We start from the raw sequence: 71831 nt of genomic DNA, 5'->3' as shown, positions 1-71831 counted from the left end.
CTCAGGAGGCTGAGGCAGACGGTGGGAAGTTCAAGGCTAGCCTCAGAAACTTAGCAAAACCCTGTCTCAGAATATTTTAAAAGGGATCTGTGGATATAATTCAGTGGTAGAGTGCCCCTGGGTTCAATTCCCAGTACACACACACACACACACACACACAGCTCCAATCACACACAAATACTCCCCATTTTGTTCAGTTTGTGGACAAAATGCTTAAAACTGGAAGGATTTGTATCTCTAGAAAGATCATGTTGGAACTGGTATTTTTGCCCCTATGAGATCAGTCATTTCTCCAAAAGTTTTGGTAAAAGTTAGGTTCCGGATTTCAAAATGTAAACAGGTTTATGAATCAGGAAAACGGGCCGCTCTGTTTTGATTCCTGGTGGTAGTGACTCTGGCTGGGTTCGACCCTGGAGAAGGGCAAACCCCCATCCTGTGGGGGTAATCTTCCAAGGGAAGTGGGACAGGACGCTGAGACTTTCCCAGGTGGCTGGCAGGCTGCGGGTCAGGTGGAGCTGAGAACAGGGCTCCTGGGAGGAATCTTTAGGGCAGCGTTGCTCTGGTCTTGCAGTGGCCGGCCCTAAAGATGGTCAAGTGTCCCCTCGGTGGTCTCCAGGAAGTCCGCGCTGCTACAGTGGTTAGGGCGCTGTCCTTCTCCACAGCCCGCCCCGGGTAGCAGGTGTCCGTCCTTGGCGCACAGCAGGAAACAGAAGGTGCAGGGGTGGGCGGCCCCCCCAGAGCTGTGACCCGCAGGATCCCCACACGCCTCACTCCAAGCCTTACCCAGGGAAGTGGGCGGTGTCTCACCACACCCAGGCCAAACAGGGGTGGGGGGCACTTTGGCAGAGCTCCACCTGAGGAGTCACACCCCATGGATGGGCAGCAGAGAAAAGTCCTCTGGCTCTCCTCTGCTGGGCTCAATTACCAAAGAGCCCTCCATTTGCAGGAGCAGAGCTGCAGGACCCGGGGTCCCTGGCCAACTGGGAGACTCCAACCTTCTCCCAGGACCACGGCCCCGTTCCAGGGCCCACTCTGCCACCCCGGGCAGCTCTCCCGTCCAGGCTGACCCTGGCGGGTGCTCTCACTGGGCCACAGGGAGTCCCTCCCGGCTCCTCCCAGGCCCTGCCAGCACCTGGCTTCCCTCACTCAGCAACATTCATGGAGATTCAGACAAGTGGTGGCACGTATCAAATTGTTCACTCCTTTTTATTGCTGACTGTTCAATACCCTCATGGGGTGCTGACGCCACATTTTGTTTAGATATTAACTGGCTGAGAGACATTTGATTCCTTTGCAATGTTTGGTTATTACCCATAAATCTTCTATGGACATTCATGGACAAATGTTTGGGGCCTATGCTTTAATTTCTCTTGAACAAAGTTTTAGGAATGAATGACTGCAAGGGTGAAATCTCTTACGTAGGCGGCATATGTTTTACTTCTTAAGAAACCAAGCCAGGCTCGGTGGCACTCGCCTGGGATCCCAATAGCTCAGGAATCCCAGTAGTTAAGGCAGTGGGATCACAAGTTCAAGGCCAGCCTCAGCAACTTAGCAAGGCCCTAGGCAACTTAGTGAGACTCTGCCTCCAAAGGCTGGGGATGCGGCTCAGTGGTTCAGTTGTTAAGCGCCCCCTGAGTTCAATTCCTGATACAAAAAAAAAAAAAAAAAAAGAGAGAGAGAGAGAGAGAGAGAGAGAGAGAGAGAGAGAGAGAAGGAAAGAAAAAGAAATCTTCCATCAATTTTCCAACATAGAAAGAGAGTCCCTGTGGTTGCACATTCTCCCCAGTGTGGGGGCTCTGTTATTCTAGTGGCAGACATTCTAACAAATCGATGCTGGTTTTTAATTGTGCTTTGACTTTGCATTTCCTCAATGGCAAATGCCTTGGAGCCTCTTTATCTTTGATCATTTGCTTCCATCTTTGATGAACTATCTGTTCAAATATTTCCTCCATTTCTTACTGAGTTGTCTGGTTCCTTATTACTGAATTTTGAGGATCCTTTATGAGTGTTTTATACATATGACCTCCAGACTGTGGCCTATCTTTTCATTTTTCTCAACATTTTTTCCATACAGCAGGAACACTTAATTCTGATACAGTCCAATTAATCAATTGTTGTTTTTTTTTTAAATGAATCTTACTTTTTGCGTCATATCTAAGAAATCTTTGCCTAATACTGGAACACAAAGATTTCCTCCTATATTTTTTTGTGAAAGTTAATTTCTCTACATGGTCAAAAGTATAGACAAAAGGCTTGTTGTGTGTTTGTTTTGAGGGAGTGAAGCATATGGACAACCAATTATCCTGGCACTGTTTGTTAAAGACTGTCTTTTCTCTATTCAGCTGCTTTTGCATCTTTGCCAAAAATATCTGGTCATATTTGCTTCAGTTTAACTCTGTTACAGTGATCCATTTATCTATGCTGACACTGACTTCTTCTTTACTGTAAGTTTATAGTAAATCTTAAAGTCAGATAGTATAGATCATCTAATTCTATTATTCTACAAAATGACTTTAGCTATTCTAGGTTCTTCAAACATCTACATAAATATTTAGAATACACTTTTCAATTTCTATTTTAAAAAATACCTGTTTGGATTTTAACTGGGATCAAATTAAATCTGTGTATTAATTTTCATGGGGGATAGGGAATAAATATCTTTACAATATTAAATCTTTTGATTCATGAACATGAAATATTACTTTTTTAATTTTATAGTTTTTGATGAATGTTTGCACACATTTAGCATAGTTTCCCTAAGTATTTCATTTAGCTTGATCATGTGATATATGAAATTTTTAAACTTTGTTTCTAATGATTCAGGTACATAGAATACAATTGTTTTGCCCATTAACCTTGGATATTGCTTATTAGTTTTTTATAGCCCTCATGTAAATGCCATAGAATTTTCTACTTGCCACCTAAGCACAGAGTTTTACTTCTTTCCTTTCAATCCAGATATATTTCTCTTCTGCCATTTGAGAATGTTCCTTATCTTTCTATTTTGTTGAGAATTTTTAACAGAAATAGATGTTGGATTCTGTAAAACACATTGACTTCCATCTATTAAGATGATCATGTTTATCCTTTGGCTATTAATATGGTGAATCACATTGATTAATTTTTTTAAAAAATATTTTTATTAGTTATTGATGGTCCTTTATTTATTTATTTGTTTAAAAGTGGTGCTGAGAATCGAACCCAGTGCCTCACACATGCTAGGCAAGTGCTCTACCACTGAGCCACAACCCCAACCTGATTAATTTTTGAACATTAAAACAAACTTGCATTCCTCAAAGTAAACCCCATTTTATCAGGTTGTAGGAGCCTTTATTCTGTTCTTGGATTTGACTTACTTGCTAAAAGTTCACTACAAAATTTTGTTTCTCTGTTGAGAGTCATTGGCCTTCTCTTTGATAGTTTTCTTTTCTGGAAATATCTTTCTCTTGTTTTGGAATCAAAGCAATGTTATTCTTATATAATGAGAAGTAGTCCCTGACCTTCTGTTTCCGGGAGCAGTTTGTAGAGAATTGATACACTTTTTCTTTGGATTCAATCTTTGACCCATGGGTTGATTAGAAGTTTGTATTTATTTTCCAAGTGTTGGGAGATTTTCAAGAGATCCTTCTGTTACTAATTTGTAATGTGATTCCTCATACTTTGTAAGACCTGCATCTTCTTAAGTTAATCAAGACTTGTTTTATGTCTCAGGTTAGACTCTACCTCGATGGAAGCTCCCTGTGTACCTCAGAGCGCCTGCCATTGTTGTTGTTGGGTGGCATGTTCCACAAATGCCATTAGTGGAACGTGCCAATTTGTCTGACAATCTAATTCAAGCCTTCTCTATCTGTATGTATTTTCTGGTCACTTATCAAGTGTTAAGTGAGTAGCACCGAGATCTCTAAACATAATGGTGAATGCTACTTGCAATTCTAACAGTTGTTGGCTTCGTATATTTTGAAGTTCTCTTTTGTCCTAAAAGACTTCCTTCGATATTTTATATACTTCAGAGTCACTTAGTATTAAATTACTTCAACTTTTAAATGTCTGGGGAAAAAAATCTTTATTCTTACCTTCATTTTAAAGTACATTTTGCTGGATGCAGAAGAGTGTCACCCATGGTTTTCTGGTTGTTTATCTCCTTGTTTCCTTGCGGTGTGTTAAGGGTGCCATTCCACTGTTTCCTGCTTGCGCTATTCCTGGTGAGAAATTTGCTCAAGGTTTTGTGCTCGATTCTTTGCCTCCGTAACACGACATTCCTTGTGCCAGGCGTATATTTTGCTATAGCTATTTTAATGATTTTATCCATTGTTTGAAGCAATTTTATCATCATTTGCCTTGGTATAATTTTTTTCATGTTTCTTGTGCTTGGGTTATTAATATGTTTGAATTTGTGGAGTTAGAAAGTCTCCATTTGAAAAATTTCAGTAACTTCCCATCTACCCCATCTCTCAGGGACTTTAATTGTTCTTATTTCAGACGGTCTGAAATTCTCCCACACTCACTGATGTTTTATTCCTCTAAAGTCTTTTGTCTCCCCCACTCCGTATTTTACAGGGATGATTTCTATCACTATGTCCTCAAGTTCACTACTGTTTTCCTCTGTAGTGTCTGATGCAGTATTGATCCCATTCAATGTATTTTTTTTTCAGACATGACAATTTGTGCTTTAATTGTGTACAATGAATCAAAATGCATTGTTGTCATATATACCTAATTAAAATAAATAAAGGACTTAAAAACAGCATAGTACAGGGATACAGCCATATCAATGTTTATAGCAGCACAATTCACAGTAACTAAACTGTGGAACCAACCTAGATGCCCTTCAGTAGATGAATGGATAAAGAAAATGTGGCATATATACACAATGGGATATTACTCAGCAATAAGAGAGAATAAAATCATGGCATTTGCAGGTAAATGGATAGAGTTAGAGAAGACAATGCTAAGTGAAGTTAGTCAATCCTAAAAAAACAAATGCTGAATGTTTCCTTTGATATAAGGAGGCTGATTCACAATGGGGTTGGCAGGGAGCATGGGAGGAACAGACGAACTCTAGATAGAGCAAAGGCGGGAGGGGTCAGGGGAGGAGGGAAGATGGTGGAATGAGATGGACATCATGACCCTAAGTACCTGCATGAGGACAGGAATGGTGTGACTCTATGTTGTGTACAACCAGAGATATAAAAAATTGTGCTCTATATGCATAATATGAATTGTAATGCATTCTGCTGCCATATATAACAAATTAACCTAATAATAAAAAAATTAATTGGTCTTTAAATGGCTCAAATTTGCAAATAAATGAATCAGGAAGTGGAAAAACTGTTTTAAAAAGAGGCAATGGAGAATAAAAATGTTGACAAGTATATAAACACATCTGAAGCCTATGAAACAATAGTGACAAAATTAAACAATAGTGACAAAAACACTAATAAAGGTATTAGAAGTACAACTGAAATACTAGAAGCAATAGCATGTCAAAGAAGAGAAGGATGCTTAGAGATAAACATCCTATGGTCCTTATTTTTATTTTTATTTTTTTGAAAGGAAAGCAAAGGGTATTGTTTAACCTGGAAGATTACTAATCGGGAGGTTTGTTAAATTTTAAAATAATCATGAAAACAGAAATAGAATCACTTGAAGTACAACCTTGATCAGTCGCATAGACAACAGAAGAGGCAAACAATGAACAGAATGCACAAAATAAGATTAAAGAATAAAGCCATCACAGTGTGTAATAGCAATAATGTGAATGGACTAAATTAAAGGCTGAGACTCAGATTTAAATCAGTTAAAAGATTGATTTTTTTTTTAATTAAAGAAAGAGGTGTTCACTGGAATATAGAAAGGTGGGCAATCTCATAAAAATCGAAGGAGGGAGATCTGCAGAATACAGGAAAGGGACTGAGTGAGGAAGAGGGATGGGGAAAGGGAATCCTGGGGAATGATGTTGGCCAAATGACATTGTGCTATCGTGTGCATCATTATGTACAACTATAGTGCACGGATAAGAATGTGGGTAGAAAAAGAAGCTAAGATCATCTAGGGGAAAATACATTTGCATCTTTTGAACAGGAATGGACTCATTTCTTCAGTGAGTAATGAAGAAGGTGACACTGAACCTGCATGTTAAGCGTGGATCTAGGCATCCGCGAAGTGAGGAGACTAATAGAGTCAAGAGCCCCACCCCCATGAAGTTATATTCTGGTGAAGCAAGGACACAGCAAATGACATACCTGCAAATAGCAATGAGTGTTACAATATCGTGGAGTGCGGTTGGTCAGTTTTGGGTAGGGTGACTAGAGAAGCCCTCTCAGGGGAGTGACATTTGGGTAGAGATCTGAATAACGTGAAGAAGTAAGTCATGGGGATATTTGCAGAAGAGCTCTCCAGGATTGGACCACAAATGAGAATGTGCTTTGTCCTTGCTGTCCCCAAGCCCTCTCTTCACGGTCACTCTTGAATCCACTCCAATCTGGCTTGGTCCTCACCGCTGCCTGAGGTGCCTTTGCCAAGATCGCCAATGGCCTCCATGTTGGTCCAATCCAATGGGCATTCCCAGTTCTTATCCTTTCTTTTGAAATACTTAATTAGCAAATTCCGATTGTACATGTCCAAAGATATGCAGTGCAATCATTTGAGAGATATATATGTACATTGTGCAACAATGACAACATTCAAATTAATCGACACATCCATCACCACCCATATCATATCTTAGATAACCACAACTCGTTCATCCTATCAATGAAATTTTGTACTATGATCAGCGTCTCCTCATTTATCTCACTCCTAGCTCCAGTTCCCTCTGTTCTATGAATTCGGCTTCTGTAGATGCGATCTCGACAGCAGGTGCTCTAATTGCTCATTCTTCCTCCTCAGCAATATCTCCACTTTTCTTCTAGGACACCCCATTATTCTGCTGTCGCTCTCAATTCACTGCCTGTTCTCTCTCATTTTTCTTAGTTCTCCTGACTTGTTCCTTCACATCTCCCGATTTCTTCATATTGCAGTGATTCAGGGGATAGTCTTTGCACCTCTTCCCTTCTCACCCTTGAAGGTTTCATCCTAGCTCATGACTAAAGCACCACACACTTGCTGATGAGTTCCGGATATGTCTCTGCACCACGCACCTCTTTCTGGATTCAGGATCTTTACCTCTGCCTCCCCGACGACACTACTGGATGTCTAACAGGCGTCTTAGACTTCTCCTGTCCCAGAACTCACTGCTGCCCTTCCCCACCACCCCAGCCCCCTCAGGGTCCTCCCTGCAACTGTTAATTGGTGACTCCCTCCTTACGTCATTGTTTGCTGCCCACTTACACCTGGTGCCTATCTGTTAGGAAATCTTCCTGGTTCTGTTGTCAGAACTCGTCTACACTCTGAAGGCTTCTCCCCACCTCCTGGTGACCGGGCTCATTCCGGGCCATCACTACATGACTGCAGTTGCCTCTCACCCTTTTGCTTGCTTCCACTCCCGCCAGAAAGACCCTTTCAGAACTAAGTCCAATGATTCACAGTTCTGTGGCTTCTCCCCTCATGCACTGCAAAAACCAAAGCTGTCACACGATTTCTCTGCACTGCCCACCTCCACCCTCTCCTGCAATCCCAGCTCATTCACCCATCCCAGCAGCACCCGCCGCCTTCCCCGGTTCCAGAACATTCTTGCCTCGGGGACGTCGGCTCTGATGCCACCTCTTCTGCCATCTATCCTCTTGCTGATTGCCTTGTTCTCTTAAGGGGCTTGCCGTGAGGACTTTCATGACTACCCCCTTAAAAATACATGGCATCTCCTGGATGGGCCTGGAGAGCATCCTGCTAATGTTGGATGTTTTCTCCCATATGTGAAAACTAGAGTGAGAGAGAGAAGAGAAAAGGAATAGAAATAAAAGGGGTGGGGAGAAGACCCCTGAAAATAGAAGGGAGATGATTATAATTGAGTAGGAAAAGGGCCGGAGAGGGAGGAGGAGGGGAGGGCTGTGGAAGTTCTGGGGAATGAAATCCACCAAGTCACGCTATGTCCACGTACAGGTAGACCACGATGCACATTGCTCATAGACAATTATAATGTGCTAATTAAATTACATTAATAATGATAGAAGAGAGATCTGCTGAGTGGGGCCAGAGATCCAGAGGAGAGGAGGGAAGGGGAAGGTACTGGGGGAGGAGACTGATGGAATTGTTATACGCATGGACAAATACGTCATGATGAATCCCACTATTATGCATGATTACAGTGCACCAATAAAAATTTTAAATAAAGTTAATGACATCTTCTGTTAGCCCTTCATGAAACTCTTTCCTGCCGAGTTTTTCTACATAGGATTTCTTAACATTTAACCTGCTTTGTGTTTCAGGTGTGTGTCTATCTTTCTTATGGTCCAGCTCCCATCCTGGAATAAAGCCTCAGCTAAAGGGGATTTTGTTCCATGTTGTGTCCCTAGGACCTGGGCAGATGCCCTGGAAGTCCTCAATAAACAGCTCTGGGGTGGGTGGGGGACATCAAGAGGGCAGGAGGTGGAAATGCATTGACGGCAGAGAATGGAGTGCACCAGGGCAGGGAGGTAAGTGAAGGCCCAGGCGGGAGACCTGCGGCCTGGGCCAGGGTCACCTTCCAGCCCCTGGTGTTCTTTGTAGACCCAGAGTTGAACTCAGTGACTGTGCAGCCCCTCCCGCACCAGCATCCCCCAGCCTGGGTCCTGGGCGGATGGGGAAGTGGTTCTGGGGCCACCAGGCCTGAGGCTCCTGTACTGTAGGAGAGAGTGTGGGGGAGAGGGAGGGAGAGGCCGCAGCTGGGCGAGCCAGCACTTGCCTGTGAGAGGAAGCTGGGGCTCACCCTTCTCCCCCCAGAGCACTCCAGCCTCTCTGTCTCCCCTTCCTGCCCACCCCACCCCAAGCAGGCTTTCTAGTAAAACCTGAACGGCAGGAACATAGCTTTCAGCTGCTCCAGCGGTTTCTAGCCTGCCTGTCTGCGGGCTTGAAGCTCTCCTGTCTTTCTGGATGGCAGCCCTGGACTCCTCCTGAGACGCACCAGGACTCCCGTATCTGACATGCTCCAGAGACAGCTCTGTCTCAGTGGTGGACAGGGTGGCCCGGGAGCAGAGGCCCAAGCTGGATCTTGCTAGTTGTGGGTCCCCTGGCTGGCAAGGGTGCTACCCCCCCGCTCCTCCTCTGTAGTGTGTAAAAAGTAAATCAGAGACTGCAGGAGGAGTGGGTGGCGAGGTGTCCTGTAACCGCAGGCTTGGAAGGTCGCTTTCCTTTGCATACACCCCTCCAAGGAGATGGCTCTTTGCCCTGCTTCTCTGCACACCGACATCCATGCAGGGTCCCGTGGAGTGCTCACTTGGCATGCCCTTGAACTGTACCCCTCTCTGTTTCTGTACCTGTCTCTTCATTAGGTGGAGAGTTCTAGAAGAGCAGAAGCACAGTCCCTTCTAAGTGTGGAACTTCTTAGGGTCAGGGTGTCCAGCTCCCTGTCCGACTGGAAGGATGGCCTGGGACCTCCCCAGCACACGGCCCATCAGGGGCCCCAAGACTTGTGTGTGCTGTGTCATCACGTAGCCTGGTTTGACGGGAAGTGTGTGAGAAGGGGAGGAAAGGATGGGCACTGTGTTCGGTCCTGCATCAGACCCACTCATCTGGATGACGGGAGCAGTCAGACAGCTTGGTGACAAACAGTCCACAAATACAGAGAGGTCATAGAAGAGCCACGCTGTGCCAGTTCACGGGGACCCTCCAGGACCCACGCCAGGCAGGGAAATGCCAGAAACCGACCCCTGTTGGTAAAACCGTCTCCTCCAGGACCAAACACGGGGCCCAGACCTCCTCACCACACACGTGTGCCTGCACCTGAGTGGCCTCTGCCACCAGGAGCACTTTACAAAGCGATTCCGCCCCTTGGGGGGCAGCGATGCAGGACCACCCTGATTAGCAGGGGAGGGCTGGGGAAGGGTGATGATCCCGGACCTGGGCCGAGCCCCGGGTGCCCCTGCTTCCATTTGCTCCTCTGACACGGGGACACTTCTGGGGGAAGTGTGTGGCTGAACTTGGTCCCTCAGCTGCCTTCTTGTTCTGTGACTGCCCCTTGTCTCCTGCTAAAGTGTCCTCGCCCTTGTCCCTTGGGTGTCCCATACCCAAAGGCCCTGCCACTCTTTCTGTCTGTCCTCCATCCACCGTGCCCCTGGCTCCTGCCTTCCTGTCCCTGCACAAACCCCGGCGAGTGGTTACCCCCATTCCACATGCCTGGCAGAACCCTTTGGTCCGTCTGTGACTCAGATGTGGAGACTGGCTGTGCACTCCTAACTCTGTTACTGGATTCATTTTCCATGTCTAATTTTATCTCAAACTTCGGCCACTCCTCTGCCCACATGCCTCCCCCCAGGCCCCTCCGTGTCCCTTCATGCTCTAGGGATGCAAAGCCATTTTAATTCCTCCAGGTCCCCCATGTGGGAGCCCAACCTGTCCACATGGGGCCTCGATAGGACACAGAGTGACACAGATGACAGAGGCTCTCACGCTGAGCTGAATCATCACCTGACGCCCAGCAGCAGGCAGACGAAAGGGAGGGACAGGTGGGAAGTCTGGTGAGCTGGCTCCTGCCCCACTCTGCTCCCACACACTGTGTGACTGTGGGGACTCACGCTTTTCAGTGGCAGATGAGAAAGTCAAAGCTGATGATCTCTGAAGATCTTCCAACTTTAAAACTCCATCCTCGGCATTTTAAACACTGCCAACATTTGCCAAGACTCCCAGCAATGAAAAAGTCAGTTTCCTGAGTACGACCTATATGCTCAGCACATGTATTACTGTCCCCAAGTCACAGAACTCTAAGGAAGCATTTATGTGCCCCTCTTGGCAAAGAAATTCAGGAGCACAGAGCTGAAGTGTCCAGGTAGTAAAATGTGCTGGTGGGATTCAAACTCAGGCCTGTCTGACTTCCATGCCAGGGGCCTCTCACTGAATAGTAACACTCTTCCAAACGGCATTAGGCTGAAATAAAGTTAAATGCCAGAATGATCCAGGAAGTGGCGCTCTCCATCCCCAGGACCAATGAGGGTCATTCCAACGGTATTGTTTGCTGATGAGAGCGACAGAGAACTGGTGCTTCCTCCAGAAAACTCTAGCTGGAGTGAATAATTGACTCACAGGAATGGAGGATGTCTTAAAGTCACGTAGAGAACCCACTCAGCCATCGAGTGCTCGAGAACCTGGGAAGGAGACTCACTGTTGAGCACTCACATCCTCCCTCCAGAGTTCGACACCTGTCTGTCATATGACGGATAAACCCCAGTGCAGGGGACTAGGCTGTCTTAAGAAGCTGCTCCACTCAAAACCACTTGGAGGTAGGGACCGTGACTTATATCCACCACTATCTCCAGCGCCTTGCACGCAACAGGCACTCAATGACTGGCTGAATGAACACGTCAGCCATGTCCACAGCTTCATCTTGGGGTTAGTTTTTAGACAAGCATGCAATCTTTTTAAAAATGGAGGCAAAATCCACTTACCATAAAATTAATCATTTTAAAGTGAATAACTCAGTGGCGTCTAGTACATTCGCATCTTGTACCATCACCAACTTGACCTCCACAGTACTCTCACGATGCAGTGACTGTCCCTTTTACCCTCCCTGGTCCTGGTAACCACCAACCTGCTCTCTATTGCTCTGCATTTACCTATTTTGAATTAAAACCATTTTCCGTTATTTTATTTATTTATTTTGTTGTAGACCCAGTGTTTCGTCCATGCTGGGCAAGCACACCACCACGGCACTGCATCCCCAGACATCAGTCATCATGAACAATAATCAGAGAGGGAGATGGAGGAGCTCCCACACCCACAGCAGTGTGGGGCAGTTCCCGTGTATTCTCTTCCACCCCTTCCATCTCAGCCGTTCTGTTGTACAGAAAATCAGCCACAAACAACATGGTTTCTCCAACAATGTGACCAAGGCGGGGGACACTCCTTTCACCTGGAGGACAGCCTGCCGAGAAGGCCCTCTTCTCCCCCACAAAGAGCTACGCCTGTCTTTGGTCCTCTTGCTGCCATCAAGGGCAAAACTTTAACTGTCCTTCCACAGCTGCTGGGCCCAAGAGAAAGGGCCAGTGGAGATGGAAAGTGAGAACCACGATTCAACAGGCCAAGGCAGGGCGGTCAGAGGAAGAGGGAAGAGAAGCAGCAGGTCAGCGTGGACAGGTCCGCCCAGAATCTGAAAGAGCATTGTCTCTCTGGACAGATGCCTGGTCCATCCCTCCCCCTGGCTTATTCTCTCCTGGGCAGCAAATGACCCAAAAAGAGCAGTAAAGAGCCAAGGTCAGGCTCAGAAGGCAGCAGAGGCAGGAAAGCAGTGTGTGAGCCGTGTGGGAAGGCAGAGGGCAAGCTGGAGGGGTGGGAGACAGTGCCCGGGACAGGAGGAAGCCCAGGGGACGGAGGGAAGGTTAAGTGACCTCAGAGTGGGGGCCATCGCCACACAGGGAAACAGACAATGTGGCTACCCAAGATGAGAACATGAGATCTCCTGGCCCGGTTCCCTTCCCAGGGCCATTTATCCTCACCCCGTACGTGCTGAGAGCTAGCCCAACATCTCTCCCAACAGGGCCGCGGCTTCTGCTAACCAATCTCTTCTTCACCCAAAAGTTAACCCACAGTTCAGATCGGCTTCCCCACTCGGGGCAGAGAGAAAGCAGCCAGTTTCTGGCTCTGGGAGAGAATGAGCCGTGACCTACTTGGGCTGGGGCAGAGCTGGGTCAAGGCCTCCGTGTGTTGGAACATGAGCTCACCCTCATTACCCCGGGCGGGGACTGGACAGTTACCTGGACTCATCATGAGGCCTATGAGGTCATTCACACAGGCACCGAGGAGGCCTGCCCCAGATCCACGCATCCCCACTCCTAAATGGGGCAGCCTACGGGGCCTCTGAGTCCTAGACTGGGGCTTCTCCGGCCCCCCATCCCAGGCTGTCTCGCGCCCTCCCCAACACCCCCTTCCTTCAGCTCCATCCCCTGCCCTACTTCCCACATCCAGCTAGCCCAGTGGTCAAGGGGCACACACACTATCTTCTCAAAGCTCTCATTATGCTGTGAATCAGAGGGAGGGAGGCAGATCTGGAAGATACCGAGCCTCTGGAAACTCATAAGACTGGTGTGACTTCTTTGAGCAAGGTCTGCCGCGCTGTCACTGACTGTCCTGAGCTGGGGAGCGGCAGATTCCTCCCAGGTGAGGTCAGCTGCAGAGAACAAGGGCATCGGTGCCCAGGGAAGGGGCTCGGTTAGTTCTCATGTGAGGTGGAGGCCACTTTCCCTGCCCCAAAATGGCCCAGCGGAGGTTCTATGGAAGAGATGGTGTGAGACCCCAGCAGACTCGGGGATAGAGGGGCACGAGGAAAAGGGAGCTTTTGGAGGACAGAGGACCCCGTGAGTCTTCCATTTGTCTTTCCAGACTGAGCCCCAGGAACATGGACAATCAACACTGCAGATATGACTGCTTGGGGCTAGGAGGGAGGTGCTCAAAGTCAGCCCCACTCACGAGGATTCTCTCCCCATTATCCTGACATTTCTTTAACTGATTTTGATAGAGCACTTGGCTGAAGTGGTGATTTTGATAGGTTCTAGGGACATACTCGAAACATACCAGGTCTACCTCTGCCCTTCGATGCCTGATTTTCTAATTGGAAAGATACATAATGGGCTGGGGTTGTGGCTCAGCGGTAGAGCGCTTGCCTAGCACGGGTGAGGCCCTGGGTTCCATCCTCAGCACCACATAAAAATAAATAAATAAAATAAAGGTATTGTGTCCAACTTAAAAAAATAAATACTAAAAAAAGAAAAGATACATCATAACCCAGTGAACAAATGTAAACAAAATAACTCTAGATTTTTATTAGTGGAATGAAGTGAACCAGGGAAGTCAGAGAAAATTCTCAGGCAGAGTCCAGCACTTACACTGACGCTCAAAGGCACGTGATAACCAAAGCCCCGGGGAGAAACCCATGGGTATAGGAGGGCAGGTGCCTAGCCCCAGGGTGAGGACTGCTGTCCTGTCCTAGGGACTGAGCCACCCAGCAAAGGGGGCAGTGAACCTGTCAGGGAGAGGTCGACCTGAGGGGAGAACCAGAAAAAGGCAGAATCCAGGTTCCTGAGGGCTTTTGATCAAGGCAGTGAATTCGAATTTTATCCTAAATGTCGGGGGTCCCCATCAGCATTACAGAGGGCCGTGCTCAACCCCCTCGCTGCAAGGTTTCCGAAGCTGTTTTTAGAGAAAGGTTTAGAGAAGGCAAGACGTGATTAGGCTCTGCCCTTCACACTGTCCTGCCGTTCTGGAGGTGACTAGGAAAGTGTTTGTGTTTTCACCACCTGTACCCTGCTTCTACTTAATCCCCTTTCCTTGCCTAGAGCGGTCCAGGCTCTGGAGTGTTCATGAGCACAGCAGCGTTGGGTACCAAGGCTGGCAGTTCTGGAGTTCAGCAGGAAGAGGTGTGGAAGACTTCCACTTGCCTCTCCCTGGCCTCAAGCCAGACCCTCCTTAAGACAGAGTCGATTTCCCCACAGGAGGTGATTATAGAGACATTATGAGACAGGACAGTCTTATAGCCCAAGGAAATGCCCCACCATCCTATCCCTTTATCAGAAGTGACTCTTCCACCCCAGACCCCAATCTGGATATCCCAGACACAAAACATTCCATCCCCTACCCTGGGAAATGCATCCCTCACTCCAATAATGAGGATAAACTCATTTTACAGGTAGAGAAATTGCTACGCAGAGGAGAAGTTTGGTGAAAGTCAAAAACCAAGGGGACACCTTCCTCCTCCTTCTCACCTCCCCTGTCCCCAGGTCAGAGGGTCATCACAGGAGTAGCTGAACCCTGAGAACCCTCTGGCCAGAGAGGCACTCAGAAAAAGGGGCCCCGAGGGGTTTGCTGCTTAATGATGAGTCAGAGTAGGGGCTGGAGGAGGTGGACCCACTGGAGTGGTGAAACCAGTCCGTCACCTCCACGCTGGGAAGGCGGCAGGAGGGCATGGTATAAAGGGTGTGCTGGTCCCTGTGCAGCTCGCCACTCCACTAGCAGCCTCTGCCTCAGTCCCTGCTGGGAGCCTGGTGAGTGTCAGCTGATGGGACCAGGGTGGGGGCACGGCTGGGAGAGGCCAGTCCAGGTGGGTGGGGCTGGACTCAGCTGGACTACATTTTATTCTAGGGGTCCCAAGTCACTGTGAGGGGGGAAATGGGCCAGGATTTAGAGACCCAGAGTGGATATCAATCCTCACATGTCTCACCTTTTCTTGGGAAAACATCTGGGGCTTTATTTGTGTAAAAGATAAGTTAGGCAGAGGAGAACAAGTCCATTTCTCTTCTACGCTCTTTAGTTTAGACTGGCCATGATTCTGCCTTCCTTATAGGGGAAGGGTGTTCTGGGGGATGCTTATGATTCTTAGCGTGCTGCACAAAGGAGGGACTTCAGAATAGGGAGGAATTTAAATTTGGAGAAACCCAGACAGAAAAGGGGAGACAACCTAACTTAGAAGAACAAGACTTGATTAATAAGTTCCAAGTCTCGGTGACCTTCCAGTCGCCCTCGTTTCTGACCCTAAGCACTGGGGCTATAGATAAAGTTCAGATGGTCAGAAAAAAAAATGAGATCTGGAGTTGAACAGGCCAACCGCTGATTTGACAGAGAGGAAGTCTCCTATTCAGAGGTGCTCAATGACTTACAGCATTTCAGAGGGAGAGGTTTGCCCCGAATACATGGGGTGACCCCAGTCTAAAGCTGATGCCGTGACTTCTCGGTTCCACTCCAGCACAAGCTGTTGATGTTCCAGGTCTCGGTGGTCATCTCTAGAAGATATTTCTCCTCTAGCATCTTTCCTCTTGATGTGATACAATCCCAGAACTCATCTCTCACCCCTTAATCAGCTGAGGCTAGAGATAAGGGCACAGCCAAGACTAGACAAAATGAATAAGTTAAATGGCAGCCAGCCCACACTTGCATAACAGCTCTGGAGACATATTTCTCTGTTGGCTCTTGCCTGGGAATCAGGAGCCCCAAGGATAGCCTTTCCCTGCCCTTCCCAATCCCCGCACTTAACCCTGCTGCTTCTGGGAAGGACAGTTTAAAGGAGATGGGAGAGTGCCCCACCCAAGAGGAGGGGGGCTGAGAAGCCAAGCTCTGCTGGACATCTCTGCTTCCTTGGCCTTCAGCCCATCCCTCTGACCCTCTGTTTTTCAGGTTGACCTACAGTAGCTTCCAAGATGTCCCAGCAATACACACGGCCAGTGACGGTCCCTGCTACCCTCACTGAGGAACTCCCCCAAACTGCTTCTCCTTCAGCCCATACGGAGCAGGAGCAAACGAAGCAGCCCACATCCCTGCCTCCTCCGTGCCAGAAGGTGCCCTCTGAGTCCCCGGGGGAGGGCCCTTCCAAGCAGAAGGAGGAACACACAGCTCTCGCGAAGGGGCTGCCTGAGCAAGAGTGTGAGCAGCCGCAGCAGCAAAGAGAGCCCCAGGGGCAGGAAGTGCATCTGGGCCTGCAGCAGCAGGAGCACCAAGCTCCTCAGCAGCAGGAAGTGCACCTGGGACAGCAGCAGCAGGAGCAGCCCCAGGTGAAGGAGCTGCATCAGGGAAAACAACACCAGCAGGAGCCACAGGAGCTGCACCTGGGACAGCAGAAGCATCAGGGACCACAGGAGCAGGAGCCGCATCTGGGACAGCAGCAGCAACAGCAGCAGGAGCCACACAAACGGGAGCTGCATCTGGGAAAGCAGCAGCAGCAGCAGGGACCACAGGAGCAGGAGCCGCATCTGGGACAGCAGCAGCAGGAGCAGCCACAGGAGCAGGAACCGCATCTGGGACAGCAGCAGCAGCAGCAGCAGGGACCACAGGAGCAGGAGCTGCATCTGGGAAAGCAGCAGCAGCAGCAGGGACCACAGGAGCAGGAGCTGCATGTGGGACAGCAGAAGCATCAGAAGCCACAGGAACAGGAGCTGCATTTGGGAAAACAGCAGGAGGAGCCACAGGAGCAGGAGCTGCATCTGGGACAGCAGCAGCAACATCAGGGACCACAGGAGCAGGAGCTGCATCTGGGAAAGCAGCAGCATCTGAAGCCACAGGAACAGGAGCTGCATCTGGGACAGCAGCAACTGCAGCAGGGACCACAGAAGCAGGTGTTGCATCTGGGACAGCAGAAACCACAGGAGCCACAGGAGCAGGAGCTGCACCTGGGAAAGAAGCAGAAGGAGGAGCCACAGGAGCAAGAGCTGCATCTGGGAAAGAAGCAGAAGGAGGAGCCACAGGAGCAGGAGCTGCATCTGGGCAAGAAGCAGAAGGAGGAGCCACAGGAGCAGGAGCTGAATCTGGGAAAGCAAAAGCATCAGAAGCCACAGGAGCAGGAGCTGCATTTGGGAAAGCAACAGAAGGAGGAGCCACAGGATCAGGAACTGCATCTGGGACACCTGCAGCATCAGGGACCACAGGATCAGGAGCTGCATCTGGGACAGCAGAAACCACAGGAGCCACAGGAGCAGGAGCTGCATGTGGGACAGCAGCAGCAGCAGGGACCACAAGAGCAGGAGCAGCATGAGGGACAGCAGCAGCAGCAGCAGGGCCACCCACAGGAGCAGGAGCTGCATCTAGGACAGCAGCAGCAGCAGCAGGGACCACAAGAGCAGGAGCTGCATGTGGGACAGCAGCAGCAGCAGCAGGGCCACCCACAGGAGCAGGAGCTGCATCTAGGACAGCAGCAGCAGCAGGGACCACAGGAGCAGGAGCTGCATGAGGGACAGCAGCATCAGCAGCAGGGCCACCCACAGGAACAGGAGCTGCATGTGGGACAGCAGCAGCAGCAGCAGGGCCACCCACAGGAGCAGGAACTGCATGTGGGACAGCAGCAGCAGCAGGGCCAGCCACAGCATGAAGAACCCCAAGGAGCAAAAATTCTGGAGCAAGAGGAAACACAAAGGGAGCAGCAGCTTAAGGAGCATCTGAGACAGGATCAGGAACTGGAGTGCCTGGAGCCGCAGGAGGAGCATCTGGAGCAGCCCGGGTTTGTCCCAGGCCCTGCCCAGGTCCAAGAGATCCAGCCAGTCCCGGCACTGAAGGGAGAACTTCTCGCACCCTGCAGGGAAACAGCAGCAGGAGCAGGTGTTGACATGACCAAACTTAAGTAGGAACCTCCAGTGTCCCGGAGGCACAGACCCTCCCACACAGGGAAGAGAACACAGACTCACTTTCTTCTGGTCCCCTGGGGGCCCACTCATTGTGGACCTGCCTGCCTGACCCTCTGCCTGTCCCTTTAGGGGCTGGGAGAGAGGGAGTTATACCCAGCACCCACCTCCAAGAGCCCAGGCCTAATCCTGGGCGACCTGAGCCTCTGCCTGAAGGACTGTCACTGTTACATTAACCCTAAACTCACCCAGTACCATGACGGAACCTGTGAGTGTACACAATAATACGTAATAAATCCTGAGGTCCTCGATTTCTCTGGCTTTTCCTCCTCTGTCCCTCACCACATAAAAATCTGTGAATGGGTCAATGGCTGCTACTGACCCGCCCTTGTCCAATTCTCAAAGGAGGGCAAATATCTTGACTCCTTTTTTTACATTTTATTTTACTCTGAAACCACCCACTGTGTGCGACAGTTTCTGAAAAAGACTCAAAACTCAGAGAAAAACAAAAACAACATCACATGTGCACCTAAAAGCAATATTTGCCCTTCAGGAGGAGAAGATAAATTTATTTTGGTGGGGGGGGGAATCTACTTATCCCAGTCCAATATTGTCTTTCACTACCCATGGAGACCCCAGGCCTAACCCAGGGCAGAGCTCAGCCCTACATTTTCCAACTTGGTTTGATGCCTCACCTATGGGAGGGGACTGGGAAGATGGAAAAGCAATAGAAGCAGAATTGTAAGGTGAGGAGAGGAGACATTCCCGGGACTGGTCTCTGAAGAAAAGTGACATTGTCCTTAAGGGAAGTAAAGGTTGGACAGCAGGAACAGCTGAAGTGGTGGCAGCCGTTAGCTTCCTCCTGCACCCTGGCTCCTGGCACTTCTGAGCCTTGACTGCCCTCAGTCACATTAGGACTTGGGGCTCTCTCCTTCCTGAGACCAGCCCTGCCCCTAACCCCCCGGATGACTTGCCTTAACTATTTAGCCATATCATCTCAGCAGGTCGTTCAGAGCTATTTTACTGCAGGCAAAGGGTCTATCAGGGGTTTCCCCACTGAAGTGTCCACAGGCACTCAAACTCCATGGATCTGAACGGTACGCAGAATTCCTCACTCCCCACCCAACCCCCAGCCAAGCTCATCATGTCTCCTCCTTAGGAATCCTGTCACCTGGTTAACGACATCAGGATGGAGTCCTACGCTCAGGCTGCGGTCTCTTCCCACCTCTGAGCTGCTGCAACAGCCTTCAAGCGGGTCTCTCTCGCTCTCCGTATCCACACCCCCCGCGGTCTACCCATCCCAAGGGGTTCCTAAAATTCCTGCTGACCCCCATTACTCCTTGGGTCAGCCCACTGGCAGTGGTTCTTGTCCCTTAGATCACGACAATGCAGACTCGAGTTCTCAGAGTGAACTTGGATAGGACTGGGTGGGAAGATCGGGGTCACAGAAAGAAGTAATCAGAAGTGCCCCACATACCCAACACGGACAGATTTCCTCTGAAGTCCTAAGTGATTGCTGTTATTGTCATAGAAACTGCTTTTTTTGAAGTTTAATTTTAGTGTTTCATAGGGGTGTTATAATGATACACAATGGCAGGACTCATTATGACATTTTGTATATGCCCATGGCCTGATTTGATCAATTTCATTCCCCAGCACCATGACTCTCCTGCCCTGTTCCCTCCCCAGGATCCCCCTCCTCTACTCTACTGATTTACCTTTTTTTTTTAAATTGATACATTACAATTACACACAAAAGTGGGATTCATTGTGATAGATTCTACCTGCACATAGCATGATTTTTCTTTTCTTTTTTATTCTCTGGTACCTCCTTTCCCCCTCTCCTCCTCCCTCCCCCTGGATCCCCTCCTCTACCCTCCTGATCTCCCTTCTATTTTTGTGAGATCCAAAATCAAGATGGAGGTTCCTCAAAAGTCTGGTAATGGAACCACCAGGCCACCCAGCTGTTTCACTCCTTTATATTTATCCACCAAACTAAGACCAGCATACTACATTGATACATGCAGACAAAGGTTTACAGCAGCCCAATTCACCACAGTCAAGTTCAGAAACCAGCCCAAGGTGTCTGTCAACAGATGAATGGATGAAGAAAATGTGGTACCCATGCACAACGGAGTTTACTCAGCCCTAAAGAAGAATGAAATTGTGTTATTTGCTGGTAAATGAATGGAACTGGAGAACATCCTGTTAAGTGAAATAAGCCAGACTCAGAGAGTCCAGGGTTGACTGTGTCCTCACATGTAGAAGTTAGAAAGAAAGCCATAATACACTCTACTTTTTAGAACAATTTTGAATTTATAGAAAAGTTGAGGGAATAGTTGAGAGAGTTTCCATACACTACCTAACCAGTTTTTCCTATTGTTAAAATCTGACATTAGTAGAGTACATTTGTTACAATTGATAAAACAAAATTAGGGTGTTTTTTTATGATAATTAACTGAATTTCGTAGTCTGTTCAGAATTCCTCAGTTCTTACCTAAGGTCCTTTTGCTATATCCATACCCACCCATGGCATGTCACAATGTACCTAGTCATCTCCTGAGGCTGCTCCGTACTGTGTTGACTTCTCAGATCGTCCTTGTTTTTGATGACCCTCACATTTTCAAGGGTTACTGTCAGGTATTTTGAGGAATGTCCCTGAGCTGAGTTCGTCTGACGTCTTCCTCATGATTTGACTGGAGGGTAGACTTTTAGGGGGAGACTGCAAAGATGAAGTACCAGTTTCATCACATCATGCCAATATGCACACTGTCAAATACAGCTCACCAGAGCCCATACTAATTTTGACCCCTTGGCTGAGAGAATGAGTCAGATTCCTCCACTATAAAGTCTCTCTCCTCCCACCCCTGGCCCCACTCTGTACTGAACTCTGAAAGAAGTCCTTATGCCAGGCTCAGAATGGTACTTAGAGCTCTCCATCATTGCAAATGGAGTCTCTATATACATTATTTGGAATTTCCCCTTATTCATTCATTTAATCATTTATCTAAGTCAGTTGGATTCACAAATATTTATTTTGTACTTCGGGCTATAATCCAATAGTACTTCTAGTTCGTTTTTCTTTTCTTTTCTTTTTTTCTGTTAATTTTCCAGTTTGGGCCATTGGGAGCTCTTTCATGGCTCCCATGTCCTTTGAAATACTTCCATCAATATGAATTTTTTAAGTTTTTCTTTTATTTTTTCTTCTCTTTTTTTGGGGTACTGGGGATTGAACAGAGAGATGCTCAGCCATTGAGCTACCTCCTCAGCCCTTCTGATTTTTTATCTTGTGATAGGGTCAGGCTAGGTTACCAAAACTGGCCTCAAACTTGCTGTCCTCCTGCCTCAGCCTCCCGAGTCACTGGCGTTACAGGGGTGCACCACCACTCTCAGCTAAAATAAATTTGTTGGTGTTGTTTACCTTTGGCTTTGCTTTTGTGTTGTTGTTGTTGTTTGTTTCCAGCATTTCTTTACTGTCTGGTACTATAACAAGTTCCAGTTGATTTTGTACATTGCTGGCCCAGTCCTAAAAAATCAGGACAATTTTCAAGGATTCCTGGTTCGGTATATTGGAGAATGATATTAGAAACTACGATGTGGGCACTAGGTGTTTATTACTACTGAGCAATCATTTCTTTGGGGCCTTTCAGTTGGCAAAGAAGTAGGTGTGTGGGTGAGGGTGTGTGTGTGTGTCTATAGGTAACCACCTGTGACTATGTTAAGCATGAGTTCATACCAGTGTCTCCAACTGTAATCCATTACCACGTGGATCATTACAGCCTCCTCCCTTTTCTTATCTGTCAATTCCCACTCCCATGGTGAGAACCTGGACTCCCACCATCTTCCTAATTATTCTGTCCATGCATACCAGAATCAGAATTGTCACTATAAGCCCCAGGGGATAGCTTTAGCAACCAGAATCCAATGCTCATGAGCAGCTTCCTTGCCTCCAGTCACTTAGGTCCATACCTTTCCTTCTACGGTGTTTCCGTGAGGTTGTTTCACACATTCACAACAATGTGTTCTTGTCGCAGCACACATTCCTCCTTGATGTGCAGTGATATCTCATTGTTTTGATTTGTGGTTCCTGACAAATTATGGTGAACATATTTTCATAGGCAGATCTTCCTTGATGAGATTTCCAAATCTTTTGCTCATGGTTTAAAATTAGTTGTTCATTTTCTTAATTGTCGAATTCTTAAATTCATTTGTATGCAAGGAGGTTCTAAGGTGTGTTTTGCAAATAGTTTCTTTCAGTTGTCGGCTTGCTTCTTTATCCTCTTAAAAGTGTCTTAAAAGCACAAGTTTTTAAGTTTAGTAAAGTCCAGCTGTGTTCGTCAGCTTGCTGTTGCTATGACAAACTGTCTAACAGAAGTCAGCTTCAAGGAGGGAAAGATTTACTTGAGGCCAGCGTTTCGGAGCGTTCCGTCCGTGGTTGGCTGGCTCCCTGTGTCTGGGCCTGTGGAAGGCAGAGCACCCAGGGGGGTCATGCTGGAGAACCGCTGCTCAGCGCACAGGGGCCGGAAGCAGAGCCTAGGAGATCTCTTCAGCTGTCTGAATCTTCCCTGATTTCTTTCATCAGACAATTGTAATTTTAGCATGTAGATCCTGTGCCCATTTTTTTCTTTTCCCTTATATTGGTTATTTTTAGTTATACATGATAATAGCATCAATTTTGATTTAATTATAAAAGCTGGAATACATTTTGTTCTAATCTAATCCCTGGTTCCTTTCCTTCCCCTTTCCTCTCCCCACCTCCTGCTCCCACCCTCTTTCCCCTATTGATCTTTCTGCCATTTATCCATAGATATTTTTCTTAATTAATTTCTTGTGGATAGTGGGATTTTACCAATACATTCCCCCCTCCTTTTTGGGGGGGTACATGGCATTCGCATTTTTAATGTCAAATACCAGTTCTTGTTCATTTGTGGAATACAGGCGAACAACCAACTTTTGTATATTAACTTTATATCCTGCCTGTGACCTTGCTATCATTGCTATTATCTGCAAATAAACCAGGAAGCCAGGAGAATCCCTGTGGTGCCCTACATCAGTGTCAATTCCCACTTCGTGTTCGGTAGCCCTCAAAGGATCCTGGGAGTAGAGCAGAAGCCTCCGGGGAAGATGGTGGCAGGAGTTCCACAGCCAGCGTGGGTCACAGAGCAGCCGCCCAAGAAAACGTCGTCAAGTTTCCACAGGGCCGTGGTTCCACAGGACCCTGTGGTTCTTGCAGAGCATAATTATTAGGAAACATTCAAAAGGCAGCCAAGAAAGCTAATGGAGACCATTAGGTTAGAGCCTACAGCTGCCTTGTTGAATGTTCACTGCTTGGAGGATATCAAAAGTCTGTGTGTCCAAGCGAGGGCAAACGTGAGACTCGATGAAGATTACGCAAGAGAAACCGATTCTGAGGAGACTCTGGTTGAGGGCCCACCAAAATATACACCATCTCCCCTGAAAAGGGGAGAAGAAACCAACTTTCCCAAGAAAGAGAAGTGTTCACTGTTGGTCTACAGGAACGCCGGAGGACTGAGGGTTGCTGACACCGATATTCAAACAAGTTCAAGGAAGGACAAGCAAGCCGTCAAGTTTTACAGGCAGAGGCAAAGGTATCACAGGGTGTGACGAAGGACCCTCGACTATGAGTAAAGAAGTCAAGGCTTGACTGGAGAGTGAACCGGAAGGGGCTTGCGGAGGGAAAGAACCTAATGCCACAATTTCACAAATCAGGACCCTCCCATTGATATAAGAAATATGTATTCACTGAAACTTCAGCAAAGGTTACTGCTAGTTCCTTTTGGTATAGAATAGCATCTTCCCTCTGCAGGAGACCCCTTTAAACACTATCATGAAGGCCTCTGACTTATACATCATGTCTTACGATAGTAAATGGATGACCTGAGTCGGTCCTATTTTTCTTTAAAACATCAAGAGTAGCCGGGTGCAGTGGTGCACACCTGTCATCCCAGACTCGGGAGGCTGAGGCAGGAGAATCGCAAGTTCAAACCCAGCCTCAGCAACTTAGTGAGGCCCTGAGGAACTCAGCAAGACGCTGCCTCTAATAAAATATAAAAAAGGGCTGGGGATATGGCTCAGTGGTTAAGTGCCCCTGGGTTCAATTCCTCATAGAAAAAAAAATCAAGAGTATTCCATCAACATCAACACATTTCACTCTTCATCATTACTATTTCCTCCACACTTCTCATTACTATTTCCTACAGCACTTCCACTGTATCTTGTCCCAAATTCCCACAGGAAATAGAACTTACAACACCACAACGTGCCAAGCCCCATCAACGCTCCACTCATCACTGGTGAGGGAAGTGTGCTTGGTCTCTTTAGGCCAGTGAGCAAGCCAACGCAGGAATCTCATTAGAACTGGCTTCACAGAACCATAACTGATACTGATTGTCACGGTCTGGGTTCCGGGAAGCACTTATTTATTTGCAAAGTAACTTATTAAGCAGGTTTCCAGGGGAAAATAAGAAGGAGGTAGAAGCAGCAGGAAGAGAAGGAGAAAAAACGACAGTGTGGATTCCAGGCAGAGAGACATGCAGGTAGCTTGTGCTGATGGTTCCAGAGATCTTTGGAATGGAGGCTGAGCTTCAGACTGTACTGAACTGGAGCAGGAGAGCCAGGCCCTCATGACATTCCCACACCTGTAACTTATTGGCTAATGGCCCCTCCAGGAAGACATAAAATCCTAGGTGCTTTAGGCTTCCTGCACGTGGGGACACAACGGATCACATTTCCCAGGTCAACCACCTAAAGAACATGACAAATACAAACAATGGAGGCAAGACCTTACCAGAGCCTTAATGATGCTGAATGCCATCTCATTTAAATGAGCACACAGTTGCCAAAACACAGGCTGTGGCAGATAATATAATTTCCTCCCCCCACCGCCCCCCCAAAATGCAAGGGAACAAAAGACATGAACAGAACTATAGATTAAAATAAATTTAAGAGATACATAGATGTATTAACCAATAGCAATACATGTCCCTTATTTTGATCTCGATTCAAATAGGCTAACACAAAATTAATGAATGTTTTTGAGATGACTGAAAATGTGAACACTGAGTGGATATTTCATAATATAAATGTGTTTTCTGAAGATGGAACAAGATGGCGGCCATGTAAGATCTTCCAGGGGTGGCCTCCTCACAGAAACATCCATTTGAACAGCTGTTCACACACCAAACTAACTTCACAATAGCTAAGGAAGCCAAGTGAGAAACTATAGTCCTTAGTTTTAGAATAAGCATAAGAAAAAAATGGAGAAGGCAAAAAGAAAAGAGTAGCTTGTTCTACCCCTTTCCCAACTCCAAGCTGTCCAGCATAGGGGGAAACACCCACTCCTTGGAGAAGGGAGAGTAATTAAGTCCTGGCCTGTCTGTAGACTTGAAATCCTGTTGAAATCCATTACCGGAGGGTCCCTGCACCCCTACCCCAGGGCTGGCACATGCAGACTGAACCACTGGAATTGCATTAACCAGGTGGCCAAGGGACTGCGTCCACCATCCTTTCCCCAACCTTGAGTGACAAAAGGGGGATAAGGAGCTACCTGCTTGGGAGCAGAGCATGAAAGCTACCACAGGACTCTGCCTTAGAGCTCAGGGCCGAACAGCCCTGGTGAGACCCAGCACCAGGAAGAGAATGATAGCCCCTAAACTCAGGCCAGAACTGACAGGTGGAGACTCCAGGTATTCCCGAGCACCGGGTGGAGGCCTACACACAGGGTAACATCCAGTTTTGGCCATCTTAAAGGGCCTGAGTTATACTGTCCCCTGACTGGACAGGTCCCTGCAGCTGTGAGACTCGGGAGCCAACTACCTCTCACCTGCTTTGGGAGTTGAGAGACTCTCTCTACCACCTATCCTCCAACGCTGGGCAGCACAGTATCCTCAGTCAGTGTCCCTAGTGGACACTCTAGGACTGTTCCCCAGCAGGCAGATGTCCTGATGAGACAGAGGCAAGTTTCAGCCTGTAGCACAACCCGCTACCATGTAGGCCTTGGGCCCACCCCTGAGACCATGCAGGTCCTTGTAGTTTTGAGGCTCAGGTATAACCCAGCTGAGAATTACACTTGGCAGCCAAGGGCGGACTGCCTTCACCAACATCAACCCAACACCGGGCAACATCCCATGAGCAAGGTTCCATTTGCTGAGGGTAGGACAGGAGAATAAGCCAAGGGTCGAGTTGGAACTCACTGCCACAATGATAAACCATCACACTGAGAAGATCCTAACGACCCCCTGCCCCAGACCTGCCTGCAGACAGCCTCTGGAACAGTCCAGAGACTGGGGCTCAGCCTGTCCAGTGGACTTCAGTTCCAACTTCACCTGTGGTTAACTGCAACACTCTTGACCCATGAGTCCTCATTACCAATGGGCAATCCACAGCAGAGTGGGCCATTGTCCTACCCAGTGCTGCACTAGTCTGAGAAGTCTGGGCTTAGAGTGTGACACAGTGGGGTGGTGTTGGTGACCCCACCCTGGAGATAGGAGCCACAGGCTGGCTTATCCAAGTTGATTCTGCCCATAGTCAGGCAAAGCCGTGCAGTGCCTGATCTCAGACTAGTCCCTGTGGACGAGGCGTCTGGACTATGCTGGCTTCAGGGAGATGCTTGTGGTTACACAACGCTGTCTCCACATCCGCTCCCAGTTCATGTTACACCAACTGCAACTTTGGGCTGAGTACTGACACCAGCAAACCTGCGGTCAGAGTGCCATCTAGTGTTGAAATAGTGGAAGTGTCGTCAGTCTGAGAAAAGCCCGCATGCTCAGAATTTCTATAAAGACAGGTTAACAACACAACGCAAGAAAACTAGAAGAACTTTGAAAACTACACAGATTCGTGCAAATTAAAAATTTAGTCTGGAACGATGAATGAATCAAGGTAGACATCAAGAAGGAAATTAAAACATTTCTTGAAACAAATCAAAGGGGAAAAAAATTGCCCCGAACACTTGAGATGCAGCAAAAACAGTCCAAAGATGAAAATTTATAACAATCATATGCTACATCAAAAAAGTAGAGATATATAAAGTAGATAACATAGGTCGACGTCTCAAGGAACTATAGAAACAAGTATAAATCAAGCCCGAAATTAGTGGAAGAAAAAAATAGGGATCAAAGAAAAAGTAAATTAAATTGAAATTAAAAGAATCTGAATGATCAATGGAGCTAAAAGCTGGTTCTTTGAAAAGAGAAACAAAAATGACAAACCCTTAGTGGGACTATGAAGAAGAGAAGACTCAAATAAATAGAATCAGAGGTGAAAAGGGAGACATTACAACTGACACCAGAGACGTAAAAGCATCACGAGATATTATTTTGAGCAGCGAGGCAAAAACAAATCAGGTAGCCTTAAAAAAATGGATAAATTCCCGGACACATACACCTTGCTGAGACTGAATCAGAAAGAAACAGAAAACCTAAACAGACTGATGATGAGTGATACATTGAATTGGTAATAAGAATTCTTCCATCAAAGAAAAGCTCGGGGCCAGGTGGCTTCCCTGGGGAGTTCTAGCAAAGACTGAAAAATTAATACTAATTCTTCCTCAGGTATGCCAAAAAATTGAAGATAATGGAATTCTTTCTTCTAAACTCATTCTATGCAGCTCTCATTACCTTAATACCCAAACTAGACAAGGGCACACCAAAAACAAAAGAGAGAGAGAGAGAGAGAGAGAGAGAGAGAGAGAGAGAAGGAAGGAGGGAGGGAAATTCTTTTTTTTTTTTTTAAAGAGAGAGTGAGAGAGGAGAGAGAGAGAGAGAATTTTTAACATTTATTTTTTAGTTCTCGGCGGACACATCTTTGTTTGTATGTGGTGCTGAGGATCGAACCCGGGTCGCACGCATGCCAGGCGATCGCGCTACCGCTGAGCCACATCTCCAGCCCCGGGAGGGAAATTCTTGATGCACATGGATGCAAAAATGCTCAACAAAATACTGAATTCAATAGCACACTTAAAACGTTATTCTCGGGCTGGGGATGTGGCTCAAGTGTAACGCGCTCGCCTGGCATGCGTGCTGCCCGGGTTGATCATCAGCACCACATACAAACAAAGATGTTGTGTCCGCTGAAAACTAAAAAATAAAAATAAAATAAAATTCTCATTCTCTCTCTCTCCCTCTCTCTCTCTAAAAAAAGAAAAGAAAAGAAAAGAAAAAACCCCGTTATTCTCCATAATCAGTTGGATTCATTCATCCCAAGGATGCAAGGATGATTCAATATATACTAATCAATAAACATGATATAAGAGATCAACAGAATAAAAAACAGAAATCATATGATTATCTCAATAGATGTAGAAAAGGAATTTGATAAAATTCAACATTATTTATGATAAATACTCTAAAAAAAAGCATTGAAGGATTGCATCCCAGCATAATAAAGGCCATATATAATGAGCTAACAGTTAATGTTACACTGAACAGAGGCAAGCTGAAAGCTTTCTAAGATCTGGAACGTGACAGAGATGCACAATTTCACTGCCTTTATTCAACCTAGACTGGAAGTCCTAGCCAGAGCAATCAGGCAAGAGAAAGAAAAAAAGAGCATTTAAATTAAAGGAGAAAAAGTCAAATTGTCACTGTCTACAGATGACGTGCTCTTATTTATAAAATCTCCAGAGATTCTACCAAAAGATATCAAGTGCCTATCCAAATGCTCTTCTGCTGAGCTACGTCCTCATCCCTTTCTATATTTTATTTTTAAAAAGGGACTCACTAAGTTGCTGAGACTGGTCTGGAACTTGAGATCCTCCCCGCTCAGCCTCCGAGTCTCTGGGATTACAGGTGTGTGCCCCCATGCCTGGCTTTGGCTTGTCTTATAACTCCTGTTTTCCTTTCTCTCTACGAGATGACAACCATACTGGTTACCATCTGGCCAATTCTCACACCTTATTCAGACCATTAGGTAAGATCATGTTTTCTTGAAAGTTCTTGGCACTTGGTGGCGTGTGATCTCATCTTTACACTGAAAGATTAGGTATTTAGTTCAAACTTTATAATCTCATGCTGTATTTCCAGAAATCCGAAACAGTCTACTCGTGTTCTCTCAGCCTGTAGTAACTGTCTACTCCAGCCCCACGCGACACCTCAAGTTCTGGTTTCTAGCCAGCCTGCTGTTGGTTGGTTGGTTGTTACTATATCAGCACTAGAAGGTAATCCAAATGCGGGTTTGCGCAAATCCATAACTGCTCTCCTGTTCCACATGAATGGGGAGGAGAACCTAGAGGGAGTAGTCTGTCCCCTAAGCCTCTCTTCTGGCACCAGGAAGCTAAAATATGTGTTCTGACAAAGTTGAATGTGCTCAGGCCAAAACAAAAACAAATGTGCTTTTAGATTGAGCCACTTTTCCAGAAATGCCCTGATGTAGAACAAACTGCAGGGCAGGCCCATGACAACACTCACCAGTCAGCTGTCAGGAACTGTGGGCTCCTGCCCAGCTCTGGGTGGGACTATCACGGAGACACCAGCCCCGGGCTCCCATCTCACCCCTGGAGCCCCAAGGCCACCATGCTGTGTCACACCCCAGACCCACTGCCTGCCCCCAACACCGTAGCACCAGAAGTGAGCAAGACCCACAGTGCTACAGGCTGCGTGTGGTGGGGTAGCCTGGAGGCATTTTGAGTTCTTAAACACATTTAACACTAGAAATAGGAAAGTGCAAAGGGTGCATAAGATGTTCCAGGAAACCCAAGCTGATTTTGATGGGCTGAGCCAACAAAGCAAACTGTTGGGAGGTGAGGACACCTTCTCCAGAGATCTACGATAATTGACATAAAAAGTTGATGTGCTTTGAGGATTTGGCTAACTCAAAGGATTGAGAGCACAGCTTGACCAAGAGGGTCCGACCTGTGCCCACCCTGGGAAAGCTGGCAAGAGGAAGAGCGTCCTAGGTCCCGCCAGCCCTCCAGTGCGGCTCTGGCTCTCGCTCCCCCTAGCGCCCACAGGCAGAACTGCAGGATTGAAATAGACTGGCTCCGCCTAGAGAAGCCTCCATCCAAACCGCCAAGCTTGGGGACCTAGGTTTTGTGAGAAGCCTCCAAAGACAGGAGAGAAGGGGTATGATGAGACAAAGGCACCATGACACTACTAAAAATAGCCACAGCCATATGGAGCATTGGCTGAAGGTTAGTCACCCTGTGACAGATTTTACACACATCACCCCATCTTTCCCACACAACAGTGTGATGCAGGTGCAGTCATCCTCACCCCCAGGACACCAAGGTTCAGAGAGGACAAGTCACTTGCTCAGGGTCACTCAGCTAGCCACTGAGATTTAAACCCAGGATGTCTGAATCCAGGGACCACACTCACATGCGCCTTGAAGTTGAGATGGGAAATCCCACAGAGTGGTCATTGTTCTGACCCAGTATCTTCCCCAAGGGGGTGGCGTGTGAGGGGGGCTTTGAAGAATGACCACGAGGGGAGGGACGCCCTGAGGACATGCAGGGACCCAGAGAACCACCTGAGGAAAGGCAGGTGTGCCCTGTGGGTGTGACTAGAACAGGTGGCTTCACTCAGCTGGAGTGTGGAAGCCGGGACAGGTAGAGAGGACATGCTGACGGGCTTCAAGCCACATGGACCCGATGCTCCCCTGGACGCCCCATACAGTGGACAGAGAGAACGAGAAAGGTGCGGTTTCAGCCATGTTGACCTCTCCCGGGACAGCAGGGAAGCCCAGCACAGGCAGGAACTCGGGGGCAGCTGTCAGAGGACAGGTGAAGGTCAAGTTGGGAAGTTCAGTAGGACAAGTCCGGGGCAAGGACCCTTCCAGGAAGAAGGGTACTGGAAGGAGAGTCCTCCATCAGGAAGCCACCCGGCTGCAGTGTCCCTCTCCGTCAGAGTCAGATCTCACTTGGAAACGTCGAATCTCTGGGGCGGACCAAATCCCAAACAAATGTGCTTTTAAGGTTGAGCCACTTTTCTAGAAATGCCGTGATGTAGAACAATCTGCATTTGACGTCGAGCAGTGAGTAGATGGAGGCTACTTTACAAAAACAAGTTGTTTTTTTGAGCTAAACTTAGAATAACAGTCCCACTCCTCTCCTTGGGGATCCAAGATCTGATCAGGATCCAAGCTGGAGAAGACAGGAGCGTCTGCTGTAGCCTCAGTTTCCAATTTTCTTTTTTTTTTGGTACAACAGAGCTACATCCTCCGCCCTGTTTATTTATTTATTTTTATTTTAAAACCCAGTCTCGCTGAGTTGCTTAGGGCCTCAAACTTGCCATCCTCCTGCCTCAGCCTCCCAGCCGCTGGGATTACAGGCTTTCACCACTCGACCCAACTTCTGAGAGCCATCACAGTGACCTTGCTTGTGCAAAGCCCAGATGGAGTCACTTGCCACTCAAGATGCCCCCGTGGGCCCCAGACCCCACGGGATTGGTCCCTTCCTGCCTGGCTTTCTGAGCTGGCCTGCTGCTTGTCACCATGCCTCAGTAGTCAATGCTCTGAACGCGTTAGGACCAGCCCTTCTCCTGGGTGGTGCCCTGCCTCTGTCCACAGGCCTGTGCGGGAGGTCTCCCCGACTCAGGATCGGCTTCCTGCCTCTGCCTCCCAGGGGCCTTCTCCCTGGCTACAGGTTGCTGTGCTGTAGTTTCTTCCCATCGCTCACCTCAGTGACATCACCGCGTTTTGTTCCTGATGGTGTGCGAGTTTCTCAGCCACCTTCTCCAGCAGGTGGCACACACAGACCTTCCCTGCATGTCTCGTGTCCTCTGTGCCTAGGTATGCGTGTGTTTTCTTAATAGACATTATTTTATTGGTTCTTTGTAGTCCTACATCACATTAGGATTTATTGGGACATAATTATAAACAGGATGATCATTTGCTCTAGTCCAGTCCCAGGACTTCCCCTCCCCCCCCTTCCCCTCCTCCTCCCCCTCCCCCCCCTTCCCTTCCCTCTACTCTACTCATCTTTCTGCTATTTACTTCCAGGTTTTAGTTTATTTCATTTTTACTTCGTGTCTTATGGACATGCATGATGGTGAGATTCACTGTGGCATATTCTTATTTACACATAAGGAATTCAGCTCCGATGCATCCTGCGGTTTTCCCTAATCCCCCCTCAGTCCCATGCATACAGTCCTCTATCTTCCTTCTGTGTTGATGGAATCCCCCATATTTCCTTTCTCTCTCTCTTTCCCCCCTGATTTTGGACTAGCTTCTGCAAGTCGGAGAAGATGTGTGCCGCAATCCGGCTGCACGAGCCGCCAGCAAACCGGCTAGACACAGAAACACGAACCGCTCAAGCGGGAAACAAAGCTTTATTTTAAAAAAGCCGCCAGCGATCCCTGTGCCTCTTGCTAGCCAGCCCGACCACCCATGTGTGTCACCGGAACCGGGCGCACGCACCTCCCCCAGAAATTCCCTCCTACTATCCTTCCCCAACCAATGGGAACTCTTCCATTACATGAGTGACATGAGTAACCTGAGTCCCGTAACAGGCCGAGGTAAACAGCAGGAGTCCAATTTTCATATGAATGTAAAACTTAACATAATCATAATCTCAATGGCTAGCTGGCAGTCACCTAAACTAAAGGTACCTGTATCAATATTTTTGCTGTGGCTCCTAGCAGATGTGACCTCTGACTTTGAGTCTGGCTTATTTCACTTTCTAGCCTGAGAGTCTCCAGTTCCATCCATTTCCTGGCAAATGCCATAATGTCACTCTCCTTTATGACTGAGGGATACTCCACTGTGTATAGGCACCTCATTTTCTGTATCCATTTATCTGTTGAAAGGCACTGTGGTTGGTTCCATTACTTGACTATTGTGAATCATGCAGCTAGACTCATTGCTGTGGTCCTATCAGTCCAGCATGCTGATTTTGGATCTTGGGGATTTATATCAGGGAGTGGCCTATTTTTACTTTTGTTGCTTATGCTTGGGGTGTCACATCCTCAAAATCACCTAGGCAAGTTTTTCCCTTATATTTTTTTCTAGGAGTTTCACACTCTCAGGTCTTATATTTAAATCTTCTATTCAGCTTTAGTCGACTTTTGTGTACAATGTAAGGTAAGAGTCCAGTTTTATTCTTTTGCAAGTAGATACCCAGTCTCCCCAGCACAATTTATTGAAGAGATCGTCCTCCCCCCAGCATTATGTATTCTTGAGACCTTGTCAGAGATCAGTGGATCATGTAAGTCTGAGTTTATTTCTGGGCTTTCTACTTGTTCCAATGGTCTACATGTCTGCTTTTTATACCAGTATCACATTTGTAATTACTTTAACTTTATAATGTTTTTGAAACAAGGAAGCGTGATATCTCCAACTTTGTTCTTTCTCAGGATTACTTTGGCTATTGGGGGTCTTATGTAATTCCATATGATCTTTTGTGGGGGAGTGATAGGGATTGAACTCAGGGGATACTCGACCACTGAGCCACATCCCCAGCCCTATTTTGTATTTTATTTAGAGACAGGGTCTCACTGAGTTGCTTAGTGCCTTACAGTTGCTGAGGCTGGCTTTGAACTTGAGATCCTCCTGTCTCAGCCTCCCAAACCGCTAGGATTACAGGCGTGCGCCATTGCACCCAGCTCCATATTTTTAAAAAATATTTGTTTTAGTTGTCAATGAACCTTTTTTAAAGTTTATATGTGGTGCTGAGAATTGAAACCAGTGCCTCACACATGCTAGGCAAGCGCTCTACCACTGAGCTACAACCCCAGCTCCTGTATGATTTTTTTTTAGGATAATATTTCTATTTCTATAAAAAATGCCTTGAGATTTTGGTAGGTATTGCATTAATTCTATAGATTTATTTGGGTATTATGGACATTTTAATAATATTAAATCTTACAGCACATGAGCATGAATTTATTTCCATTTATTTGTGTCTTTATTTCATTGAACTAAAAAATCTTCTGCATGGAGAAAGAAGCAATTGACAGAGAACAGACAACCTACAGAATGAGAGAAACCATTGGTGAATCATACCTGATAATAGGCAAACATCCAAAATAGGTGAGGAATTCCTACAAGTCAATAGCAATAATTGCGATGATGATAATGATCTGATTAAAAATGAGCAAGAGGATTTGACTAGACATTTCTCCAGAGAGACCTTACAAATGGCCAGTGGGTGTTTGCAAAGAGACTCAACATCACAAGAATCAGGGAAATCCAAATCAAAACCACATTGAGAAATCACTTCACAGCTGTAAAGAACGTGTGAAAGCTTGAAACCCCTGTAATTGGTGAAAATGTGCAAGATTCTGCCAGAGTGGAAAAAAGTATGGAGGATCCTCCAAAAAATAAAAAAGAGAACTGCCGTGCGATGCAGAAATCCCATGTCTGAGTTTATAGCCAAAAAATAAAATAAAATCTGGATCTCGAAGTGATTCCTCCCATGTTTGTGGCAGCATTGCTCACAACAGCTAAAATATCGAAACAACCCTAAATGTCCATCAACAGAGGAACAAAGAAAATGTGCTATACACTTAGAGTGGAATATAATTTAGTCTTAAAAAGAAGGCAATTCTGTCCATTCAACATAGGAGAACTTTGAGGACATTATGCTATGTGATCTAAGCCAATCACAGAAGGACAAATATGACATGATACCACTTCTATGAGGTCTTGAAAATAGTCACACTCACAAAATCAATAGAAATGGGGAGTGTGACGAGAGTTGCCAGGCGTTGGGGTGAAGGGACTAGGAGGCTGTGGATCAGCAGGTGTAGGTTTCAGTTATGCAAGATGAATACGTTCTAGAGACTGCTGTTCAACACCCCGCCACGTTAACAATAGTGTATTGTGTGCTCAAGGTGTGTGAAGAGGCCAGAGCTCATGTTAAGTGTTCTTACCACAGTAAAGAAAAGGAAAATGGTCCTGGGCTTGGTGGGTTCCAGATGAGTACTTGTTGCTGAGAACAACAGACTCACCAACTCTGCTCCACGGGATCCACATAGGGCTGGTGATGGTGGCCCTCACTTTTCTCCACCTGACTTGCCTTGGGATATGGCAAGAAAGCCTTGCTCCCGTCCTGCAGCTCATGACCTAAGAAACTGGCCAGTGCCTTGCACCAATTTTGGCACCCTCCCCACAGAGGTCCAGTTCCTAGCCTCTCTTACACCCTAGCTAGAGTTTTGGAGGGATATAATGGTCTCCAGGGTTAGGCAGGTATGGAGGGCAAAGGGTGGGAAGGGAAGCCTTTTCTGACCTGAGAGGTGGATAAAATAATCTCTCAAATCAGGAGACATTCAGAAGGAAAGGAGAGTGTCCTTGCCACACGGTGAGCGTGTTGGAGAGACGGTGCTGAGCAGGCGCTAACTCCTCTGGGAAGCTTTTGGCAATGCCATCTGGCTGGGTGACCCCCTCTTCCCCAACCCCCACACACCTGCTCCAATAATTTCTAAATAACACTATACCAAAGAATTGTTTAAGTATTACTGAAATGAACCCTTCAGTCTGATACCTGCTCTAGACTCTGAATTTTATGGGGTAGGGAAGGTCTTATTTACCTCTGTATCCCTGATACCCAATTCAGTGCCTGGAATGGAAAAGGAGCCCACTAAATGTTGAGTGAATGTGTTTTGGAGGTACACCTGAGTCCTCCTCCGTTCCCATACTGTTCTGAAGTGAACATACCATGCAAATAGGCCCATTAGGTTAAAGGCATCCAAGAACACACCCCTGCACAGACCCGTGGGCTCTGAGGACCAGTTCCCAAGTAGCCACACAGCGAAAGGAGGAGCCCAGAGGAGCAGATCTGGTCTGAGTCATGAGGATACCATCCTGCTTATACATTTCCTTAATGAAAAACAGTCATAGCGCAGCTATAAAAACAGAAAAACAAATACTCATACCATAAGCCTATACATGTGCTTGTGGTGGATTGGAGTGTGTGTGTGTGTGTGTGTGTGTGTGTGCACACGCGCATGTGTGTTGGAATGAAGAAGCCACTGCCTATGTGACTGTCTCCTTCAACTCAGTCTCCTATAACCTCCTATTTGGACCATTCAACACGTATTTATTGTGTTTAGTTCTACAGTCTGAGCTTGTCCAAAGGCAATTCTGGAAAATTGGCATTTGGTTGCTTTATTAAGTCAAAAGTCAAACTTCCTTTAGCCGTTGGTCTCATCCATTCCTTTAGTTCCTGGAACATTTACTGGGGTCTGGTAGGAGCTGTCTCTGTGCTGGTCATGGGAGGACATTTGTGGTTCTGTCCTCAAGGGGTTAACAGACCTGACACCTAAATGTCTCAAGAGCACCCGACATCCCTAGCAGATCTAGGAAAGGTCATGGAAGTGAGGGCAAGTGTCTTTTGCGGCAGAAACCATTTTGCAGAGGAGAAAGGATTCATGGAGAAGATGCCATTTGAATTTTATAGTTCAAGGGCCATTTTTCTTTTCTAATCTATAGGAAACTCAAAGTATCTGAAAATATTTAAATATCACTAAGTATTTAAAATGGGGATAATTGACTTCTCACCAGACCTCCACCACTCTCTCTGGGGATGTCCCAGCTCCATTTCCAAGAGCACTAATCGGTTTCCCAAGTTTTCTTTGACCTCCTTGCCAGGCAGAATTTCCACCTCCCTCTGGGCACCACACCTCTGGGCTCTTCTCTCTCTGAGGAACTCTGCTGAGAGCCTTCCCTGGCCTCCTCCCCAGCCTGAGCCAGTCTGAACTACTCCTCCTTCCACGGCTCAGGGGGTCTTCTTGTTGACCTCATGAGACCCTGAGTCAGTGCGACTCTCTGATCCCATTGCCCTGCCCCACGGAGCTCAGCAGTGAGAGGAAAGGACAGAACAACTCTCAGGTGTGGTCCCCACCAGCCCGTCCACTCGCCCCGACTTGCCACAGCACTGCTTGTTCTTGAGCAGGTTCTTAAGATCTTGTCCTTTCCTGGGGGAGCCTTACCTCTCTTCATATAACCTCATTTTCAATATCAAGACCTCGAATTCCACAGTTACAAAGCAGTTGAGCCCACTCTTCCTTGTTCACTTTCATTTTACCCAAAAGACACTAGCAACTTGAAGAAGGGCGTCTTTACGCGGCTCTGTGTCTTAGATACATGGCACTTACTCAACAATGTCTGGGTCACTTTTTATGTATTTCCCCGGTGCCTGCACCCAAAGATGACTCCTTGCATCACAGTGGGACAGACTGAGAGAGATTGTGTGTGTGTGTGTGTGTGTGTGTGTGTGTGTGTGTGTGTGTGAGAGAGAGAGAGAGAGAGAGAGAGAGAGAGAGAGCGAGCATGTGGCACAGGGTATAGAGACCCGCCTCACGGAAGCATGGCGTGACTCAGAATTCCAGACATACAGTCTGGAAGCAAACATGATACCTGCTAGTCTGGGTTCCATACACCCACCTGCCAGTATCGTCCAAGCTGAAGGGTGTGCGTGGAAAAGGAGGAGGAGGAAGAGGGAAGGAAGTGTCACTGCCTCTACTCAGCCCCAGCCTGACCACTGAGACTAGGAGGAAATTACCAGCGGCCAGGCGTCAGGGGCAATGGGACCTTAGGGTCCTGAGACCCAGACTTGTACTCCTCTCTCCCGTGCTTTGTGGGATTGCCTTGATTCAGGGCTTGGGGAGAGCAAGTCAGATTCTCTACAGCCTAAAGTGGAACTATGTTTCAAACTGCTTATTTAATGCAGGTCTCTTTAGGTTTCTTAGAAACAAAGAAGTGAACCTATGGTTTAATGTTGTAAGGATGCATTTCACATAGATACACTAATGTATGTACAGATTTCCATATCTATCTATAGCTGAAATATATTAGGGTAACTTTGGAAGACTCTAAATCTCATTTGCAATGTAATGTTTTGGAAACTGACACACAACTGGCAATTTTGTAGCCTTTTTAAAAAATTCCTGTGTGTGTGTGTGTGTGTGTGTGAGAGAGAGAGAGAGAGAGAGAGAGAGAGAGAGAGAGAGAGAGAGAGAGACTGGGAATTGAACCCAGGGGCATTTACCATTCAGCTATATCCCCAGTCCCTTTTCAGCTTTTCAGGGGAATATTTTGAGACAGAGTCTTGCTAAGTGCTGAGTCTGGGCTCAATATTGCAATTCTACCTCAGCCTCTCAAGTAGCTGGAGTTACAGAGACACGCAAGGCACCCAGCCTGGTTTAAGAGAGGTATCACATTAAAAAAAATAAAAGCCTGAAAAAATCAGTTAAAATTTTCCTTAAGGTTATTAAAAGAACCCCTAGGGAATTTACCATTAATACTTAAAACAAATTTTCCTAAACCCAGATTTCTTACCACTCTAGGGGGAGAGAGAAAAAAAAAAGAGAGAGAGAGAAAAAAAACACACACACTTAGAAATTGCCTTCCTTAAAAATATGCCCTCCCTGAATTTTCTAGAATCGCATAGAAACCCTACCAATGGACTAGATGACACTTAGTAACTGTGTGCAGTCCCCTTTCTCTTCTCTTCAGCTCAATTCTTTAACAGGGAGAACAACTTCATCTGTTTTCATTCGTTTAAGGCCAGTTTTCCTGCATGGACCCTTTCTGTGGTTCTGAAAAACAGAAATGCAAGTAAGAGCCCTTCATTTGTAGGAGGGGGTTGATTTATAAGTACTAGTATATAATATCTTCTCTTTAATTGTTATCAGGTTTAGCAAAAGGTGGGACAAGTGAAGCTGTAGCTCTCTCCCCGGGTCAGAGAATGTACAGGCAGACATTCTACAGAACATCCTGAGACCTGCAGGTCCTGTAGGATAAACTTCCCTCTGACTTTAACTCTCTCCAGGGCAGTGGGTGTCCTTCTCCCCATCCTTGGAGCTCAGCAAACATCCTCTTGGCTGGGAAGGGAACCCCGTGTAAGTACTTCTCCAGATGGATACCTGTCGGCAGCCCTAAAGCTGGAGGGATGGGTGGATGCTGGAGGAGGAGGTCAGGGGCTCTGTGCCTGCTGCCCCTGCGCCCCACCCTGCACCCCACCCTGCACACACAGGCATCCACGAGAGAGGCTTTGGCCTCCAGCTTAACCTCGCCTGGTGCACTGGGACTGGTGGATTACTGCCCGCTTTTTGGAGGAGACTCATCAAGATGTTTTTTCCTAAGAGAATCGGGAGTGGAGCAGTGCCAGATGACCACTCTTCTGACCAGATGACAACTGCCCTGCACCTTGAGTGACAAGAGATAGACCAGCAAAGGGCCAGCAGACACGGTGGGAGACTTTGGGGTCACCAACCCCACTCCTAAGTTCTTTGCACTTAGAATCCTGGAGGGTTCCTCAGAAAACTGTGTTCCATGGGGAGGGAAAACAATCCTAGCCAAAGGGGGACCCACCACAACCACCCAGTGGGGAGAGACCTCAGAGAAACTGGCAGCTTGTCTGTGTTTGAATTACTCCTCCAACTTCTCATCCAGCGGCCCACGAGGGGCAGGTGGGCTGTCAGGGACTCTCAGCACAGGAGTGAGTGGATCGTCACAGTGAGGAAGGCAGGCTGTCCGCCAGGAACTGAACCAGGTGCTCATTGCTGGGACAGAAAGCCCGAACCAGGGAGTGAGAGGCCAAGCCGAGAGGCGGATGGGCCACGTCACACCAAGAGAAGACTTCATCCTGTGGTAGGAGGAACTGAGGGGACTTTGAGAGAATCTACATAGGAGAATGACACAGGCTCGTTTACATTTAAAATTTCTATTTTGCCATAATTTCAGACTTACAGAATTTGGAGAATAGTACAAATGATTTCGCACAGATTCCCCCTTGTCTCTATCTCACGTATGTGATCTCTCCCCTCTTCCCCCTCCTTCCTCTCCCAGATGCCCTTGACTTACAGTGGGGTCACATCTGAATAACCCCTCCCTCATAAGTTGAAGATATCATTAAGGCCTAAATGCCTCTAATACACTGAAGCTGCTGAACACGGGGGCTTATCTCATCTACCTCACCCATGCTCAGAACACTCACATTAGCCTACATTTGGGCAAAATCATCTAAGACAAAGCCTATTTTATAACAACAGTGTTGAATATCTCCTGTAATTTACTGAACACAGTTCTGAAAGTAAAAACCAGAAGGGTTGTGTGGGTGTTCAAAGTGTAGTTTTTAATGAATACATATTGTACTCACACCATGATTAAGCAGAAAATTGCAAGTTGGGTCACTATAAGTTAGAGACAAGTTTAAATATGGATATACATAAATTCATATAATACAGTTAGATACAGATTTATACTTTGTTTTCTTTTTCCTGAATGCTTTGAGAATAAACCACAGAGAAGATGCCACTTGGTCCCTGAATACTTCACTATCTACTCTCTAAAAACGAGAAATCTACTAGTTGCCTTTTAATATTATCGCTGTATAGAAGACAGTTTGCAACAAGAGAGGTCTCAAACAGGGCGGTAGGTAAGAAGATTTCATCACCCCTAAAGGGTAGGGCTGATGGGGGCCAGACCAGGGCAGGCTCCCATCACCTCTCTAGGTGATAGACCAGGGCACCTGGGTAAAGATGTCGTGAGAGGTGATGTCGTGAGAGGTGATGTCGTGAGAGGTGATGTCGTGAGAGGTTAGAGGTGATGTCGTGAGAGGTGATGTCGTGAGAGCGCAGCTGGCTGGGCTCCCGATTGGGTGGCAGGCAGTGGTTCCCTGATGTGGGGAGTGAGAGCGAGGGAGGGATGGCAGAGTTCCATTCTGGACACGTTGAGACTGATGTGCCCTGATAGTTCCAAGTAGAATTTTTTTAAATGCATTTTTTTTCTCTGACGATTTATGTCTTCTCACAGGGCACACTGTATGCATTCATGATCAAAACATCACAGTACACTCCTGATGGGGGGACCCAGGAAGCCGCTGGCTGTACCGAGGATCTGAACCACAAGGTAGAAGCCTGGCCTAGAGATGAAGAAATGCAAGTCATCGTCGGGATAAAGGTGGTGATTAGAGCCGCGGAGTGAATGAGATCACCACCGGAGAGCGGGAGCCCAGGCAGGTCCCCGCACAACCCTGACATTTCAGAGAATACAGCTAAGCCTTAGTCCCCTGGGCACCAGGGTATCCCAGGAATCCCCTGTCTTGCCGATGAAGCCACCAGGTGCAGACGTGGAAAGCCCTGGTGACTGAGCAGCCAGCTGGGGGCCTTGGAGGTGAACCTAAGGGTAGGAAGAAGAGAGGTGGTGTAAAAGCCCGCTGACCCGAGAGGCTGGGTAAAGACGGGAGATGAGCTTCTGTCTCAGTGAGGTCATGGTGCAGGCCACAGCGTGTCTCCCCAGGGCAGGGGCCAGCAGATCTCTGCAGCACGTCCTGGAGAGCCTGAGAGATGGGGGAGGGGTCCCGCAACAGGCCTGCTCCTGCCGCCTTGGCAAGGCCTGGCTCTGAGGTGGGGGGTGGGGAATTCCTGCCAAGACCTTAACATGAGTCAAATTCTCATGTGTTTGCTCGCTTGGTTTGATGGTTGGTTTACTTTGGTTAGTTCAAGCCCCTCCTGAGCATTTGACTGGATGTGACCCCCTTATCTTATGCACCTTTTCCCTGTTTGCCAATGATAGGACTCGATGGACCACACAAGCAATTCCCAGGCTTTTAGAATTCATTGAACCTAAGTTTTAAAAATGCAAACAGCGAAGAGGGCCAACCTTTTGTTCTGTGTTTAAAACTATCATCATTCCACAAAATAAAGGTGATTTTGAAATAATGATGACCAAAAAACAAAAGACCCTCCAGTGAAATAAAAATCACCAACCTTACACCAAACTCTCTTAAAGAGAGAACTTTTCTTTTTCTTGTCTCTGCAACTTGTTGAGAATGTCATCAAGTGTTGTCACAGTCCTGGTCCGAGAGTTGGGACTTGTTGTCTGGTTACTGGGAGGGACCTGGCTCTGGCCCCTGTCATCAGAACGCTTTCTGGTCCTGCACATTCTTACTCTAAGGTCATCCTTAGACGTGTCTTTCCTTCCCACTTCTATTGCCACCCTGTCATTTCTTTGCCCCCTTGACTCCCTGACTCCACCTTACCCAGTGTCACCCTGCCTCACAGTGTGCACCCTGCCCAGAGCACTTACAGTCTTGTCCCTGTGGGGTGGGGGTCGGGGGTCATTCCATATCCACCTGGAAAAGCCTTTAGGGATGATCATGTTTCCCAGAAGAGAAACCCAGAGTCTCAGAGGGGAAGCAATTACACCAAAGGACACAGTAGGTATTGGCCGAGCTAGAAGCATCCCTGGCCCTTTGTAACACACACCACGCCTTTCCACCCCTCTATGCTAATCAATATGTTTTTTAAAAATTTGTAGTATTACAAAGAGTCACTTCTGCGTTGCTTATAGAGCCAGGACCCAGGCTCCTGCCCAGCAGTTTCAGCTCTCCTGGCTAGTCTGGAGTTCAAGGCTTTCCAAGGGTCTGGTCCCTTGTTCACGGTCCACTGGTCATCACCACTATCATGCACAACTGTCCCATTGGCCTCTCTTTCCCCGACACACAAAGTGTCTTCCCACCTTCCAGGGCCTGTCTCAGCTCCTCTCTTGGTTGCTCCCATTCACTCACAAAAGTTAATTAAGCTCCAATTCGGAGCCTGGACTTTGGTTGAAGCCAGCGTTTCTGCTCCTGAGGTGCCCACAGCCCACAGCACAGGAGCTTTTCCCGGCTTCCTGGTGCTTTGGTGTTGACGCCAGCCACATCCCACAGGAAGGCTTCTTCTCTGAGCTCCGGGACACCCTCCTTCCGGGTCATTCCTCGGTCCTGACTCATGATGTTAGCCCCTGAGCTACAGCTCTGCTGTCATGTTGGACTGGACTTGTCTCCCGTGTTCATAAGCTCCTTGACGGCAGGGCTGTGTGTCCCTACAGTATGTGGCACCTGGTCTGCTTCCTGTACATTAGTGGACTAACTGGGCCCTTGCTAAGCTCAGCCCTTTCCCCTCTGCCCAGCTAGACCCAGGTTGTCTTAGGCTGGATGTGCTGCAGGAGCTGAGAGCTGGAGTCAAGCCTGTCTGTTGGCAAGTCATACACACTCCAGGAAGTAAGAGCCTCTACCCACTCCTCCCGGCAGATCACACCTCTCTTCCCATTACTTCACTCCACCCTGTTCACGTTCATGAGAGTGAAATAAGGAAACCCCAAAGGAAGAAAAATGTTGTCAAATGCCATATTGGATCTTAGCCATAGGGGAGGTACACAGACACAGAGAGTCATCGCCAGGCATATGGACCTAGGGAATCTAGGTGTCTTTTGGGAATTGGTGGAAGATACCACCCTTAATTCCATCAACTTTATTCAGTGTCAGCCTGATGCCCCCATAAACACTTGAGCCAGAATGTGGGAAAGACCCAGGTGTGTATGTATGTGTGTGTGTGTGTGTGTGTGTGTGTGTAAGAAAGACAGCGGACTTACAAAGATGAATGAGTGATGGTAATGAAGACGAGTGGACAATACCATTTGAAAGCCTAAGGTACATCTTTGGTCTTCTTTGTGGCTTCTAAAGTCCTTGCCCATTCTTCCTCTGTTTTCTGTTGGTAGAAACCATAGTGCATCATACATTCTGGAGGTAGCTGAGTCCACCACAAAAGCCTGTTCTGCCTTGGGACAGGATTTAACACCCCAAACCTCACACCTAAGAGGATGTTCACACTTTCTCCCACCACGAAAGCAGCGTCCAGGGACACTGGGCCTGACTGACTTGGCTAATCCAAGACAGATGATTGAACAATGTCCCAGGAGCTGGGAGTGGGAAGCTAAGGGGACCCAGGGCAGTTTACTCCCCCTTCCCACTGACGCAGGCCCAATTAACACAGGAAGACCTGCCTAATGGGCTCCCTCTGCTCCGTTACCTTGGAAACCACAAAGACCTGGACACCTTGCCCCCTTGGGTCCCCAGCCAGACATGGGGTACAAGGGATGAACAAGTGGCCCTCCCAGTGCAACTAGCCCTAGAGCCTCTCCTCTCTGTAACAGAGTAATAAGGAGCTGAGTCGGATCCCTTCCTAAGACTGTTAGGGGTGCTTCCATCTCAGTAACGCCAGGTTGGAGGGCTCTCTTCCTGAGAAGACCTGGATTCCTCTGGTCTCTCTTGAGTTCTTTGGTCAAGCAGAGCCTGAGGTCCCATGTTTAAGGGAGAGACACTGGAGTTCCCGCCTGAGTCTTCCAGGGTTGCAAAGTGACTTCCCACGATCTCAGGAAATGCCAAGGCTTTCAGTGTAGCCTCAGCTAAATTCTACCTTTGGAATTAAAAATGTTTCATCTTTCCACTTCTGTCAAGGTCTTTTTTTCCGCCATAATGTTTTTTGTTTGTTTCATTTAACTGCAGAATTCGTGTTGTACAAATGGTGTTTTTATATGTATACCCATTGTATGATGACTTAATCAAGCTACTTAACATGCATTGTCTCACATGTGTTAAATAAAAGTTATAGGAGGGCAACATTTTGAACTGAGCTTCTTCACCTGATAGACCAAACAAAAGCAGAGTCTCCTTGTGGTGAAGTTCCTCGTCACCACATCCTTCTAAAAATAAGGAGAGAGAGAGAGAGAGAGAGAGAGAGAGAGAGAGAATAAATTCCCAAGCAAGCCAATTTTAGTTGCCATGATAAGGACGCCACCTCTGCTTTAGCTTTTATAAGAAAAGTAACTTTGGAATGACCAATCTATTTTTTCTCTGTTCTGCTTTCCTCAGTCCTTTTTCTGTCTCTAAAACCAATCGGCCTAGCCCATCAGAACACTCATCCTATCCTGACCTCTGAGGCATTGCCAGATTCTAGAATTGCAAATAAAATCCAGCTAAGGTCTTTCAATTTGTTCTGATTTTGCCCTTTGACACACACTTTTTATTTTCATATGGTGAGAACATTTAAAGATCTACTCCATTAGTAACTTGATGCTGTGATTAAGAACAGTCACCATGATTTATGGCGGATCTCTTGAATTCATTCCTCTAGCCAAGATCTTATGACACTGGGTGGCTTGTGCCTCTCCTGCCTTCAAGTTTTTGCAACTACCTAGTCCATACTTCTAAGATTCTGTCTTGCCCTGGTGTCCAGAGCCCAGCTCCACAGTACTCCCAACAACTGCTGAATGTTCGTTTTGTGCCCAACACTGGCACCTATTTTAAATTGTTCCTTTTAACCCTTATTACCGAAATGCAGGATGGTGCTATTATCCTCATTAACAAGGGAGGAAGCAGAGCTCAAAACCATTAAGTGCCCAAAGTCACCCAACTGGTAAAAGGCAGAGCCCCAATAGTAGGAGTCCATCCTTGAATAGGGGAATACTCAAGTCTGTCCCCTGTGGCACCCTCTTTGTCCCAGGATTGCCAACAGGGTGGGGAAGATGCAAGAGGACTAGGGCCCTTGGAACTCAGAACCCAGGACCCAGCCACGCAGTCTTCCATGAGCTCATTCTAAAGCAATGCTCCTTAGCTCCCACCCGCTCCACCTTATGATAATCATTTCCCTGGGAAGCCTGAAGTCTGAGTGACTTATACATATGCAGAGAGACACAGAGATAAGTACTGTCTACTGTAGCCACCCAGGTTTCCTAATGGGGCCTTAATGGTTTTCCGAACAGCAGGCAGAACAGAGAGCTGCAACCCTGTGATTGCTAAAAAGAACAAATACAAAAAAAAAAATTAAAGTAAAAGGAGTTCTTCAGTGAAAGCCAAGACACTAATGGCAAAAATAAAAATAAATATAAAAGAAAAAAATCCAAAGCTTCGTTTTAGCTTTGTCTGCCCAGCCGTGCAAGCTCAAAGCGGCTCTGAGCCCATATTAAGTCAAAGTCCTAACTTGGCTGAGTTTAGTGGGATCCCGAGAGCCATTCACCTCCTTGCCGGTTGGTTCCCTTAGGACAATGTTACCTGGACAGCCGGCCCAGGCCACCCTCTGTCCTCTTCCAACCAGAACTTCCCGGAACAACTGCTCTCACACCCCCCACACCCAGCACTGTCCTGAATGCTTGCTCCGGACCGTCCCAGATGCCAAGGTTCTAAGTCAAAAGTCACGAGTGGGTTTAGAAGTCCAGGGCAGCCAGCCCTCGTGCGAGGATGGGGAGGTGGGGCCAGGGCAAGGCCAGGGTGCTGTCATCCCGGAGCCCGGCCATGTCACCAGGAGGCTGCTGGCCCTGTGGGTGTGAGTAAAGCCTGAAATTTGAGGAAGGACACGTGGATCCTATTGTGATTAGGAACTAATTAGGACACCCCAACCCTAGGCCACCTCATGACCTTGGGCAGGGAGGTGAGGTGTATAAAAGGCGGACAGTCTCGGAGCACCCCAAGCCCCTGGCCTCTCCACGCCACAGTCGCTGCTCAGCTCAGGTAAGTGTGGCCAGGAAGCACCTTCTCAGCGGCCTCATTCACCTGGGCCCCAAGCCCTGATGGGGAGCCGGGCAGAGTGCTGGGTGGCTGGTTGGACAGAAAAGCCTTCACTGGGGCACTTGTCTGTCCCTTACCATTTGGGTCCTGTGAATTGTCCAGATGGGGGTGTGGGAGGCGGGGCTGAGGCAGGAGAGGGGCTGCTCCAAGAGGGACAGAGAGCCCAGCGCCTGCTGCATGGCGGGTAGTTGATTCTCTGCCACGCTGAGAGGGAGCTGGTAGAAGGACAGGGGAGCACCCGCCTGGCAGAGCGCCACTGGCAAGGTTGCCCTTTCAGAGAGGAGAGTGGCGTTTAGGGAGGAGGGAAGCAGGTCGGCTCCGGAGGTCCCAGAGCAGAGAAGCAGGGGCCGATGACCCTGCTCTGGGAATCAGGACACCACTGTTCCCTCTCCCAGGCGGAGTGGCTACGCACCTCTGTCTCCCTCTCTGCGGCTTGCTTTCCTCAACCCCAATCCAGAGTCTAACTCCGAGGTCCCTTCATCGCCCTCTGGATCCCTGTCCTGATTGTTTCCTTGACTGTGGGAAAGATGCTGCTTTTTAAACTTTTGTGAATTTGTTTCCTAAATGGAAACGATTTGGGTATTCATCTTGGGCTAGGTCCTGTGTGTGTAGTGTGTGTGTGTGAGTGTGTGTGTGTGTGTGTGTGTGAGTGTGTGTGTGTGAGTGTGTGAGTGTGTGTGTGAGTGTGTGTGTGTGAGACCAATGTGTGAGTGTGTGTGTGAGTGTGTGTGAGTGTGTGAGTGTGTGTGAGTGTGTGTGTGAGTGTGTGTGTGTGAGTGTGTGTGTGAGTGTGTGTGTGTGTGTGAGACCGATGTGTGAATGCCTGCTTGTGTGGCTCATGGCAAACCTAAGAAAGGTGACTGTGGAAAAGTAAGTAACTTGCTTAAACTGACACAGCCCTTAGTGGTTTAGGGAGGACTGAGACCAGGCAATTCTGATCCAGAAGCCACAGTTTCTACCATAACAACTGTTTGCTCTGTTTTTCTCTCCATCTTTCCTCCTATCCTTTCTTTTCCTCTACATTTTTCTTTCTCTCCTTCTACTTTTTCTCCATTTCCTTCCTTCCTTGTTTCTGTATGCATCTCAAAAGGAGTAGATATGGCTTATGAACATTCAGCACAATTTTAAATGCGCGCGCGCGCACACACACACACACACACACACACACACACACCTTGAATTTGTGAAGCTGTCAGGTCAAAGTCAAAGCATGTAAATGAGACAGGAAGATCGCCTGGACCCCAGGATCTCTCTATGGCTCAACTGTCCCTCACTTCCATGTCTTTCTGCTTCCAGCTGCAAGTCCAGCCCAGAATGTCTCAGCAGAAGCAAAAGCAGTGTGCTCCCCCGCAGCAGTGCTGCCCCCCACCCCAGCAGTGCTGCCCCCCACCCCAGCAGTGCTGCCCCCCACCCAAGCAGTGCTGCCCCCCTCCCCAGCAGTGCTGCCCCCCAACTCAGCAGACGAAGCAGCCTTGCCAGCCTCCACCCAAGTGCCAGCAGAAGTGCCCACCCCCTCAGCAGTGCCAGAAGTCCAAGCAGAAGTAAGCTTCTGGCCTGCGACCAGAGGCAAGTCCCCAGGGAAACAGAGCATGAAGTACCCGGGGTCAGCGTCCCACCCCTCTTTCCTCGTCGGTCAAGATGGACCCACTCACCCCTGCTTCTGGACGCAGCCGCCCTTCCCACTCGGGGCCATGGCAGCACCGGGATGGTGCCTCCTGGGTCTGTACCTCCCCGTCACGAGCAGCTGCAGTTCCCATCTCAGGCCAGGATCTGGCTCCAAGCCGTCTCATCATCTTGGCTGACATGTGTCTACATCACCCTCTGGAAACGTGGGCGGCACGCCCAGAACCCTTTCCCATCACCCTTCCCAAACAATTAAAACAGAACGCCTCTGGCTCTCAGTGTCTGTCTGACGATTCTGTTGTTTGGAAATGTTACATTCCTCAGGTTTCCTTTTGTCCCTCTTCCAACCCGGAGGAGGCCCAGTGCATGGGGAAGAAGAGGCATGGGGAGGTGCACTTTTAAGGTGCCGGGGTATTTACAAGGGCCTTTCCAGGGTAAGGGGTGGAGGTGGGGGCTTCTGCAACACACACACATACACCACATCCATCACATGGAGTCATGGAGCACAGTGCCCACGAGAATGTGTGCAAGGAAAAGCCTGAGCCCAGAAAGAGTAAGGGAACCCACCAATAAATTCTGACTCAGACAACACACTCCAAGGGCTGATGGCTCAAAGGAAGTTGGAGACGGGGCCTCAAAAATTCCCCCATAGGGGAAATCAAGGCCAAAGTGTCTTCAAGCTAACCTAATGTGTAGGATACCACCTGCACAAACCTACTACACCCAACACACATGTATCCATCTGGTGATCTTTGGTCAGGGTCCCAGTTCTTATTATTTCTCCAGTTGGGTATTCTCTGGAACTATGTCTTCCCCCACTGTCCTCCTACTTTCAATTCTCTGAATTCCTGAGTGATCAAGAAATAAGCCAAACACACAGATAATCCAAACTTTTAATTTCTATTGCTTCATTTGTCCACCCCCATCCTGCTCCACCAGATCTTTCTCTTATAAAATAGTCCACAAACGGAGGCATTTGAATCTCAACCTTTATCTGCCTCCCTTTCATGCCTCCTGGTGGGTTCCAAGAGAATCACTGGAAACCAACAGACATACCCAAAAGAAGCAAGAGAAGACATTAATATAAACTAAAAGTCTGGCTTATCCCCAACACATATCACAGACTCTGTTGAATGCAGTTAGCTAAGACCAAAATTTTCAGCATGGCCTCCCTGAATAGCTGGGCTCTTTTCTTCATCATGCCTTTCATCTCCCCTCCATTCACCTATCAACCCATCCATCATCCATCCATCCACCCACCATCCATCCATGTACTCACCATCCATCCATCCACTATTCATTCATCCACCATCCACCCATCCACCCACCATTCATCCATCCACCCACCATTCATCCACCCATTCACCCATACATCCACCCACTCAACCATCCACCCATTCATCCATCCATCCACCCACCATTCATCCATCTACCCACCATCTATTCATCCACCCACCATCCATACATCTACTCACATTCCATCCACCCACCATTCATTCATCCACCATCCATCTATCCACCCACCCTCCATCCACCCACCCACCATCCCTCTACCCACCATTCATCCATTCACAATTCATCCATCCACCATCCATCCATCCATCCACCATCCATCCACCATCCATCCATCCATCCATCCATCCACCATCCATCCATCCAGCCACTCACCATCCATCCATCCATCCATCCACCATCCATCCATCCATCCATCCATCCACCATCCATCCATCCATCTACTCACCATTCATCCACCCACCATCCATCCACCCACCATCCATCATGCATCAATATACTGCCCTCCCATTTGTTCTGACGGCAGTGAACATCATGAAGATACAGAAGCAGCTCAGACTTCCACACTTCTCAGTTTATCAATCCCCATAAAGACCAAGCTGAGACTCTGCCAGATAAACCAAGAACAATTAGACAAAGCGGCATCTAATCAAGGGATGGCTGGAGGTGTACACTCCCTCCCTCATCCCTCAGAATTCAGAGGAGACCAAGAGGGAAGGCAATGAGAGTGGCTGAGACGCGGAAAGAGAACTGGACCATCTCTAGAGTCACAGCACCTCCCTCAGAGCTCCCAGAAAATATCTGTGCCGTGACAAAAGCGGAATGGAAAGTAGAGGCCGGGAGGGCTTGGCTAGGGAGGACAGCTCTCCAGGACTGGGCATAGCGTGAGCCCGTGCTGTGAGGGCCAAGACTCTCAGGAAGGCCAGTCCCCCACATCTGAGTCCAGCACAGGGCAGGAGGAGGACACAGCCACTCACACTGGCTGCAGATCCCAGAAATCTGGCGGGTCAGCTCCAGTTTTGTGACCTACGTCTCATGAACCTTTCCCCAGAATGTTGCATTTGACAGAAACTCAGCTCCGACGCATAATAAAGCATTGGTAGGTTGTGTAGACTTTGACTGAATTTGTGGAAGATGGAATAAACATTTCCCAACACTCAGATATCTTATTCGGCAAAGTCTGCAGCCCTCTGTATTTATTATTTTCCCCAAATTTCTCTCAGGTAGGTTCCTACCCCCTGCTTTATTTTCTTACACTCATGCAGCAGCTTAACACAGGTTTAATTTTGTCTCTTGGGCTTTATTTATTTTCTCCTCTACTAATTATCATAGTTTGCATGTGTGCACATACGCTACGATGTGAGCAGAGCAAGCAATCCTCTAGAAACTTCCTCAGAAGAGAGGAAAACCACAAGCAGCGAGCCCTGCTGATGTGTCTTTCCCTCATCATCTATCGGGTTTGGATACAGAACAACCTTCTTTAGCTATGTGACCAGAAACTTCTAGAACTTCTAGAAACTTCTAGAACTTCTCTAGGTCTCATTTTTCTCGTCTGCATGGTGAGAACACCGGTCTCTTGGGGTTGTCAGGGATGGTGAGTGTTTAATGAGACAATATAATAAAGTAGCCTTTGTAGCATGCCACACAGTAAGTGCTGACAGTTGTTAACTATCGCTTTTATTAGTATTCTCCAAGACCAGAAGGAGCAGCAAGACTACAGGTAGCCTCCTCCCCATATTCCCACCAGGTGGAGGACTTGGGATTTGCCCAGACCTTTAATGAAACAAGAGTGAGAGGAACAGGGCATATTGACGGATGGAGCAAGGACAAGGGTCCACAGAGGAAGCAAGATTTAGTCTAGGATGTAAGTCTAGGATGTAAGCTGCCCTTCTCTTCCAAAATCTTCCTTTTTGAACCCCTGTTCCTGACAGGTGTGTCCTCAAGGTGATGCTGGGCAGCTTGCAGCTCTGACCCACAGTGGTCGCCACCTGTCATTTAGTGAGGTTGGCCGCGTCTTTTGAGGCAGATTATGCTCCCTGGAGGGCAGGGACTCAGGCCAATGAGAAAGCAAGCAGGCCAGAGGCAGGGGCTAGACTGACGTGGAGGTGCGAAGCACATGTGCACATCAGCCGTTCCACTCTGACACGCCCTGTCATGGTAGGTGCCGTATGCCCATGACTGACAGGTTCAGGTGAGGTCCTTATTTGATGGTAGTAATAATGTCTTGTCAGCGGTGGAGCTGATCCACACTCAGGGCTCTCTGACCTGTGTTCTTTGTAGAACAGCAGGTGTGCTTACTGTGCCAGCAGCCCGAGACGCACAGAGCCTGCACCTTCCAGAATGGGAAGGCAAAGCCAGGCCTGTTCACACACAGTCACACACTCACGCTGTGTAACACGGATACACCCACGCATGTTCAATATGTACCCAGTTCAGTTCACAAGGTTGGGTCTCAGGAGAATGTCTACGTTGTTCCATGGACTTTATAGACTGATATTGGGCCTTGACAGAAGAAGCTGGAGCAGAGTCCTAGGAGCTGGTGTGGAGACTGAGTGGGCAGCCAGGTGGGCAGCGGAGCTGTGGTCGTGTGCCTCTTGTTACAGAAGTGTTTTTAACATTGTGACCATGGATCCAGCAACACCTGTGCAGACTGCCTCACATGGGCTGAACATCAGCCCTGCGCACACTCATTGTCGTGCACACACAAACACTCTTGTTCCACACCCTTCTCAGGCCCCCCGTGAGGGCTCAACACACCTGACAGTCACATGCTGTCATTACATACAAACAGGTCTTCACACCAACCCCTACTGGCAGACACACGAACACCCTCCCAAACAAAGAAATGCCCTGGGAGGCGACATGGATGGTGTGGTACATACCATACAGAAGATCCACCCTTCCTCTTGGAGTCTGACCGATTTGAGGTCCAGTCCCCGCTTCCTTGCTTTTGCATGAGGTCACCTTAGCCAGCCCGCTCCTGCTTTCTAAGCTATTCAACGAGACTAATAACTCCAACTTCAGGGTCTGAACTGAAGCCCAGGCCTTTTCTGACAGGCAGGGCTGGCCTACCCTTTCCTCATTCTTCACCCACAACTAGGAAAGGTCCGGCTCAGCCCCCTGCTGCTGGGCACACACCCTGCTTTGCCCCAGGTGCCCATCTAGAGCTGGACTCTGCACTCTGCAAGGAAGCTCCGGCTGCAGGCAGTCAGGAGCCTCGGGTGAGAGCCATGCCTGTGGGTGTGACGGGTTGGGTGGGCTCCGCATTCTGCTTCCTGTTTGTACAGCCCTGGCTGCTGGGCATTCCTGGGGAATCACTGAAGGCCCTGCCTGGGCTTTCCAGATGGCCCCTGGGTTCAAGTCTCCTCTGCCTGCAAGGGCTGATGACCCACAGTGTGAGGATGTCCATATTCTATGGCCTCCAGAGGCACCAGAGCTCCCAATCAAGAGCCCTGGAAAAAGAACATGAGACCCAAATGACTGTCTTGGCCCTTCCGGGTCTCCTATGGGATCCTGGGAGAGCCCTTCCCTGTTCGTGGGCCTCGTGGTCCCTGCCTCTGTGTTTTATCATGGTAACCTGGCAGAGGGGAAACTCAGTGACGGATTGTTTCTCCGCTTCCTTACAGTTCTGACTCAACATGACTGACTCACTCTAATCTGTTTGCTATCTTCTTTTCCTAACTACTCACCCTCTTGGGAAAGACTAACAGAGGTAAGTTTGGGGGTATCAGGGAGGCCACCCACATTCTTCTGCATGGAAAAGCTTAGCTAAAACCCAGATGCATGTTTGCAGAGCACTCAGGCTGAGCACTAACTCTCCTCCCTCCAGGGAACCAGCACACATCCACAGTCTTGCTGCTCTTTGAAAGCAGCGAGTTTGCATTATAAGCAAGGCTCTTAGTGGGATCTTAACACTCATCCTACGTGATGGTCACTACCACAACATAAGATACAAATCCTTATTTTGCAAATGAGGAAAGTGAAACTCAAGGAGGTCAAAAACTTTGCCTAAGACCATATAGTTAATAGCTGGAGAGCTGGGATTCAAATATGTCTGTCTTGGCACACAAAGACAAATATTGCATGACTTGGCTTCTGTGTGGAATCTAAAGAGTCAAACCCCAGAGTTGAATGGTTGCCAGGGGCTGGGGTGGAGGGAGATATTGGTCAAAGGGTTCAAAATTTCAGTTAGACGGGAAGAACAAGTACAAGAAATCTACTGGGGTTAACCTCAAGGTTAAGTTAACTCGGTCTCTAAGAGGGTAGATTGTAAGTGGTCTCATACCAAAAAAAAAAAAAAAAAAAAGAAGAAAGCAAATATGTAAGTTAATGTGCATGTTAATTGGCTCCATTTAGCCATTCTACAACTTATAAATATTTCAAAATATCATGTTGTGTACCACAAATATATACAACTCTTGTCGATAAAAAACAAATAGAAACTTTTTTTAATTGTTTAAAAGAAAAAAAGATGCCAACAAGAGAGAAATTGGGGGAAGCAAACTCAGAAACTCCCCACACTATCTTTGTAATTGTAATAATACTGTTGTCATTCTAAAATTATTCCAAAATAAAATGATGTTTGCTTTAAAATATCACAGAGGGGCTGTGGCTGGGACTCAGTGGTAGAGCACTTGCCTGGCACGCGTAAGGCCCTGGGTTCGATCCTCAGCACCACATAAAAGAGTAAAATAAGGGCATTGTGTCCACCTCCAACTAATATATATATATATATAAATTAAAAAATAAAATATTACACAGAGACAGAGAGAGAGAGATCTGCCTTTCACGCAAGTCCATCCTCTGACTCTGGGCCCGGGGTTAGGCTGAACCTCCTGCTGCGGCAAAGCTGGCCTTTCCCAGTGGCATTTTACTATGTTTCCCAGTAGAGGGAGAACTGTGGGTGATGTCTACCAAAAGCCTTAGGTGCAGGTAATGGACTCGGGAACTGGGTAGGAACCTTTTTCTTGTTCATATTGGCTTGAGGAAATGAAGTTAAACAGTCAGACAAGTGCACATTGGCCAGAGCGTCTTCCCTGGGGTGGGTAAAAGCGTGTTTTGAGCCTGGTGAAGAGCATCAGCCGCATCCTCTCAGCCACTCACTGGACGTCTTTATCCTAGTTGCCACAAGAGACTGAATCGGGAGGGCGGCCTTTCCTTTGCTCCCTGTGTACAGAGCGTTGGGTGTACGTGGATGTGTGTGCATGTGTGTATGTGTGCAAGTGCATTCGGACACACATGTGTGCATAACGTTTTCTTTGTGAACAGTCAGGAAAGTGCCACCCACTAGCATAATCTTAATAAAATTTCCTGCCAATGTTCCATCACATGCAGTTTGAGTCCCTCTGTGGGGAAGATTATGAAATCAGAATCTTGGTTTTGTTAAAGATGCTCATATCGACACTCTTAGAATAAACTGGGGTAGTCCGTAGAGTGGTGCTGGCTTGGCTATCCCAGGGGACTTGTGGCCTAGCTTGCAGGGCCGGTGGCAGTAGGAGAGGCAGGGGGAAGGGGAGGGGAGAGAAAGGCTCAGACAGCAGGCCTGGCAGCCTTGCAAAGGGCTTGCTGCACCAGGCACCTGCCAAGCCTCCCCTGCAGGTGTTGACCTAGGAGCTCATGCTACTCACCTGGGGATGATCGCAGGCTCCTGCCTCCTGCAGGTTGGACCAAGAGGGACTGCTTGCCCCAGGGCTAGGAGCCAGGAAGAGCCTTTTGGGGGGAGAAGAGTAGGAGCTGATGAGTAATTAAAGCAGTCTACATGAGGAATAAATTAAAGACCATCACCTGGGTCAGCCATGGGAACAACCCCCGAGACCAGATGCATGGGCCTTCAGCCCATTTCTTGCTGCTCAAGATTCACCTTCAAGCTGGGCACAGTGGTGCACACTTGTAATCCCAGAAACTCAGGAGGCTGAGGCAGGAGGATTGAAGTTCAAAGCCAGCCTCAGCAACTCAGTGAGGCCCTGAGCAACTTAACAAGACCCTGCCTCAAAATTTTAAAAAATAAAATGTCTAGGGATGTTGTTCAGTGGTTAAACGCCTCTGGATTCAATCCCCAATACAAAGAGAAAAAAAAAAAAGATTCCCCTTCCACTTGGAGATCTCTTTCTTAGCGTGGCTTCCTTCTTTGAAACCCTTTACTTGGATCTAAAATGAAGCCAAAGCAGCCTTTAAAGAGGACTAAAGGCTTAGTCACCACCAAAGGCGAATCCACACAGAGGGTGACATCCGCCTGGTGTCATTGACCATCTGGTGCTTTTCCAGCATGAGCTCTAGGGCCAGGGAACCCCAAACCTCTTCCCTTCCACGATGAGGCCACCTTGTCCTCCCATAGCACTTCCGGCTCTCCACAAGCAAGGCATTGCTTCCTAACTTCTCCCCGTGCCGGGAGGTACAGTCAGGAGGGCTCATCGTTTGGAAAAAGACGGTGTGATTCAGTGCAAATTCAATTCTTGAACCAAACTGTCGGGGGCTTGAGTCCTGTTCCAATCATTTACTAGCTACCACTTGAGGCAAGTTACTCGACCTCTCTGATTTCAGTTCCTCGTTGGCTGAGCAGAGGGGGTGCTTCTCTACCCACAGAGATGGGGATTTCCCTTTTCTAGAGTCGCTGTTCAGTCAATGGAAGCCACTGTAGCAAGACCAGGTCCTGCTTTCCACCCATGCTGATCCTCCTGACCCCCGGGGAGTCCCATCCCATGGGCCAGGCACCCACTCAGCCACTCTACCTCCGCCAAGCCCTGCTGCCATCCACAACTAGTCAAGGGACCCTAGGAAGAGGCTGACTTCAAGGGAACGTTGTCAGTCCCTTCCTCTGGGACAAATGTCTCCAGCCTGGGAGGCTGTGGCAGGAGGAGGAGGGTCAGCTGAGCACTCTCCAGCCCCCAGTTTCCCTGCAAAACGTGAAGTATCAGGTCACCTGGGTCTCCAGTCCTTCCTGCCAGAAGAACTCTGCTGAAATGAGAAACAGGTGCATGGGCTGGTCATGTCCAGAAGGTGGTGCTCTGCCCTATTTGCCTCGGGGCTGGACATGTGATGTGGTTTGGCACAAGGTCCTGCGGTCAGTCAGAAATTAGATGATCTATTTATCTTCCCAACCACAGCCGTGAAGTCATTCATGAGAAAATTCCAGTTGCCCACAAACAGATGGTCCTTGTCACGTTATTGTGACCAGGCTGGTTTTCCTCCATGCTTCCTTCCTCTCCCCTCTCCAGGCACATTTCCCACCTCCCTGGCAGTCAGTTGTTATGTAGCTTCGTGTACCCGTCAGGACGGGCTAAAGCTACGCTCCTGTAACCCGGGAAGCACAGAGTCCAGCAGTTTAAACCAAGGCTCTTTTCTCACTGATGCTGCACGTCCACCGAGGATCAGCTGCAGACCTGCGACACACTAACTCAACCTTGGGGCCCGGGCTGACCGAGCACCCTCTACCTGGAGCTCGGTCAGTCCTTATGGGAGAAAGGACCACAGTGGACGATGGCTCTTGAGGTTGACCCTTGGTGGGCCAACACAGAGGGACAAATGTCGCAGGCAGGAAGAGGCCGGAGATGCAAAAACAACTGGGGTGTCTGCTGCCTGGAGTCAAGAGTTGTCCACCACAGACAGCTGGGAGAGTCACAGACTCTGGCTGAACCCTCACTTTAACCCTCACCTTAACCCTAACTCTACGTGGTTTTCAATTTCTGTTTGTTTTACTGTTTGTTTATTTTTGCAGTTCTAGTGGTTGAAAGCAGGAATGCCCTACCACTGAGCTACATCCCCAGTCCTTTTTATTTTTTTTTTAATTTTGAAACAGGGTCTTCCTAATTTGTCCAGGCTGACCTTGAACTTGAGATCCTCCTGCTTCAGGCTCCCGAGTAGCTGGGATTACAGGTGTGTGCCATTGCACCTGGCTCTATGTGGTTTTCTTAAACATACATTTGATGTGTATCTGTTATAGACAGATAGGAGTCAGAGAAAAGTGGAGAATGTTCCTGCCTAAAGAAGTTCACAGTTTCTGGATGTGGTGGAGGCTGATGCAGGAGGATCATAAGTTAGAGGCCAGTTTTAGCGACTTAGTGAAACCCTAAGCAACTTAGTGAGACCTTGTCTCAAAATAAGGTCTGGGGTTATGACTCAGGGGTTAGCGTCCCTGGATTCAATGCCCAATACCCAAAACAAAATAACAAAACAAAACAACAACAAAGTTCCAGTGGACCGAGGAACAGAGCACGGCCTAGTCTATCGAAAAGCAGCAAATCAGCGTCAGGACGGGAGCTTCCTAAGTGGAGACGGGAATGTTCAGGGAAGAAGCAGACCAGTTTCTGAAGTACGGAGAGAACTCGTTAGGCACAGATTAGGGGCAAGCATCCAGCAGAGAGAGGGGCTTGTCAGCAGGAAAAGGAGAGCACAGTCTCTTTAAAAATAAAAATAAACTGCAAGTGCTTTGCCGGCCTGTGGCTGGAGCAGGAGAGAGTTTGCATAGATAGAAGGAAGCCTGGGGATGCTAGGGAGAGAGGAGGCTGGGAGGCTGCAGAGGGAGCTGCAGCGTGGAGGGCCTCTGACACATGTCGGGAACTGCCTTCACCCAGGTGTGAGAGGCCCTGAGGATTTGGGCATCGGGGGGCTTGGTTTCCATGGACATAAGGTGTGACCTGCCCCTTACCTTCCCACCCAGCTCAGGACGGGTGGGCGTGGTAGTGGGTGGGGGTCGTATACCAGTGTGCAGAGCCTGGGGAGGCCACAGGGTGGCAGCTGCTCAGAGCTTGGTCCCAAAATGAGTGTCTCTCCGTCATCATGGGACGCTCTCTGAAGCCGACCCGGGCAGCCCTGGCTTGCTGTCTTATGAAGCCACTTCTGTGGTCGCAGAGCAGGGCACCCACTAGACAGATGGCCTAGATGGTCCTGTCTCCTAATAGGTCCGTTTGTTGGGTTCCCTGCCTCAGCCCCCATCACAGCCCCAGCTGACCCCATTCCCGGGGCCCAGGGAGAGTCAGGCTCCCCATGGACAGTGTGCCACAGACTGAAATGTCCCCTTGCCCCAACCGTCTTCCGGGAAGAGAATTCCTGCCTGCCAGGGTGCTTCTGGCTGGCCTTTAGTTAACGTCACAGCCACTGAGCTCAGTTGACCAATGACAAAGATTCTTTGCTTGTCCAGACTCCAATCAGGCTTCTGAAACTTCTCCTAGGCCCTGTACGTCCCTGTAAAACCCAGTTTTAGCAAAGAACTCAATGTCCATTTAGCAAGAAATAAAATTTTTAAAAAAACTTAAAATAAATATTAAACATTTATTTATAATAATGATTAATTATAATAACTAAAAGAAATAAAATGAAGACGTGATTGTCCAGCTCTTACAATACACATCTTGGGGGCTCCTACACAGAATGTTCTGTCTTTTTACACACTTTTTACTGGTGCATTATGATCACGTGGAGTAGTGGCATTCGCTGTGACCTGTCTTATACCTTGGTTTCCCCGTCCTTGATACCTAGATGCCCTTAGCATCAAAACAGGTTCCTTATCCTGCACTATCCCCCAGGGTAGTCTTATCTGTCACCCTGGCTTATCCTCCACAAGAATCTCGTTAGGGTGGTTGAGCCGCCATCACCCTGATCCATGGTGCTTCCTGTCAGTAGGTTTCTGTCCACTGACTCCCACCCTGTTCCGGGGCGATGCGTTCCATCAGAGATGCACCTGACGAGGCTGTACTTGAAGCTGAGCCCAAGCTCCCTCTCCCCCACGCAGGGTCCCTATTCCTTCCCACCACAGTTGCCCTGGAGACAGTCTTCCTGAAGGCACTTTCCTCTCTCCCTCCCTGCCCTCCCTCCCCTCTCCTTTTGCAGCACTAGGACTTGAGCCCAGAGGCGCTCTACCACCTAGCTGCACTAACTCCCGGACCTTTGTGTTTTATTTTGAGACAGGGTCTGCCCTCAAACTTCCATTCTCCTGCCTCAGCCTCCCAAGCTGCTGGGATTACAGGTGTGTGCACCACCAGATCCCTTTCTTCCTTAAGTTACTTTAAAAAGTGTCGTTGGATATTTTTTAACATCTGGGATGTAGATTATAGGGAACTCCGTTGAGTCTTCTACCTTTAGGCCCCTACCCCCGGGGGATTGGCTTTCTTACATATCTACCTACTTTCCTTCTTAGGCTCTACTACACACTATGCATTTTCTTTTACTATTACCTGCTTTTCAAAGCTAGCCATCCCCCAGCCAGCCAGCGTACTGGTCGGGAAGTCAGTGGATGAACACTCCACCAGCCAGCTGATGAGGTAGGTGAACTGACTGGTCACGCAGTCGGCTTTCATCTTACTCACAGCTCACCTACTCACCCTCCTTCTCCACCCGCTCCCTCACCCACCCACTCAGCAGCATCCTTTAGTCACTGGATCACCTCATGACGAGCCAGTCCACCAGGTGGCCAGCCAGCAGCTGCTAGGGCATCGGCTCTGCAGGAACACCCCCCTGCCCCAGTCCGTTGACTGCATAGAAAGAGCTCCCTGCACACGCACATCTGTGTGTAAAACACGCAGGCTCCAGGCCTCCCACGGGCAGAAGATGTCCAGCGTGGGTTTCCAAGGTCGAGAGGGACAAGGGCAACGCGTGTGGTTGGGACCAACAGGGAGAACTTCTGAATCTCCAACCTGAACTTGAGAACGTAGGTCAGTCCACGAGGAATCCTGGAACTTCTTGGGTTTGCTTGTAAAGCCAAAATGTCCAACAGTGGGTTTACAGTTCAATGCAATCGTTGATAAATCATTTTACCCATTCATTCACGTATCTGTGTTTTGGTTCAGGTTTCTGGGCAGGATATAATATGTGCGTGGCCACGGTGAGGGGACAGATGATAAGTAAACACAAGGACACGTGATGGGGTGAAACATATCCTGCCCTCAAGGAACTCATGTTTGGTGCTAAGTCTCCTATACAGCTCATGATACACCCCAAATCAAACATTCTAGGCACAGTGCTCCAAATACATATCAACAAAGATCTGCAAGGGTTGTGCAGAGGAAAGCACATCTGTTGATAAAGATTAGGAAAAGGGGTCAGAAAGAAACACATTTGAGATGGTTCCCATAGGTTGAATTTCCCTGGGATATTTGGAGACAGGATCATCACTAATGGATGATACAGAACCATTCATCATGAGTTAGCCAGAAACTAGGAGGTAGCAAGTGCAGCACGATTACGATTATAACAAGGAGCTGCCGCTAGCTCAATCGGACATTCTCTCTTTGCTAGACAAGCAGCTAAAATGCAGGAGCCCTGCAAGCCCCAAGCCCCCACTGTCTTCTCCACCAAGCCCAGTGCTCCTCCCATGAAGGTCCCTCGGGCCTGAGCAAAACCCCATTGTGCAGGGGAGCCACACTTTCTTTATTCATCTGTTGATGGACATCTGGGCTGCTTCCACTTCTTGGTTATTGTGAATTGCGAGGCTCTAAGCATTGGTATGCATGTATCACTGTAGCAGGCTGAATTTAGTTCTTTGGGATAAATACCAAGGGGTGGGATGGCTGGGTCATATGGTGGCTTTAACTCCTATTCTTTTTGAGGAATCTCCATGCAGCTCTCCAAAGTGGTTATGCTACTTTGCAGTTCCACCAAAATATGTTACATTTTCCCCCACGTCCTCACCAAAAACGATTGGGGGTTTTTTTGTTTGTTTAATTTATTTTCTACTTATAGATGGACATAATGTCTTTATTTTACTTTATGTGGTGCTGAGGATGGATCACAGTGCCCCATGCATGCTAGGTGAGCACTCTACCTCTGAGCCACAACCCTAGCTCAATTACTATACCTGATGATCGCCAAAATTATGTCCTTTGCTGGTTAATGGGTGGAACTGGAGAACATAACGCTAAGTGGAAAAAGCTAGGTAAGGAGAGTCAAGGTTGAATTTTTTCTCTTCTATGTGGAAGATAGAGAATAAAAAGGATCTCAGAAAAATAGCAGGGAGACCAAGGAGAAGAAGGAGGGAAGGACATGGGGAAGGACCGGGGAACGGAATGTACCGAACTGCACCATATCCATATACAAATGTGCCACAATGAAATATATAAATTACAATGCACTAATCCAAATAATGATCAGCAGAGCAAGGGAATCAGGGGGAGGGAGGAGGGGGGAAAGGGAAGGTACTGGAGAATGAAACTGATCAAATTACATCATGTGCACATACAAATACAGCATACTGGATCCCATGTTATGTATAATTATAATGTACCAATAATAATGGCTTAGTCAAGAAATCAAAAAAAAAAAAAAAAAACAGACTCCTTCTCATCAACCCAAAGCATTCCTTTCCTTCTCCTTGTTTGTGTTTGTGTGGTTTTATTCATAGAAATAGCACAATGGATTCCACTGGTCCCCACATGAAGCCCTCAACAACCTTTTCTCCAAAACCAGAGTCACACAACATGGAGTGGAAGGTTGAGTGGCCCTCCTTGTCTCTGTGGGACGCCTCCCGGCCCCAGGTCCCTGCGTCCCCGCCACTCGGCTGTTTACCTGCAGGGTGAGGCTGGGCTTTTCCAGCTTTGACTCACCTCCAGAAAGGAGACTCACCTGTGCCCTCCCAGCCCTGATGGAGTCACGGGCACACACCTGTTCTCAGGCGCCCGCGCTCTCCAGCAGGCACAGGCAGAGCCTGGCTTCCTGGTGTGGCTTCATGTGGTCCTTTGACCAGGAGAGAGCAGCACAGGCAGGACTCAAGACGGGCCAGGCAGCAGCTCGTGACCAGGCATGGCAGGTGGGGCTGGGAGAGGAGATGGGAGTCACCTTACCCCATGCTTCCCAGGGCTCGCCCGGCCTGGAGGGGTTATTTAGATGGGGTGATCTGAGGGGTGCCAGTGAGTCTCCCCTCCTACTTTGAAAGAATAATCCACTGACCCAGCCAGTTAAGGTGCCTGGAATCCAGCCACTGTAGCTTCAAGAGACGTGGGTCGGCCCTGGCAGGGAAATTCTGGATAAAGCCACCACCACGGGAGCCGGTTTCCATAGAATGCAGGAAGCTTCCTTCCTTCATAGAGCATTGTGAACACTGCATGTGGAGGTGCTTTATTAATGACTAGTAAAAATGCACCTGTACCTGAGAGTGAGGGAAGAGAGATCAGTCAGGGGACAGGTTTACCCGAGTGCCACCGAGGCAGGCGGAGGGAGACTGAGGCAGGAAGAGGGAGAGTCCCCAGAAGCAACGTCCCACCTTGTCCTCATGGAGCTTCTGCTAAGGAGCTGCCCTTCCACTGGCTGAAAAAAGCCACAAAGTCGGGAGACTGTGATTCAAACCCAGCTTTGACATTGACCTTGGCATGACCTTGGGCAAAGCAAGTCTCTGCTCAAGTGTCATCTTCCCTCTCTATAGAATGAGGGTAAGGTGACCAGCAGGGAAGTTGACTGCCAAGGTTTTAAAAGATGTAACTTACGGGATGCACACGAGATTGACTGTGTTTGGGATACTTCCATCTAGCAAGCCTAGCCCCTTCATGGTCAGGTTTAGAGCTAGGTGTATGATTAAGGTCAGGGTCAGGATTAGGGATTGGTTTTGGTTAAGGTTTAGGGTTAAGGCTCAGGTTTCGGTCTCTGTTCTGGACCTCCCTGGAGCAAGAACACTGAGCTTCTCTTACCAGCCAGAGTTCTAAGCAGGAGTTGTCTATTGATAAAGTAAGTGGCCCGTGATCAAACTGGGAAAATTAGGAGGACTGCAATTTATTCCAGAGAAGCAACGCGGCTGAACGAGACGCAGCGGACGGAGCTGCCCCTTTGTTCCTAGGTGAAACTGATGTTTTCCAAGGGCCAAGCCTGTGAATGTGCCGCAGTCTGAGTGTTTACCAAGTCTGTCTTGCTGTATACTTCCCTGGAGGAGAGTGTGCACGGAGTGGGAGGGCGGAAGTGTGGGGTGCAGGTGGAGAGGAAGTTGGGGTGCAGGTGGAGAGGTGGCTGGAGATGGAATGCAGAGTCCAGAATTTGGAGCCCAGAATATTCCAACCTTAATGTTGACAGGTTTGGGAGGAGGAGAAGGAGGTCTTTTCTTAATTTCCTAGGGAGAAATTAAGGAAAGAGTCTGTTTTTAACTGAGGTTATTCCTGAGAAATAGGAATATTCAGTCTACCTATGACAGAAATCTCGGAAAAGCTTATTAGTCCTGGTTCCTACCAGCGACAGTCACGTGTCCACTGTGGTGATGAATGTCCCTGGGTCATTCATCCAGGTGTGGAGCCGGTCCCTTAACTTCTTTGGGTCTGTTTTTACAAACTGTAAAATTGGATTTTCATTACACCACAGAATTGTCATGAGGCTTAAATGAGGCAGAGGGTTTGAAAAATGCTTTGGAAAGTATTTTAAGGTCCTCCTACCATTTCCCAGGCTTCTTTCTATTTTTCTGGAGATGACAGAAATCAGCACAAGAATGGCCTCTTGTTAGGCAGGACCCTCAGCTTGGGGCAGTGACCCAAGGTGGGTCAGCCTCCCAGACAGCCCTCCTCGTTCCCAGAGGCCAGAAGGCCAAGGGCAGAACACGGTTCCCTCCTGCCATCTGAGTAGGGCCCTGAGGATTACTAGGTTTAGCAAATAAAGATAGAACCTTCCACGGAAAGATCTCCCATGTCCTTGGATAGGCAGAATCCACATTGTCAAAATGGCCATCCTGCCCCATGCTATCAAAAGCTCTATACATATTTAATGCAATTCCTATTAAAATTCCAAAGTCATTCTTCCTAGAAATAGAAAAAGCCGGCATTACGTTCATTTGGAAAAATTAGAGGCCAGAAGAGTCAAAGAAATCCTTCGCGGGAAAAGTGAAGCAGGAGACTTCACGATAGCGGACCTTGAATCACACCCCAGAGCTGTAGGAGCACAAGCACCAGGAGAGACGGGAAGACCAGGAACAGGAGGCCCGGAGACGGCCCCTCTCACTGCAGCTCTCTCACGCTGACAGAGGCACCAGGAACGTGCATCGGAGAAAAGACGGCCTCTTAACAAATGGTGCTGGGAAAAGGGGAAACTGGCAGGTCCTAGAATGAAATTGGACTTCTCTCTCTCCCCCTGCACGAAACTCAGTTCAAAGTGGATCAAGGACCCAGGCATTAGACCCGAGACCCTGCACCGACCACAAGAGAATTTAGGCCCAACTCTCCATCATTTGGCTTAGGGACTGATTTCCTCAAAAAGACGTGTAAAGCCCCAAAAGTAAAATCAAGAATTAATAAATGGGACGGTATAAAACTAAAAAGCTTCTTCCCAGCAAAGGAAACGATTGATGTGAACAGAAAGCCTACCGGATGGGGGCCAGTTTCTGCCACCTGCACCTCAAATAGAGCATTAACCTCCAGGATTATATAGAGAACTCAACACAACAACAACAACAAAAACCACAATAAATGAGCAGAGGAACAGAACAAACACTTCTCAAAAGAAGAAATACAATCCATCAACAAATACATGAAAAAATGTTCAACATCTCTAGCAATTAGAGGAATGCAAATAAAATTACACTGAGAGTCCATCTCACTCCAGTCAGAATGGCGGTTATCAAGAATACAAGCAACAATAAATGTTGGCAAGGATGTGGGGGGAAAGGTCCACTCATACAATTGCTGGTGGGACTGAAAATTGGTACAACCTCTCTGGAAAGCAGTATAGAGATTCCTCAGAAAACTTAGAATGGAACCATCATTTGACCCAGCTATTGCACTCCTCAGTCTATACCCAAAGGACTTAAAATCAGCACACTACAGGGACACAGCCACATCAATGTTCATAGCAGCTCAGTTCACAATACCAAAGCTATGGAGCCAACCTAGGTGCCCTTCAACAGATGAATAGATTTTTTAAAATGTGGTGTACATACACAATGGGATATTACTCAGCCATGAAGAGAAATGAAATTATGGCATTTTCTGGTAAATGGATGGCACTGGAGACTATCATGCTAAGTGAGATAAGCCAGTCTCAACAACTAAAGGTCCAATGTTCTCCCTGATATGTGAATGCTAATGCAAAATAAGGGAAGGGGGATGGAAGAATAGAAGTTCATTGGATTAGACAAAGGGGAATGAAGAGAAGGGAGGAGATGGAGTTAGGAAAGACAGTGGAATGAATCCGACATCACTTTCCTATGTTCATATGTGTATACACGAATCATGTACCACCACAGGAATTGGATCTGAACTAGAATAAGTCATACTCCATGCATGTATGATATGTCAAAATACACCCTACTGTCATGTGTATCTAAAAAGAGCAAATAAAAGAGACATTTCTATTTCAGGTACATTTACATTTCAGATAAACCACAAATAATGTTCCAGTACCATGATGACTCATGCATTATTTGGGACATTCTTCAGAAAGTTCTTATCTGAAATTCAAATTTAACTGGATGTCCTATATTCCATTTGAGGAGTCTACCACAGAGGCCAAGTCCTATCCCACCCCCTTTGGCCATCCCGAATAGCCTCAGCAGCCCTCCTCCCTGGGGAAGACAGCAATTAGCATCAGAAACAATGTTTCTATCTTTGGCAGAACTGTCCCAGACCTCCCCGTCCCCTTCTCCTTCTTCCTTCTCTCCGTCTACCAACAGCTCCTCAGATTTGCTCTGTTTACAGAAGATCTTGAGTTCAGCAAACCCTATTGGTGGGTTGACCAGCTCAGGTTGGGGACCCAGAGTGCTAGAACTATCTGGTGGGTGGTTTGCATCAAAACAGGCCAGTAAAGCAAGTCTCTGAGGAAGTGCAGGTGGGAGAAGTGGGTGAGGAATTCCCTGGGAGCAGGTCATCGGGCCACGCCAAGGTCCCGGGGCAGCTCGGGGGCCTTTATAAGGGTTCCAGGAGTGGCTGTCCTGGATCTGCATTCACCTACTCTCCAGGGTCTGCCTTGCTGCCTCTGGTAAGTGAGATGGCTCCTGTTCCCTGGGATTTGTGGGCTCTTTCCTTCTCCTTGAACTGCTCTGAGCCGCTAGGCCAAGCTCCTCTCCTGTCGTTGGGTAATCCAGGAAGTGACAAAGCTTCTTGACAATTACAGAAATGTGACAATAATTATTACTTAGGAAATCCAAATGGTCCTTTCACACCATGGCTAGATATGACATTTCCTGATCCGGGGCTTAACTCTTTAGCAAGAGAATCTTTCTCATGGAGAGGGAGGTAACTAGGGCTGCAGCATTTGGTCACAGCTCCGAGTCCCCTCTGGACTTTTCTCGTGCTCTGGTTTGCCTTTGGGCCCTGCTGCAAGCTTCAAGCTTTGCTGTTTTAGGTTTACAAAAGCAGTCATACTGGACACTGCATTTCATACTGCACGTCCCCCACACCTTGCTATTCCAGTTGCCACCCCCCCACTTGATGGGACCTATACTTCCCATTTATAGTCACCAATTTAAAAGATACGGAGTTCTGCCTACAAAGAAAGCCAGAGGTCCTCATGAGAACTAAGAAGGCCCCAGAGAATGTTCAACCTGTATTCTTCCTTAAGGGCACAGAGGTTCGCGGAAAGCAGAGTGCCCGCAGGTACCCGTGGCCAGCGACTGGCCGGTTTGCATGGGAACCCAGGCCAGAGCCTGGTGGTTCAGTGCTCTTTCCTTTGAACCAGGCTGTCTCTTGTTAAAACACCCTCCTCGGGTACTTTGCCTCTCGTGATATATTTGGCCCTCATGGTCCCCAGTTCTCATGGAGGACTGGAACCTCCATGCGACAGCCATGTTCAGTGACTCCCCTTATCATGCCGAGGTGCGTTGGGGGCGGAGTGGGGTTTGGGAGCCAGGCATCTGTGTCCCTGCTTAGCGCACCTTCACACTGCCCTTTGAGACAGAGACTGCTCTGCCTTCTTCCTCATCCCTCCCTCCCTTCCTGTCCACACTCACCATCTGCACTGTCCAAGGTGGCCAGTTGACACGCCCAACAGTGAAAATCTCGCTCCTTAAACTTTCAAAAGGCTTGGGCTTCCTTGGACCCTCAGTCCCCCACCACACCTTATTTCCTGGTAAGACTGAAAGCAAATCATGTGCTCAGTTCAATCCGGAGTCCATGGGAGGGCCAAGGAAGATGGGAAAGCTGAACAGCCCAGGAGAAGGAAGAGGGGAGAGGGGGAGGACCTGGTGGGCGGTGTGTCCATCAGCCCACTGGTCACCTCGAAGCAGTTGATCATGGGTCCCGTGCCTGCCTTTGAGAGCAAAGCACCCCTCTGAGAGCCAGGCAGGACCGAGGGAGGGAGCCCGTCTCATGCACCCTCCGTGGGTTCCCTGCAGATTCACCTGTTCCTGGAGCCATGTCTTCGCAGCAGCAGCAGCAGCAGCAGCAGCAGCAGCAGCAGCAGCGCTGCCCACCCCAGCAGGTCCAGCAGCAGCAGGTGAAGCAGCCCTGTCAGCCGCCGCCTGTCAAATGCCAAGTGACCTGTGCATCCCAAACCAAGGATCCGTGCGCTCCCCAGGCCAAGAAGCAATGCCCACCCAAGGGCACGAGCCAGCAGAAGAGCCCCTCATCCCAGCAAACCCCCAAGAGTAAACAGAAGTGAGGGTGGTGGGGGCCACCACCTGCTGCCGTCCAGGCTACCGAGGGGGCCCGCCCCCGCCCTGCTCTTCATCCCCCAGCTCCAGATCTCCCCTCCTCCTCCTACTGGGGTCCGAGGAGCCTCTGTCAGAAGGCCCTCCCGTTGCACCTCTCACCATGAGCCCCTCTTGGGCTCCAGGGCCTTTTCTGTATCCCACCCTGAGGGTCTCCCAGGTGGGCTTGAGAAGGAGCTCCTCCTCTCCAGCCCCCAGTTTGGCCGTACCTGTGGCCCCTCCATCTCCCCAGGCAAGGAAACTGTCTGGGCTTTTCCTGGGGCTCTACCCTGACAAGAGGGTCCCGTCAGAGCGGATGCATAGCTTCCGCCTCAACCCTGTCCCCAATGCCCCCGTCTGCACTTCTCTTCTGTTTACCTGCTAATAAATTGTGCTTCATGTGGTAGATTTGTCTGCTCCCTGGGGTGACTGACCCTTCCCACTCTGGGGCCCAGAAGTAATATTTGGGGAACTGAGTGCGTGAGGAATGTTCCTGGGAGTTCAGAGCATCGCCGTCCGGGCACACTTACCACACTTACTCTGCTAACGACAGTGGGGAGGTCAAATCCGACACGTCTCCAGTTACAGATGAGTGTGAGCTCAGTTCTCCACTCGGCCCAGGCTGGTTTCCCAGAGCTATCCTGAGACAGTCCGTCTGAATCTCAGGCTCCTCTTTGAAAGTCAGTCATTTTCTTATATAGGAAAATCTCTCTCCAGAGTTTGTTCAAAGTATGCAGAGCTTGGTTTGGGCAGCTTGGCCTCACAGACGCCCTATTTTTGTAGTTGGGAGTCTGACCTTCCTAACTTTAGCATGAAGCTAGTTTGCCTATAATAGAAAGAAGCAGCAAACCCCCAGGTATAAACAGAGACTTGCCTTTGAAGGGAAGAGCCAGACACACAGCCAGACTTCCCCTCTGGGCTCTATTCTTCTCTTGGGAGCCGCTTACTTCAATCTTAGTTGCCACCACTGGCAACACCGATAAAAAGTTACTTCCTTTAACAAACTGGCCTCAAACACAATTACTAACCACCTTCTCCATTTGCCCTTAAAAATCACTCTCCATGGCTGACATTCCTCACCAATAATGACTTCAAACTCAGGGGGTGGCAACGTTAAACAGGAACACCCAACTTTGCAAATCCAGGATTCACGGGCCTGGGATGTGATCCAGTGCTGGAGCCCTTCCTCGGCATACAGGAGGCCCCGAGTCAATCCCCAGCACCCAAGAACAAACAAGACTCAGAAATGCAGGTCTCGAACCCCAAGAAATCTTGGGCAGTCTTTCTGCATCCCAATCCCCACATCCTGAAATAGCTCCCCTCGGTCGGTCAAAGACTGGGGCCTCCTGTCCTCCCAGCCCCGACCAGGTCTGCGTCCCGTGGTTTTTAGAGCTCTGTCTCCTAGCAAGGCCCTGGCGAGTCCTCCCACAGACTTTTGTGTTCCAGAGCTCACAGAGTCACAACAGCTTCAGCTACTTGGACAGACTTGAATGGAAAAAAAATAAAAATAAAAAAAGCTTCTGCATTGCCCGCAGCCCAGGTTATTCACTCCGTAGGGAGAGAAAGATACCAAGGCGTCCCCAGCAATGGCCAGGGACAAAGTCCCATCTCTTTGGGAACCTGTGATTAGCCATTCAAGAAATCTGCTCATGCGATCCCTCCATTCTAAGGTCCACAAGACCACGCTGACTTATACCAAAATCCCACCGGAGCCTACGGTGAGAGAGGTGGCACCTGGTTCCCTTGCACATAAGGTAGACATGGTCAGAACACAAAGGAATGTTTGTTTCAACTCCTTCATTGACCAAAAAGAGAACCCAAGGACTCTCCTAGGTGCACATGGTAACAAGTGTCTGTGGCCCCAGCTACTCAGAAACCTGAGGACAGAGGAGCACCTGAGCCAAGGGGTTTGAGACCCTGCCTCAAAACAAATTCTCCCCCAGTTTCTGTGTACTTTACAGTATCAGAACTCTTGTATCACACCAAAATTCCCCTTAAGACCCAACCACACCACATCCAGCCACACCAGATAATCCACGGTTCTCCAAGTGTATCGTTCCGTTTTGATGCCATGGTCTTTCATTCATGCCATTTCTTCTGTATAGAATACCAGTTCTCCACTTTTTTTGTTCAAGGTATCATTTTAGCTATGAAATTTTGGTTCAAATATTTCCATGGGAACTCAACATTTTAGGAAGAACGGATAACTCCCATAAGCTTTCATGACACTTCATAGAAATTTTGTCAATGTGATTAAGCATAGGGTCATTTTTCACTATAATCATCTTATGTGTATAATTCTCCTGTTACATTATGACCCTTTGAAGCATAAGGAATTTATGGATCTCACTGCCCCCCAATGCACAGAAATGCTTTTTAGAAGTACAGAAGAAAGAAGTGCTTCTGAGTAAAATAAGATAGCATTCCAGTGTACCTCTGCACCAAAGCTGTGAGTTCTCTGCTCTTCCCTGGGGTCCTGGGGATCCAGAGCTAAGCTGTGGACTACAGACAGAGCACCAGAGTGAAACTCTGGCTTTGCACTGTGGAGGACCCTTACTGCAAGATTCATTTTGGATCGACATTCCCGTGGCTTCAGCCCATGATTCCCTGACCACAGAACTGTGGACCTCTGTTAAGGCATAACATGCCGACAGGGAGCTCATGGTAGAGCAGAGATGCTCCCCTCATGGTGGCCAGAGAGCAAAGAAAGACAGAGACAGGAGCCAGGAACAAAATAAGCCTGCAAAGGAATGCCCCCCCCATGTCCCACTCCCTCTAACTGGACCCCACTCCTGTTTCCACTACCTCCCAACCGCGACTTGAACTGGAGACCAAACCTTTAGCTCATGTTCTTTGGGGGGACATTTAAGATCCAAACCATAACATTCTGCCCCCCCAGCTCCCGAAAGTTATGCCTGTCTCCCACTTAAAATGCATTAAGTCCACCTCCAAGGTCACTATGTTGTGGTGTGAACTGATCAATATAATCCATAAGTCATAGACATGGGTTATAGATTATAGGAATAAGGTAAGATCACATAGATAAGCAACAGTAAGACCTAAGTTCATACATAAGTTCATCAGGAGTAGGTCTAAGCAACAGAAAGAAAATCATGTAACTGTAACCCACGGGATTTAAGCCACAGGAAAAAGCTTTGGAGCAGTGAAAGGTGATACGTCGGCATGCCAGTACAGTCACAGATCGATACAGGCTGATAGGGTAATAGAGAGGTGGACAAGGTTAAGTCCGTAGAGTCGGGAACAGTTGTGTTAGCTTGATCAGGTAGACACAAGGCTCACAGATGTCAGTAGTAAAATGATGAGTAAAGGAGAGAACTGTAAGCATCAAGTAAGTTACTAGTACTGGGACGGCGGGGTGGAGCCACCTAGTTTATGAAAACAAAGTGTGGCCGTGGGGACTCCGTCTTAGCTGTTCTGGACGGCATCGAAGTTTTTCTCTTACTGCTTCTGTGAAGAGGGACCTGCAGGATCCATTTCTGAGAAACAGAAATGAAAGCTGTCTTCTTTAAAAAAACAAAACAAAACAAAACAAAAAAAACCTCCTTTCCTGTACTTTGTACCCCACAGAATGTGCCCAACTCTAGGATATGGTGGCAGTCATGGTGAGCTACATCCTGGGTTTGGGTACATTTATGGGTCTACATGACTTTAAGATAGATTATCGCCCCCACTCAGCTGAAACACAGGATTCGGTTGTCTAACATTTGCTTGGACCCAAGATGCTGTTAAGCCAACTGCTTTTTTTTTTTTTTTTCTTAGCTTCTATAACTTGCTAACTGGAAAATCCCGGTCCTGCTTAGGTCCCACTAGTCACTGTTTTAACTTCTGTGACTGGCTTGCTGACATGACCCTAAACAAGTTGTGGTTTTCGTCCTTCAATTCCCAAGACACAGGCCAGGAAGCTGCTGCCTCCCACAGAGCATCCGTCTCTACG

General features: G+C 48.1%; 2 protein-coding genes across 2 annotated transcripts; both read left to right on the top strand.

Moving 5' to 3' along the window:
- The first annotated feature begins 16250 nt into the window (after positions 1–16250).
- Positions 16251–18164, top strand: Ivl (involucrin). Its single transcript, XM_077791629.1, has one exon. It carries the CDS (start codon positions 16251–16253, stop codon positions 18162–18164), a length of 1914 nt encoding a protein of 637 aa, XP_077647755.1.
- A 49438-nt stretch (positions 18165–67602) lies between these two features.
- Positions 67603–67848, top strand: Sprr4 (small proline rich protein 4). The gene has a single exon (XM_026380201.2). It carries the CDS (start codon positions 67603–67605, stop codon positions 67846–67848), a length of 246 nt encoding a protein of 81 aa, XP_026235986.2.
- The last annotated feature ends 3983 nt before the right edge of the window (positions 67849–71831 follow it).

The sequence above is a fragment of the Urocitellus parryii genome, chromosome 11 (assembly GCF_045843805.1).
Source record: "Urocitellus parryii isolate mUroPar1 chromosome 11, mUroPar1.hap1, whole genome shotgun sequence".
Taxonomy (NCBI): domain Eukaryota; kingdom Metazoa; phylum Chordata; class Mammalia; order Rodentia; family Sciuridae; genus Urocitellus; species Urocitellus parryii.
Note: the sequence above shows the minus strand (reverse complement) of the source record. Positions and strands in the feature narration are given on the sequence as shown.

What these genes read in the sequence shown, in the direction of transcription:
- Ivl (XM_077791629.1), top strand. Translation starts at nt 16,251, where the DNA reads ATGTCCCAGCAATACACACGGCCAGTGACGGTCCCTGCTACCCTCACT.
- Sprr4 (XM_026380201.2), top strand. Translation starts at nt 67,603, where the DNA reads ATGTCTTCGCAGCAGCAGCAGCAGCAGCAGCAGCAGCAGCAGCAGCAG.